This window comes from Cervus canadensis, chromosome 11, assembly GCF_019320065.1.
Source record: "Cervus canadensis isolate Bull #8, Minnesota chromosome 11, ASM1932006v1, whole genome shotgun sequence".
NCBI lineage: Eukaryota > Metazoa > Chordata > Mammalia > Artiodactyla > Cervidae > Cervus > Cervus canadensis.
This window is the reverse complement of record NC_057396.1, coordinates 16804482-16876570: the sequence shown is the minus strand read 5'-3', so window position 1 is coordinate 16876570 and position 72089 is coordinate 16804482. Positions and strand designations below refer to the sequence as shown.

Below are 72089 nucleotides of genomic sequence, written 5' to 3'. Positions count from 1 at the left end.
GGCAAAAAGATGACACTGAAAGATGAGCCCCTTCCCCAGTCCCAGGTAGGTAGGTATCCAATATGCTACTAGAGAAGAGTGGAGAAATAGCTCCAGAAGGAATGAAGAGGCTGAGCCACAGTGGAAACAATACCCTGCTGTCAATGTGCCTGGTGGTGAAAGTAAAGTCTGATGCTATGAAGAATAAAGAAGAAGAAGAATCTTCCAAGGGCAAGAATCCCTTAGAAGAAATGGAATAGCCCTCATAGTCAACAAAAGAGTCTGAAATGCAGTACTTGGGTGAAATCTCAAAAATGACAGAATGATCCTGGCTCATTTCCAAGGCAAATTATTCAATATCAGAGTAATGTAAGTCAATGTCCCAGCCACTAAAGCTAAAGAAGCTGAAGATGAACAGTTCTATGAAGACCTACAAGACCTTCTAGAACTAACGGCAAGAAGTGACATCTTTTTCATAATAGGGGACTGAAATGCAAAAGTAGGAAGCCAAGAGGTACCTGGAGTAACAGGCAAGTTTGGCCTTAGAGTACAAAATGAAGCAGGGAAAAGCCTAACAGAGTTTTTCCATGAGAACTCACTGGTCATAACAAACAACCTCTTCCAACAACACAAGAGAAAACTTTACATATGGGCATCACCAGATGATCAATACTGAAATCAGATTGATTATATTATTTGCAGCCAAAGATGGAGAAACACTATACAGTCAGCAAAACAAGACTGGGAGCTGACTGTGGCTCAGATCATGAACTACTTATTGCAGAATTCAGTCTTGAATTGAACAAAGTAAGGAAAACTACTGGCCATTCAGTTATGACATAAATCAAATCCCTTATGATTATATTGCCAAAGTGACAAATAGATTCAAGGGCTTATATCTAATAAAGTGCCTGAAGACCTATGAATGGAGGTTCATAACATTACACAAGATTTTGTAGATCATCCAGATTATTGTGATCATTCAAATAACAGCAATAGTCCCCTGCATTTCCACCTATCATGTTAATCTTGGGACCAAAGATATGGAGAGATCCATAATCCACTCATGCTAGCATTTTGCCTCACATTGAAGAGCCCCATGCCATGTTATAGGAATAAATGGGGATTACTTTTAATATTCTCCACAACTACTATGAAATTTCATTTATCATTAAATACATATTGTAAACACTTTATTATACATTTATTTTCTTGACATTTGTATCTGTAAGTTTTCTCTGAGGATTAATGTATACTGTATGTACAGTATGCAGTGCATGAAATGTCATTTACTTTCAAAAAATAATTCTTAACCCCCATAATTAGTTTAGAACTTGTTTGAATTTGTTGTTCACATCTCTAGTCAAAACTTACTAAAGAGATATAATTTTAGATCTGTACTTTCATAGCCATGAAACTCTAACTAACTAAAATTCTTGTTCAGTCACTAAGTAGCAACTGTCTCTTTGTGACTCCATGGCCTGTAGCAGGTCAGGCTCCTCTGTCCTCCACTATCTCAGAGAGTTTGCTCAAAGTTATGTTCATTGAGTTTCTGATGCTGTATAACCATCTCATCCTCTGCAGACATTTTCTCCATTTGCCTTCAATCTTTCCCACCATCAGAGTTTTTTCCAGTGAGTCGGGTCTTCACATCAAGTGGCCAAAATATTGGAGATTCAGCATCAGTCCTTCCAATGAATATTCAGGGTTGATTTCCTTTAGGATTGACTTGTTGATATACTTGCAGTCTGAGGGACCTCAAGAGTCTTCTCCAGAACCACAACTTGAAAGCATCAGTTATTCAGCACTCAGTCTTCTTCATGGTCCAACTCTCCTATCCATACATGATAACTGGAAAAACCATAGCTTAACTATATGGACCTTTGTTGGCAAAGCAATATCTCTGCTTTCTATATGCTGTCTAGGTTTGTCATTGCTTTCCTTCCAGGGAGCAAGTGTCTTTTAATTTCATGGCTGAAATTCATAGTCCACAGTGATTTTGGAGCCCAAGAAAATAAAATCTGTTATTGCTTCCACCTTTTCCCCTTCTATTTGCCATAAGTCATGGGACCAAATGTCATGATCTTAACTTTTTGAATGTTGAGCTTTAAGTCAACAGTTTTAACTCTCCTCTTTCAACCTCATCAAGAGGTTCCTTAATTTTTCTTTGCTTTCTGCCATTAGGGTGATACCATCTTCATAGCTAGTGTTTTTGCTATATCTCCTGGCAGTCTTGATTCCAGCTTGTGCTTCATTCAGCCCAGCATTTCTCATGATGCACTTTGTATATAAGTTAAATAAACAGGGTGACAATATACAGCTTTGTCATACTTCCTTTCCAATTTAAACCACTTAGTTGTTCCATGTCAGATTCTAGCTGTCGTTTCTTGACCTACATACGGATTTCTCAGCAGGCAGGTAAGGTGGTCTGGTGATCCCATCTCTTTAAGAATTTTCCACAGTTTATTGTGAGCCACACAATCAAAGGCTTTAGCTTAGTCAATGAAGTAGAAGTAGCTGTATTTGTGGAATTTCCTTGCTTTCCCCATGATCCAATGGATGTTTGCAATTTGGTCTTTGTTTCCTCTGCCTCTTCAAACCCAGCTTGTATGTCTGGCAGTTCTCATTTCACATAGTTTTGAAGCCTGGCTTGAATGAGCTTGAGCACTGTCTTGCTAGCATGTGAAATGAGTACAACTGTACGGGAGTTTGAACCTTCTTTGACATTACCCTTCCCAGAGATTGGAATGAAAACTGACTTTTCCAGTTCTGTGGCCACTGCTGAGTTTTCCAAATTTGCTGATATATTGAGTGCAGAATTTTAACAGCATCATCTTTTAGTATTTGTGTAGATCAGGTGCAATTCTGCCACCTCCACTATCTTTGTTTGCAGTAATACTTCTTAAGGCCCCTTTAACTTCACACTCCAGGATGTCTGGCTTTAAGTGAGTAAGCACACTATCGTGGTTATCTTGGCCATTACGACCTTTCTTAAATAGTTTTTCTGTGTGTTCTTGCCATCTCTTCTTTATATCTCTGCTTCTGTTAGATCCTTACAGTTTCCATCCTGTTTCACGCTCATCCTCTCATGAAATATTTTCTTGATATCTCCAGTCTTGAATAGATCTTTAGTCTTTCCCATTCTGTTGTTTTCCTCTATTTCTCTGCACTGTTCATTTAAAAATCTTTATCTCTCCTTGCTGTTCTCTGGAACTCTGCATTCAGTTGGGTGTACCTTTTCGTTTTTCCCTTGCCTTTCACACCTTCTTTCCTTGGCTATTTATAAAGCCTCCTCAGACAACCCTTTACCTTCTTGCATTTCTTTTTCTTGAAAGTGGTTTTGGTCTCTGTGTCCTGTACAATGTTATGAACCTCCAGCCATAGGACTTCAAGGACTCTGTCTACCAGATCTAACCACTTGAATCTATTCATCACCTCCACTGTATTATAAGGAATTTGATTTAGGTCATACCTGAATGGCCTAGTGATTTTCCCTACTTTCTTCAAGTCTGAATTTTGCAATATGGAGCTCAAGATCTGAGCCATAGTCAGCTCCAGGTCTTGTTTTTTGCTGACTATATACAGCATCTCCATCTTTGGCTGCAAAGAATATAATCAATCTGATTTCAGTGTTGACCATACGCTGATATCCATGTGTAGAGTCATCTCTTAGGTTGTTGGAAAAGGCCATTTGCTATGACCCATGTGTTCTCTTGACAAAACTCTGTTAGCTTTTCCCCTGCTTCATTTTGTACTCCAAGGCCAAACTTTCCAGGTATCTCTTTCCAGATACTCCAGGTATCTCTTGACTTCCTACATTTGCATTCCAGTCCCCTACAATGAAAAGACACCTTTTTTTTGGTGTTAGTTATAGAAGGTGCTGTTGGAGAAGGCAATGGCACCCCACTCCAGTACTCTTGCCTGGAAAATCCCATGGATGGAGGAGCCTGGTAGGCTGCATTCCATCCTGTCGCTATGAGTCAGACATGACTGAGCGACTTCACTTTCACTTTTCACTTTCACACATTGGAGAAGGAAATGACAGCCCACTCCAGTGTTCTTGCCTGGAGAATCCCAGGGACGGGGGAGCTTGGTGGGCTGCTGTCTATGGGGTCACCCAGAGTCGGAGACGGCTGAAGTGACTTAGCAGCAGCAGCATAGAAGGTGCTGTAGGTCCTCATAAAACTAATTTAACTTCAGCTTCTTCAGCATCAATGGTTGGGACATAGACTTAGATTACTCTGATGTTGAATGGTTTGCCTAAGAAACAAACCAAGGTCATCCTATCATTTTTGAGATTGCACCAAGGTGCTGCATTTTAGACTCTTTTATTGACTATGAGGCTACCCCATTTCTTCTAAGGGATTCTTCCCACAGTAGTATATATAATGGTCATCTGAATTAAATCCATTTTAATGAATTTAATTCATTAAATTAATGAAATAATTTTAGTCCATTTTAGTTCACTGATTCCTAGGATGTTGATGTTCAATGTTGCCATCTGCTGTTTGACAACATCCGGTTTACCTTGATTCATGGACATAACCTTCCAACTTCAGATGCAATATTGTTCTTTAAAGCATCAGACTTTACTTTCACCACCAGACACATCCACAACTGAGTGTCCTTTCCACTTTTGCTCAGTTGCTTCATTCTTTCTTGAGCTGTTAGTAATTACCCTCCAGTCTTTCCCAGTAGCATATTGGACACCCTCTAACCTTGCTGGCTCATCTTCTGGTGCCATATCTTTTTGCCTCTTCATACTGTTCCTTGGGCTCTTGCAGCAAGAAAGCTGGAGTGGGTTGCTATTTTTTTTTTTCTTCCAGTGGACCATGTTTTGTCAGAATTCTTCACTATGACCCATTTGTTTTGGGTGGCCCCATAGCTTCATTGAGTTATGCAAGCCCCTTCACTACAACAAGGCTGTGATCCATGAATGGGAAATTAAAATATTATCTGAGTGTTTATATGTGATGGAACCACTATTATTTTTTACAAATGTTTTTCCTCCATTGTCTCTATTTGCAGCCCTGTGGCAGTCTCCTCACAATGTAATGCTGCCTTTGGGATATCTATGTCTGTTTGGTTTTCTACTGTTTTAGAGATATCTATGTGTATGTGCCTCAAGTAGAACACTAATGCTTCTCTGCGTTACATTAGAGCCACTTTGATGTTTGGATAAATATGTCTCCCCCAACCAAGATGAGATTTAAGGTCAGGGACTGATCTACTTCAACTTTGTATTCAGGATTCCCCAAACAGGCAATGTAGCTTGTTCACTATGCAAATGTGCTTCATCAACATGGCAAATCAATGTTGGAATGATTGCTAGGACTACTAATCAAACTTTGTGAACTGTTCCAAGGCTTGAAGAAAAGTATGAGTTACTATTCCTCTGCTAAACTCCTCCTGAGCTGGTGCCATTTTTTAAACTCCAGAAAAGCCCAGTAAATCTGTGTACAGTCCATTGCATAGTAGGTTCCCAATATACATTTTCAAGTTTAATTTTGTCCATGAAAACTTTAAAATTATAGCTCTCTTTGTTGTGTTCTTGGAGACCAAAAAATTCTGTCAGGAGTCCCTTAGCTTGATTTTCTAAAAAGCCTTTTCCATGAACATGAGCACCTCTATCGTATTCCCATGCTATCAGATCTTGCACCCTATAGTTGTTTAAGCAAGGGCTGGAGACATAATGCACACATACTCATAGGAAAAAAATTTCATCACTCACACCGTACATATCTCTGACTTTCTTGTGATCAACTTCAAAACAACAATGAAAATTTTCTCCTACTGGCCCTTTCTTCCAAGGTCTATTATGTAAGTAATAAACCTTCATAAAAGAATATGAAAGGATATTTCCTTTATTTGTAGAACTTATATACAGTGTGTCTCAAAAAAAAAAATAAATAAAAGCTATGAGTATGGTTAATACAAATGCTGTTAAACCCTAAATAATTTACAGAGTTTTAAGCACACATTTACTCACATACTGAATTCATATGAGATATTGATCCCATGATTTGCAATAAGAAAGCACATTTATGGATTATCATTTATTGTGCCAGGTATGAGTATATATTAAAAGAGAATAAGACATAGGTTTTTGCCCACAGAAATACTATAATTTGGTTAGAATGGATGTGAGAGAGAATTTCCAGTTCCTTTGCAGCAAGAACTGTTTGATAATGAGCTTCTTGTCTCATTATCTATATTCATAGATAACTGACAAATTTGACTTAAGATTCCATGGGAAAAAGGACTTTCCTCTTGTGAAAATCTAACTCCTGCCTAAGATTTGATTCATTTCTCTTCTGATTTCTCAGGACCTTACCTCAGCAGTTATCTCCTCTCTCACTCTTTTCTTTCTAATTTTTAATTTTTTGGCTGCACCACTTAGTACGTGGGATCTTACTTCCCCAACCAGGGATTGAACCTGTGCCCCCTGCATTGGAAGCATGGAATCTTAATCACTGGACCACTAGGGAAGTCCTAACAAGATATCAGGCAATTTTAAGGACCTTTGGAAGTTATGTGACTTGCTTTAGAAATCTCTTGTATAATTGGGTAATCATATGATAAAGCCATTATCCAACTTGTTAAATTCCTTCTGGCAGGGAATTAGTAAAATTAAGCAATGAGGAAACTGCCATCTCACTTTTCATTATAAATGTATTTAAATTAGAAAAAAAAAAAGAAAAGAGTAGAATCACAGAGCTTCAGGGACCAGGTTTGATTACTCAGAGCTTTTGTTACAGTGAAAAAGGACAGAGAAAGGTTCTGACATAGACATCAGAAGGGGGTCTGAGAATGCCTCCCCCCACCCCCAATCACTAGTCTTATAAGTTCTGTTCAGTTCAGTTGCTCAGTCGTGTCCAACTCTTTGTGACCCCATGGACTGCAACACACCAGGCTTCTCTATCCTTCACCGACTCCTGGAGCTTGCTCAAACTTATGTCCATCGAATCGGTGATGACATCCAACCATCTCAATCTCTGTTGTCCCCTTTTCCTCCTGTCTTCAATCTTTCCCAACAAAGGATTAATTTCCAAAATATACAAGCAGCTCATACAACTCAATACTAGAAACACACACAACCCAACCAAAAAGTGGGAAAAATACCTAAACAGACAGTTCTTCAAAGAAGATATACAGAAGGCTAACAAGCACATGAAAAGATGTGCAACATCACTCGTTATTAGAGAAATACAAATCAAAACTACAGTGAGCTATCACATCACACTGGTCAGAATGGCCATCATCAAAAAGTCTACAAACAATAATTGCTGGAGAGGGTGTGGAGAAAAAGGAACACTTTTGCACTGTTGGTGGTAATGTAAATTGATACAGCCACTGTGGAAGACTGTATGGAGATTCCTTAAAAAACTAGGAATAAAACCACCATATGACCTAGCAATCCCACTCCTAGGCATATACCCTGAGGAAACCAAAATTGAAAAAGACACATGTATCCCACTGTTCATTGCAGCACCATTTACAATAGCTAGAACATAGAAGCAACCTAGATATCCATTGACAGAGTAATGGATAAAGAAGTTGTGGTACATATAAACAATGAAATATTATTAAGCTATAAAAAGGATCAATTTGAGTCAGTTCTGACGACCTGGATGAACCTACAACTTATTATACAGAGTGAAGTAATTCAGAAAGAGAAAGATAAATATAGTATTCTAACGCAGATATACAAAATCTAGAAAAATGGTACTGAAGAATTTATTTACTGGACAACAGTGGAGAAACACACATAGAGAATAGACTTATGGACGTGGGGAGAGGGGAGGAGAGGGGGAGGTGTATGGAAAGAGTAACATGGAAACTTACATGTCCGTACGTAAAATAGATAGCAAACGGAATTTGCTGTATGGCTCAGGAAATTCAAACAGGGGCTCTGAATCAATCTATAGGGGTAGGATGGGGAGGGAGATGGGAGGGAGGTTCAAAAGGGAGGGGATATATGTATACCTATGGCTGATTCATGTTGAGTGTTGACAGAAAACTGCAAAATTCTGTAAAGCAGCTATCCTTCAATTAAAAAATAAATTTAAAAAGTATTAATTGGCAACTTAGAGAAAGGTAACTTTCTTTGAATGCTTGTGAAACCTTCATACTATCAAATTTTAAAAGATACTTTTGATTGATGCTGAGATATACTACCTTATGATCATTAAAGTTGACTTGTTTTTTTGGCTTCTGAGAAAGTTAAGCATATATTTACATGCTATTGATCTTTTGTGTGTCTTCTATGAACTGCCTGTTGACTCTCTATCGTATTTTTCTGTTGTACTTTGTTCCTTTTCTATTTTTTATAGAAATTATTGCAGATAATGTCTCCTTCTCTGAACATGCCATTTTTGCTTTTACAATAGTTGTCCTTTGTCATATAGACTTTTAAAAATTACTTGTCTTTGCTTCCTGGGTCAGCTGTAACAAATAACACCAACTGGTAGCTTAGGAATTTATCTTCCCTGCACCCCCCACCCCTGTTCTGGAGAGCAGATGTCTCAGATCAAGGTGTAAGCAGGGCTTTGCTTCCTTCAGAGGCTCCTGTGGAGGGTCCTTCTTGTCTCTTCCAGCTTTTCATGGCTTCAGGCCTCCTTGGACTTGTGGCCCCATCCCTCCCATCTCTGTGGCTTCTGCTCTGTGTCTCTCCTCTTCTGTCTCTTTTAAAGACCCTATCATTGGATTTAGGGTCACCCTCAACCAGAAGGATCCCATCTCATATCCTTCACTTCGTCATGTCTAAAGAGACCCTATTTCAAAGTAAGGTCTCATTCACAGGAACCTTCCTATAAATCCCCAATAGTTTCTATCTCACTAAAATATCCATAACTGATATAATTAGCTATTTTTGGATCATTTGGAATCAACCTCTAAAGATAAAAACATTAAAATCTGGAATATTTTTCAAACTTTTTTCCAGCTTCATTGAGTTAGCATGGGCATATAACATCATATAAGGTGAAGCTGTACAATGGGATGATTTGTTTTATGTAAATATGGCAACATGATGACCATATTAGGTTTATTAACACATCTACAGGCTCACATAGTTACAATATTTTCCCCATTGTTTTGGAAGTTCCACTCCACTATTCAGAACACTGTGCTTTTTTGACTTTCATTCTCTCTGGAAGAATATAGGAAAAACACACCTGCATAGGTATTTTGTACACCAACATTTCATCCATTTGTGAATATAATTCTTGTATCAACTGTGTTTCCTGGTCTTTCTTAGCTACAAATCATTAGTGTGTGTGTTAGTTGCTCAGTCATGTCTGACTCTGCAACCCCATGGACTGTAGCCCGCCAGGCTCCTCTGTCCATGGAATTCTCCAGACAAAAATACTGAAGTGGGTTGCCATTCCCTTCTCCAGGGGATCTTTCTCATCCAGGAATCGAACCCAAGTCTCCTGCATTGTAGGTAGATATTTTACCTCCTGAGCCAGCAAGGAAGACAACTGGTACAAATCATTAGCAACTTGATTTTATTTAACAGTTTTCTGAGGGGTACCTTTAATGAAGTAGGGTACTTTGGCCACTTCTTTAAAGATAGCTAAAAAAATAATTCTGGTTCATGTAACCATATTTGTGTATGATGTGTCAGCCTCATGAGTTTATAGATCTGAAGCCCTGTTGTGCCTTGCCCATTAGCCTATCCTTAATATTAATATCTCTAATATATTGTTGTTATTGTTCAGTCACTAAGTCATGTCTGACTCTTTGTGATCCCATTGATTGCAGCACACCAGGCTTCCCTGTCCTTCAAAATCTCGAGTTTGCTCAAATTCATGTGCATTGAGTTGATAATGCCACCCAACCATCTCTTCCTTTGTTGCCTCCTTCTTCTCCTGCCCTCAATCTTTCCCAGCATCAGGGTTTTTTCCAATGAGTCAGCTCTTTGCATCATGTGGCCAAAGAACTAGAGCTTCAGCTTCAGCATCAGTCCTTCAAATGCATATTCAGGGTTGATTTCCTTTAGGATTGACTGGTTTGATTGCCTTGTTGCCCAAAGACCCTCAAGAGTCCTCTCCAGCACCATAGATCAAAAACATCAATTCTTTAGCACTCAGTCTTCTTTATGGTCCAACTCTCACATTTAATATTTAATATTAATAGCAAAATTCTATGCTAAAATTTGAAAAAAAAATAGAAGTCTTCTTGGAGGTGGAGTGGGGAGTACAGGCAGAGGTGGAGAATGGGTCTTCTTGATATTTCTAAAAATCTGACGTGATTCAAAAATATCCCTTTACTCAGCCCATACTTATCTTCCAGGCTGTCATCACTAATCACATGGAAGACTGTAACACCTTCTAAGTCACCTTCCAAATCAGGCACAATTTCCTATACAGCCAATGCCATACTTCTAAAACATAAATCTGATCACATTACTCCCCTACTCAAAACATTTGAATTCTCTATCAAATTGTCTTAAATGTTTTGTGTAGCATACACAGTTCTTTGACCCCATTTATTTTCTAGTCCTAGTCCTCACCATCTTTTTGAAGAAATTTTATTGGGGTATAAATGAGTGAGGTATGCATTTAATGTCTATAATTTGATGAATTTGGACATAGGCAAACATCCATGATGCCAACACCACAATCAAGGAAGTATACATATCCAACACTGTCCAGAGTTTCCTTGTATCCTTTTTATGTGTGTGTGATAGGAACACTTGACATGAGTTCTACCTATACCTGACATGAATTTTATTCTTATAAAAATTTTAATGTGCCCAATACCATATTGTAGGCCCTATGTTATACAGTGGATCTTTAGAACTTATTCATCTTGCATAGCTAAGACTTTAATGCCCATTGAGTAATAATGTCCCATTTTCCCCATCTACTCAGTCTCTTGCAACCACTGTCTTAGTCTCCATTTCTATGAAAGTGACTATTTTAGATCCTTCACAAAGGTGAAATCATGCAATATTTGTTCTTCTGTGAACAGTTTACTCTACTCAGCCTAATGTCCTCCAGGTTCATCATGTTTTTGCAGATGGTGTGATTCCCTTCTTTTCTAAGGCTGAATAATATTCTATGTATATAACATATTTCTTTACCTATTTATCTGCTGATGGGACACACTGGCTGTTTCACTATCTTTGCTATTGTGAATAATGCTGCAATGAACATTTTCCACTACTTTTTTAATCTCCTCCCCTTACCCTTACTTGCATGCTTAGTCAACTTTTCATTACACATATACATCATAATTCCTTGTATTCCAATGTTTGTTAAAAAAAAAAAAAATCCTCCCTCTCCATTAACACCTACATAACCTAATCCTTACTTCTAATGTTCAGACAAGATGTCACTTTCTCTAAGAAATCTTCCCTGATAACCAATTCTACTTCAAACCACACATTCTAATCATTTCCCCTCACCTGCAGTCTCATAGCATCTTATATATATCTTAATGACAATGCATATAGCATATTGTAAATGCCTGATTCAGAACTTTTCTCCATCAAAAACTGTAAACACCTTGAGTATAGAGGCTGTATTTTTTCATTTTCCTATCTCTGAGACTTTTTACATATCCTGTCACATAATAGAATTTCAATAGGTATTTGATGAATGAGTAATTTAATTAGTTTCTACATTTTAGCTGAATCTTAACCTATTCTTTAAAAATATTACTCCACTGTATGAATAATGTACAATAGAGGGATCAAAAGCCATATTTAGTCATCTTAAAAGTAAAACTGATCTTCTATTTTATTCAACTGAAGAATTAGCAATCACGCTTTTTTTCCAAATTTTTTTGTAGTACAATTGACCTACAATGTTGTGTTGGTTTCTGATGTACAGAAAAGTGAATCAGTTATATGTGTGTGTGTGTGTGTGTGTGTGTATCCATTCTTTTTTTAGATTCTTTTCCATTTAGGCCACAACAGAGTATTAAATAAAGTTCCCTGTGCTATAGAGTAGGTTCATATTAGTTGTCTATTACATATACATTAGTATGTCTATGTCAATCCCAATCTCCCAATTTATCCCTACCCACCTTATCCCCTGGTAAGCAAAATTTTGTTTTCTACATCCATGACTCCTGTTTTGGAAATAAGTTCATTTGTACCATCTTTTTTTTTAGAGTCCTCATTTAAGTGGTATCATATATTTGTCTTTCTATGTTTGACTTACTTCATTCCTACACAGTTTGTGGGAATGTAAATTGGTACAGACACCATGGGAAACAGTACAGAGGTTCTTTAAAAACCTAAACATAGAACTACCACATGAACCAGAAATCTCGCTCCTGGGCATATACCCAGAGAAAGCCATAATTCGAAAGGATGCGGGCACCCCAATGTTCTTGGCAGAACTATTTGCAATAGCCAAGACATGGAAGCAAACTAAGTGTCTATCAACAGAGGAATGAATAAAGCAATTACTCTAAAAGCCGTTGCTTAGCAAGCAACTGTGTAAGAAGTGTTAATCAGCTCTGCCATTGAGAAAAAAACTTTACGGCTGACGTGGGTGATGTCAGTTGGCATCAGTAGCTTCAGACACACATAAATTCACTTGACACTATGTTGAACATCTATTGTGTCACATGCTCTTCCTTCCTTTGGAACTTCCCTCGTGGCTCAGCTGGTAAAGACTCTGCCTGCAATGCAGGAGACCTGGTTTCAATCCCTGTGTTGACAAGATCCCTTGGAGAAAGAAATAGCAACCCACTCCAGTATTCTTTTTTTTATTATTAATTTATTTTTTATTGAAACACAATTGCTTTACAGCATTTTGCTGTTTTCTGTCAAACCTCAACATGAATCAGTTCAGTTCAGTTCAGTCGCTCAGTCGTGTCCGACTCTTTGTGACTCCATGAATCGCAGCACGCCAGGCCTCCCTGTCCATCACCAACTCCCGGAGTTTACTCAGACTCATGCCCATCGAGTCAGTGATGCCATCCAGCCATCTCATCTTCTGTCATCCCCTTCTTCTCCTGCCCCCAATCCCTCCCAGCATCAAGGTCTTTTCCAATGAGTCAACTCTTCGCATGAGGTGGCCAAAGTATTGGAGTTTCAGCTTCAGCATCAGTCCTTCCAATGAACACCCAAGACTGATCTCCTTTAGGATGGACTGGTTGGATCTCCTTGCAGTCCAAGAGACCCTCAAGAGTCTTCTACAACACCACAGTTCAAAAGCATCAATTTCTCGGCGCTCAGCTTTCTTCACAGTCCAACTCTCACATCCATACATGACCACTGGAAAAACCATAGCCTTGACCATAGCCATAGGTGTACATATAACCCCTCCTTTTTTTTTTTTCTTTCTGAGTTTCCTGAGCCATACAGCAAATTCCCACTGGCTATCTATTTTACATATGGTAATGTAAGTTTCCATGTTACTCTTTCCATACACCTCACCCTCTCCTCCCCTCTCCCCATGTCCATAAATCTATTCTCTATGTCTGTTTCTCCACTGTTGCCCTGTAACTAAATTATTCAGTACCATTTTTCTAGATTCCATATATATGTGTTAGAATACAGTATGTACCTTTCTCTTTCTGACTCACTTCACTCTGTATAATAGGTTCTAGGTTCATCCACCTCATTAGAACTGACTCAAATGTGTTCCTTTTTATGCTGAGTAATATTCCATTGTGTATATATACCACAACTTCTTTATCCATTCATCTGTCGATGGACATCAGTATTCTTGCCTGGAGATTTCCATGGACAGAAGAGCCTGGTGGGCTACAGTCCATAGGGTTGAAAAGAGTTGGACATGAGTGAGTGACTATCACTTCACCGTCTTTCACTTTCTTCCTTCCTTCAACATGTATTTACTGATAATCTGCAGTGTCCTGGTGCTGTGTTAAGAGATGTGATAAAAGTTGCACAGGCACAGATTCTACCACTGTGGAGCTTTAGGGCTCTTGCAATACCTTTCATCAATACTTCCATCTCTTTGGAAACTTAGAACAGTGCTTTCTTCCCTGGAATCCTTGCCTGATTCTAAAGAAAAGATTGGGTACCTCCGCAAATGATTACCTCTACTTGTAATTGGAAATATTCACTCATTTCTTTACTGCCCTTGACTATCAGCTACAAAAGAAGAGAAATGTCTTTCCTTTTGCTTTATTTCCCTAGTGCTCAAAAAAAGGAAGGCACTAAACAAATATTTTTAAAATAAACAACCTGGCATTAAGCAAGCTTCTCACCGCACTAAAAAGCACATATTTCACCATCAGTAACCAAAGTCTATGATATAATGTCCTGCTACTTTAAAGATGATTTCAAAAAAGAAATGTTTCACCTCAAACTGAAAATGAGGTAATTTTAACCCTTTGAAGCTGTACACATAACATGTTGTTTTTCATTTTTTTCCCCTCAGAATAAGAAGTAGACATAAGATTTCATGGCTCTCCTGCTGTTAACTTCCATATTAGGTGGTTGTCAGACTGCTAGAGCCTGCCATCCCGTTACTATACCATTAATAACCATGCCATTGATTTATGCATCATTTTAATGTGTCCTCTTCATGGTAAGTTAATGCCCCTCAAGAAACAGCTAAAAATAATGAATGTTTGATCGAACATATAACAGAATCCATTTCCATAGGAAGCCTTTTGTGAAAAGGTAATAGGAGCAAACCACTCATTCCAGAAATTTAAATGCTAAGCACTTGAGGGCAAAAAACCTTAAACTTCATAATAGAATCTTAACTTTTATGCATTTATATAAACTAAATGGCAATGTTAGGCAGCCTGGATACCAATTTTCCATGTAGAATTATTTGCAAGATTAAGAAAATATGAAGACCTGGGTAGAGTCATTGCAAAACTGATTTTATAATGTTAAATAAATCACATTTGGAAAAGGTTTTGCATGCTTTTAGATTAATATATTCCATTAGAATTTTAGTGCTTTTAACAAGGATCTTTAGGGGTTAGAGAAACACTTAGCTATAGGAGTTTGTTTGAAGCTGAATATACTTAGGGATATCTACATTTTTTTTCTTTGCAAACCTATCCTAACAGACCTGAATAAAAACAAAGAGGTTAACAATTATATTGGAAAATGTTGCCCCCCTTGCCTCAGTGGTGAATAACTATAGAGTTATTCACACCCCCAAGTCTCCCTGGGATTAATGGTTAATGATTAAATGAGTTTAGATTCAGCTGACTGTGGTAAAGAATGCAGGAGACATAAGAGACATGGGTTGGATCCCTGCGTTGGGAAGATCCTCTGGAGAAGGAAATGGCAACCCACTCCAGTATTCTTGCTTGGGGAATCCATGGACAGAGGAGCTTGGCAGGTTACAGTCCATGGGGTCGAAAAGAGTTGAACATGACTGAAGTGACTTAGCTACGTTCTAGCATTTATCAGCCCTATCCTGCTTTCCTCTCTTCTTTGCAGGTCTTACCTGAGAGTTCTTCCACAATAAATCACTTGTACAAGAATGTCCATATCAGACTGTGCCTGATAAGGAACAAGTCCTAAAATTAGGAGAGATGCGTTAATCCCAAGGGATCATGTTTTTCCCCCAAATCTCCACTTATTATGTAGCAGAAAGATGGAATCTACAGATTTCTGTGTTTATCCATGTATACCACTCTTTTCCTTAAAATAGAGCATAAAGTTACTTTAGGCCTTGGGCCATATCATGACATGTTAATGATGTGAAAGTGAAAGTGTCAGTCATTCAACTTTGTCCAACTCTTTGAGACTCCATGGAGTATAGCACACCAGGCTCCTCTGTCCATGGAATTCTCCAGGGGAAACTACTATAGTGGGTTGCCATTCCCTTCTCCAGGAGATCTTCATAACACAGGGATTGAACCCTGGTCTCCACATTACAGGCAGATTCATCTTCTGAGCCACCAGGGAAGCCCATGTTAACAATAGACAATATTTATTTGGTATAATGTTTCAGGATCAATGAAAAGGGCTTTAGTGTTATGGTATTTAAGACTCACAGCAACTCTTGGAGGTAGTTTATGTTATTAATATTTCCATTTTATATATTAAAGGAACAGTGACTGGGAGAGAGATACATTTTAGGTGCTCTGCTCCAGGCCACACAGACAGCATGAATCAGAACTGAGATTTAATCCAAACTCTATGTTACACGTATCACCAGTATGGTAGTACAGCTCTGAAAGAAAAGTTAGCTTTTGTATTAGAGGTGATTAATGTTAAATTAGTCATTTTAATGAATTTTGAAATTGTCTTCTTTGGTATAATAGTATAATTCTATTTCTCTGTAAAGTTATCCTTGGATAAAAGTTGACTAACTTACCACAAAGGGAGGACTTGGATCCCTGAAGAGCTAAGGGGGGATGCTCAGGGTAAAGGGGAGCCCTTGGTGAGTCTTTGGCAGGGCTTCTATTTGGGTCTATACCACTCATCAGCCAAAGTTATAAGGCTAGAGACCCTCAAAGGTATCTAAGCATTGCAATGGCAATAACAGTAATAATTTGCCTTGGGACAGCATTTTATATATCAAGTGTGTGTTTTCTCACCTGATCACACAATGACCCTGTGAAGGACTCAGGGCAGATCTTTAGAATCAGTTTTATAAAGAAGAAAAAGGATGCTTGGCAGGAAAGTGACTTGCTGAGGTTTCCACAATGGGGAGGTGGTAAAACCAGGGTTCACATTCAGGCCTCTCAATTCTTAATTCATTGTTTTCCCACCACTCAATTTTGCTGAATAGCTCTGTTAGCCATTAGTAAACAGAGTAGCTATGCATGTGAAGGAAAGGATTAATGGAAAATAACTTTTCAGAAAGCAGATGGAATTGGTCCAAGATTTTAGTCCCTGGACCCAAAGCATGTTGTAGCAATATAGACAGTCTGTCCAAACACAGGTTGGTAGTTTCTCATAAACTCACAAGATAGTGTAATTGCCTTCCCATCCCAAGATTTGTGTAGATGCAAGGATGTTGCCCAAGTGAGATCTAAAAGCAAACTCAGAATCCCTAAGAGTAGCAAGAAATTTATGAGGTACCAAAGGAAGTGATGCTTCTACAATTCTTCCTTGATAATAGCCAATGACCACTATGTCCCTGGTGGCTCAGATGGTAAAGAATATGCCTGCAGTGCACGAGACCCAAGTTTGATCCTGGGTTAGGAAGATGCCCTGCAGAAGGAAATGGCAACCCAATCCAGTAATCTTGCCTGGAAAATCCCATGGACAGAAGAGCCTGGAGGGCTACATTCACGGGGTCACAAATAGTCAGACGCGACTGAGCAACTAACACTTGTACCTTCACTATGCCCAACAAGAGATGGCACGCTTGGTGTCTGGGGAGAGAGGAAACAAACTAATAGAATACTTTGTGTTACCAATTGATCAAGAAACAAGGTAAGCATTGGTGGATTTTTATTTTTTTTCTAATCACCTTAGCAGAAATGATTATAGAATTCTACTATTAACAACATGATATACATTTTAGGAAGTAGAGGAGATTAATAATGGTTGTTGAGGTCCCACTAAGATCCTCTTTATTAAGCAGTATACCCAACCCTCAGCTAACAGCTCACAGCTACATCCTTCTGCTAAGAATTGTCCTCATCAAATGAAAGTCACCTGCCCTGGAAATACCTAGGAGGTTGTGCCTTCCACTTGAATGTATACCACACAGGCATTGGCTGAGAGAGGTACAAGAAGGTTGACTCCAGAGTCCAAGCTTCTACCACCATATTATGTTGCCTCAGACCAAGTCAAGTTCATACGAAATTATTTTTGAAGTAATCTGGGGACAGTTTTTCAGAAACTATCTTATTTGGTCTATTCACTTGCATAAATCATGAAATTTTGTATCAATTTAGTTATTGGTAATGTCTCAAACTTCTCCTACCTAGAACAACCTAGGTGAAGATCAAGTTCGACTGAAGCATTTATCAGGAATCTATGGCAGGACTTAAGGGCTGGGATCTTTTCCTTTAGGTCTCAGAAGATATATAATTTTATGTACTAGAGAATGCTCATGCCTAAAACTGGGGAAGTACTGTGGGTTGGCTACTCCAAGAGGCAGAACTTGAGACAAAGATTTAAATAGGATTCATTTATTTGGGGCTTCCCTGATAGCTCAGGTTGGTAAAGAATCCACCTGCAATACAGGAGACTCCAGTTTGATTCCTGGGTCAGGAAGATTCCTTGGAGAAGGGATAGGCTACCCACTCCAGTATTTTTGGGTTTCCCTTGTGACTCAGGTGGTAAAGAATCTGCCTGCAATGTGGGAAACCTGGATTCAATACCTAGGTTGGAAAGATGCCCTGGAGAAGGAAAAGGCTACCCACTTCATAATTCTGGCCTGGAGAATTCCGTGGACTCTATAGTCCATGGGGTTGCAAAGAGTTGGACACAACTGAGCGACTTTCACTTTTCATTTATTTGGAAGGTGAATTGAAGGAGCACCAGTAGGGGAGGGGAAAATTAGTCAAGGAGTCTTTAGGGGACTGTATAGCACACATCTCACTGGGGAAATTGATGGCAGTCTCCTGTGGGGAATTTAACTTCCTAGGACTTCTGTCTTCCATGAGAGGAGGTGTGGTGTGTTACTACAACCTGAAAAAACATTCAGGTAGAAAGTTATAGAGAGGTATAGAGTTAGAAAATTCTGGCTTAAAACTCAGCATTCACAAAGCTAAGATCATGGCATCTGATCCCATCGCTTCATGGCAAATAGATGGGGAAACAATGGAAACAGTGACAGACTATATTCTTGGGCTCCAAAATCACTGAAGATGGTGGCTGCAGCAATGAAATTAAAAGATGCTTGCTCCTTGGAAGAAAAGCTATGACCAACCTAGACGGCAATATTAGAAAGCAAAGACATTGCTTTGTCAACAAAGGTTTGTCTAGTAAAAGCTATGGTTTCTCCAGTAGTCATGTATGGATGTGGGAGTTGGACTATAAAGAAAGCTGAGTGCCAAAGAATTGATGCTTTTGAACTGTGGTGTTGGAAAAGACCCTTGAGAGTCCCTTGGACTGCAAGGAGATCCAAACAGTCCATCCTAAAAGAAATCAGTCCTGAATATTCATTGGAAGGACTGATGCTGAAGCCGAGACTCCAATATTTTGGCTACCTGATGCATAGAACTGACTCATTGGAAAAGACCCTGATAGTGGGAAAGATTGAAGGCAGGAGGAGAAGAGGATAACAGAGGATGGGATTGTTGGATGGCATCATCGACTCAATGGACATGAATTTGAGCAAGCTCCAGAAGTTGGTGATGGACAGGGAAGCCTGGCATGCTGCAGTCCATGGGGTCACAGAGTTGGACATGACTGAGTTACTGAACTGAACTGAGAGATCTGTGATGTTTGCACTAAGAAGCCATTCACATGTAAGGGAATCCTTATGATGTTCACTAATGTCAAAGGAATATGGGAGAACCACTGACAGTTTCTGCCATACACAGAAAGACTGAAACTGGGTCGTGCATCCAATGGTTAGAAGGGAGAACAGGAACCAAAGTATGTAGCCAACATGGAGTATGTTATAAAAAAAATCCAAGAGAGAGAGAGCAAAGAGAGAAGTAGCAGAGCAAGTAAGTGGGGGTGGCCAGAAGCAACTGTGAAGAGGATTTCTGGTGGTTGCTAAGAGGTACTTACCCAGCTTGTATTTCTGTGTTGAATCCATTTCATGGAGACAGATTGGTATACTGAGTTGTGATTCATATTTAATAGTATACTGGCCATTCCTCAGACTATCTCTGTAAAAGGGCAATAATACCTCCCTCCCTCGAGTAGGAGGGAAAATATTGCCAATCCTTTTGGAAGAAAGTTGTCTCATCTTTGCACAAGGGTATCCATAATCAGAAAATTAAAAAAAATATCACAATGTCTAAGGGTAGATATGTCTAATATGTACCAGTGTATGAGTTGTGCATGTCAATTTCATTCTGGTTTCAAGTTTAAGAAGAATGTCTTGGATCCTGATTTTCACAAAGGAACACTGTCTGTGCTATGGGGCTGTTGCTATTTAATTTGTTTATCTCATTCCTAAGCTCAGTTCAGTTCAGTTCAGTCTCTCAGTCATGTCCAACTCTTTGCGACCCCATGAATCGCAGCATGCCGGGCCTCCCTGTGCATCACCAACTCCCGGAGTTTACTCAAACTCATGTCCATCGAGTCAGTGATGCCATCCAGCCATCTCATCCTCTGTCATCCCCTTCTTCTCCTGCCCCCAATCCCTCCCAGCATCAGGGTCTTTTCCAAAGAGTCAACTCTTCACATGAGGTGGCCAAAGTATTGGAGTTTCAGCTTCAACATCAGTTCTTCGAATGAACACCCAGGACTGATCTCCTTTAGGATGGACTGATTGGATCTCCTTGCAGTCCAAGGGACATGGAAGCAACCTAGATGCCCATCAGCAGACGGATAGATAAGGAAGTTATGGTACATATACACAATGGAATATTACTCAGTCATTAAAAAGACTTCATTTGAATCAGTTCTAATGAAATGGATGAAACTGGAGCCCATTATACAGAGTGAAGTAAGCCAGAAAGATAAATACCAATACAGTATACTAATGCATATATATGGAATTTTAAAAATGGTATTGATAACCCTATATGCAAAACAGAGAAAGAGACACAGACATACAGAACAGACTTTTGGACTCTGTGGGAGAAGGTGAGGGTGGGACGTTCTGAGAGAATAGCATTGAAACAAGTATACTATGAAGGGTGAAACAGATCATCAGCCCAGGTTGGAGGCATGAGATAAGTGCTCAGGGCTGGTGCACTGGGAAGACCCAGAGGGATGGGATGGGGAGGGAGGTGGGAGGGGGGATCGGAATGGGGAACACATGTAAATCCATAGCTGATTCATGTCAATTTATGGCAAAAACCACTACAATATTGTAAAGTAATTAGCCTCCAAGTAATAAAAATAAAAGAAAAAAAAAAAGTCTTCTCCAACACCACAGTTCAAAAGTGTCAATTTTTCGGTGCTCAGCTTTCCTCACAGTCCAACTCACATCTATACATGACCACTGAAAAAACCATAGCCTTGACTAGATGGATCTTTGTTGGCAATGCAATGTCTCTGCTTTTTAATATGCTATCTAGGTTGGTCATAACTTTCCTTCCAAGGAGTAAGGGTCTTTTAATTTCATGGCTGCAATCAGCATCTGCAGTGATTTTGGAGCCTAAAAAAATAAACTGACACTGTTTCCACTGTTTCCCCATCTATTTGCCATGAAGTGATGGGACTGGACGCTATGATCTTAGTTTTCTGAATGTTGAGCTTCAAGCCAACTTTTTCACTCTCCTCTTTCACTTTCATCAAGAGACTTTTCAGTTCCTCTTCACTTTCTGCCATAATGTTGGTGTCATCTGCATATCTGAGGTTATTGATATTTCTCCCAGCAATCTTGATTCCAGCTTGTGCTTCTTCCAGCCCAGCGTTTCTCATGATGTACTCTGCATATAAGTTAAACAAGCAGGGTGACAATATACAGCCTTGCCGTACTCCTTTTCCTCTTTGGAACCAGTCTGTTGTTCCATATCCAGTTCTAACTGTTGCTTCCTGACCTGCATATGGGTTTCTCAAGAGGCAGGTCAAGTGATCTTGTATTCCCATCTCTTTCAGAATCTTCCACAGTTTATTGTGATCCACACAGTCAAAGGATTTGGCACAGTCAATAAAGCAGAAATAGATGTTTTTCTGGAACTCTGTTGTTTTTTCGATGATCCAGCGGATATTGGCAATTTGATCTCTGGTTACTCGGCCTTGTCTAAAACCAGCTTGAACATCTGGAAGTCCTGAGCTAGGGTGAGTGAAATCCATAACCTAGGAAGATTCCCTTCTTTAATAAGCTGTTCTTATAAAACTGTAAAATCAACACTCACTGAATGTCAAGATACAATAATTTCCAAAGTTGGAAGCCCATTAGCCTTCCTTGGATTTAGTAACAGAAGTAGCTATATAAAAGTCAAAAAGGTGCTATTGGAAGGTATTTACAGGCCTCATTCAAGGAAAAATGAGTGAAAATATCATTGATGATCATGTGCTGGAGTTTTAATCAGAGGCCTCAGGTCAAGCCAGAGTGATACCTCCAAACCAGTTGTAGAACAGTAAACCTTAGCATGCCTTTTCTGGATCAGGTTATTTCAGAATTACAAGATAGGAAGAGCTGAAGATCAGGTGGCCAAATGCATTTTCCTTCTGAAGATAAATTGTATTCAACAGGATCAATCAACTCTGCTGCTTGGTTCTGCTCTGCTCCTCTGCAGCTGCCTTGCCCTTTACCAAAGTCCTGGCCATAAACAAGTACCCTGGGCTAAGTTTATGGATAACTAATATCATATTCCATCTATTTGCTCTAACATTGAGTTGTCACCTTTGAATGAATTGTGAAATGAAAGAATTGTGGTGAAGCAGAGGAGATGGAGAAGAGAAGATAGCATGAAAGGTGGTATAAAATGCACGAGTTTCAGACTCAGACAAAACTGGGATCAAATCAAGTCTCCCACAGTCCTGGCCATGTGACTCTGGGCAAGTTATATAACCTTACTAACTCTAAGTTTGCTTACCTATGCCAAGAAAAAAAAAAGAGTTAATAGAACATATCTCATAGAACTCTATGGAGATACAGTGAACACTAAATGCCTGTGTACTTAGCAAGTGCACAATGCATGATCGCCACTGCTGAAAAGGAGCAACAATCTGGGTTTCATTGCTATTTTAGATACATGATATGAGTTCTTGTACTAAAAAATCTCAGTTATTTTATAAGTAGGTATCTCTATCTTCATTTTAAGGTTGAAGAAAAAAAAGGCTCAGGGGATCTGAGCAAACTTTTCCAGGTCCCATGACAGGTGAGGTAATAGCAGGAATTCAGGCCAGAGTCTATGCTCTTTTCACCATGAGCTGCTTCTTCCTGTGCCCTGCAGAGGAGCTCACCCACATGCTCTGGGCTTTTAACTAGGTTTAAACATTGCCGAAGGATGCTTTCTGTGGGGTTGCCAGGGCATTGCTTGGAGCCCATCAGTGGGTGGCTGTGTACACTGCTGCTCTCCTCTCTCATTGTCCATGTTGTGAAGGGGGATTTTTACACAGTCAGAGTAAGGTCTTGAAACCTGAGACCCAAATTTCTCAAAGCCTAATCTATGGCCTATAGTCTGCTCTCTGTACTTTGCCAGATGTTTCTCAATCAGAAAGTATAGATAAGTGGGGAAAATAAGCTGGGAGAGATTTTGAACCTTTTGCTACAAGCCAAAATAGTAGCAAGAAAGGTTGGTTAGAGTTAGCATTCATGGAAAAGAAAAAAAAAAATTGTCATGTTGGACCAAGCATAGCCAGTTGTCTAGCAAAGAATCTGGATGGGAACACAGAGGAAATATAGGAATAGAGTGAATCTGCCAGGTTAGAGGGACACAGAGCTCCAGGGCCAGACTGGCTCTGCAACGCACCCTGTGGCCATAAGCAAGTCACGAGCTAAGCCCCGGTTTCCTTATCAGTAAGTTATGAGTGAGGACAACCTCTGCTTCACCGAGTTTTGCCAAGAATGAGTAAGTTAAAAGTAAAATTCTTAGCTTCACTTATGCAGCTCACTGTTATTGCATAAACTACAGTGAAACATTTCCAATCACCCCATTTACAATATTTTTAAAGAAACAAAATCAAATCGATATTTCAAACCCTTCAGAGCTACAGTCCCACTTTCCTTATAGAACCCCTTTCCTCATTCTTCCCTCTACCTAGGCCCAATCTGAATTCTTTCACTTTTTGTCTGGCTCTGTGGAAAGCTATGATAATACTTCTGCTATAGCGTGTGACCTTCTTCAGCCTTGAGGGAGTAACTGATTGTTTCCTCCCCAGTATGACATCCTAACAGCTATACTGATGCATTCTATCTCAGTGCATTTGGAGCTACTGTGTATTCTCAGAGCCACAGCTCTGTTTTATGCAATTTGGTGGGTGGTTGTGGCTTTTGGGTTTGTTTCAGAGGCAGTGACTTTACCAATTTGATTTGCATAATTCTATTTACTTGTCTTTGGAAGGGGAGAGCTGCCATATCCACTGACTCTTATAGCAAGGTCTGAGGGCCATGAGGTTCTCATGAGAGAACAGAATAGAGCTCAAAAAACTGGGTCATTCCATTTGATTCCAGTCCTATGTGCTAGTACACAGAGAAATAGCATCTCTGGTCCACCAGCATAGTAAACAGTTAATGAGCATATGCTCTGTGTATTGATAGTTAGGAGCAAATCTTAATTCAAAGCCAGACTCAGTTACTAAATGAGTGATCTTGAGGGAAATTGCTTAATCATCCAGAGCCTCAGTATTTAGTCTATAAAATAGAAATAATTACCTTGGAAATTTTATCCTGAAAGTTAACTGAGATACCTTGGTTAAATATAAAACAGTTGCAAACAGAGGCACCTACTTTGAGTTTGGATAGGATACTTTATATGTGGTGCTAAAATTTCTCATTCTTTAAATGATTTTGATGAGCATTTCTACAAAGAAAAAGAACAGAGGGCAATGCTGTTTTACTGGGTTGAAACAGGATCTTCCTGAAGAGTTTATCCCTGATAATTTCTTTTTTCTTTTTGCAATTCAGGAAAGTGAATGACACCTGGGCAACTCTGCTGAAAACTATAGGTGAAATAAGCCAGAGAGAGCATAAGTCATGATGACTGATAGCCCTGGACTAGCCCCTAAGGACATTTTGGCATCTGAAGAGGCAAAGAGCCTTCCAATTAGAAGGTGCAGAAGTGAGTATGCTTTCTCTCATATTCCACTTCACCAACTGACACCTTCAAACTGTAAGGTGAGTATAGAAATCAGTGTTAGCCAGGCCTGACAAGACCCATGGCCCCAGTGTACACCCTCCTTACATGTCTGTGAAGTCTAACGTGCCCCTTCCCTGATAACTAAGCCCAGCAGGTTTAGAGGGTTGGGTGATGAACCTTCTGTAGAACCAAAATGTTGGCCCTTGCGGAGTTCACATTGTTATTTCACTAAGTATATTTAATGCTGACTAGATTTTCCACAGGGCAGACTGAACCTGAAAAAATAAAAATCGTAATTTTAACAAAACATTAAATAGCTGTCAAGGGAAGAAGCAGAACTTTATTAATGGACTTCCTGATTTATATATGAGTTTTATTTTTGTATTAAGTAACATGATGGGGATAGATTGGGAGGTCGTATTTTTTTCAAGGTCTGAGGCCTCTATGGTTGTTAATCTGTTCTGGGTCTTAACTGTTGAGGACAAAGTAGATGGTTATTCTCTTGATATGATCAGAAAGGTAGCAAGATCAACAATTGGGTACCCGAAGCTCTGCTCTGAAATACCTATTCCTACCCAAGGCATTGTAGGCTTTCATGAAATGAGAATGGTATCTTAGAGCATCATAGTCATTATTGGTTGTAAATACCAAATACCCATGCTCAACGTTGCAAAGAGTAGCAATCTGATGAGGAAAGGAGTAGGTCACAGATGAAATTAGGACAGGGACACACTTTCATTTTAAATTTTCAAAGACAGACAATGGTTCCAAGAGAAAGTGTGACTTTTGAAGGTATAAAATTGTGATTTGTAAGAAAAATGTATATGTTGTCATTCAGATGACAAAAACATATTTGTCATATATATTTGATCTTCCTCCAAGTTTCCTACTTCACATCTCCCCAAACTCTTAGAATTTCCTAAATGTTGAGAGCAACCAGAAAAGCACCTAAGGATGGGGGCAGAACCAACCATGTGATTGAGATTAGACCACCCTTAGACCTCCAGAAAAGGGAAAGAGCCTGGAGATGGAGCTCAACCATCAACGGTCAGTGATTTGATCAATCATACCTGTGTAATGAAGCCTCCATAAGAAAATAAATAAATAAAATGGAATTCAGATTGCTTCTGGGTTGGTGAACACATGGAGAATTGGGGAGAGTGGTACACTTGAGTAGGCATGAAAGCTCTGTGTTCTTTAGAGATAGCTTGCCCTGTGCATCTCTTGCATCTGGCTGTTTGTGAGTTACATTCTTTTGTCTAATAAACTGGTGACCTAGTAAGTAAAATGTGTCTATGAGTTCTGTGAGCCACTCAAGGAAGTTAGTTGAAGCTGTGGAGGAAGTTGTGGGAACCTCTGATTTATAGCCAGTGGACCAAAAGTAACAACCTGGAATTGTGACCAATGTTTGAAATGAGAGCAGGGGCAGTGTAGTGAGATTGAGCCCCTTACCTGCAGGTTCTGATGCTATCTCTTGATAGATGGTGTCAAAATTTAGTTAAATTGTAGGACACCCAGCTGGTGTCTAAGAATTGCCTGTTGGTGGTGTGAGAAACACCATCTCCACACACTGAAGTTGGGTACAGCAGTCATAAAAGAGGAAGACCGGCCTTCAAGTGGAAGTTGGACACAGAGTGAAACATTGGGAAACATTGGGCAGTTCAGAGAACATAAGGACATTCTAGGGTAGGTGAAAAAAGAGAAATTATGGGTTGTGGCAAGTCTGCCAAAGGTCTATAGTTTTCATAACCACTAGGGACAGCAGCACACTTTCTAGTGTAGACAGAGCCTAGGCCTCTCATTTCTTCAACTCCAAATCTTGCCGTCAGACTCAAATTTCTCTGTCTACACATCAGTGGAATCTTATGGCTTCCTTAATGGTTGTGAGAGTGAAAGATTTTATAATCCATAATCAGTTTGTATTCATTCAATTTGGCTTATTATTTATTCATAACTGCCACTTCGACTTGGTTTCTCTTTCATTATTCCATTCTGGAAGTCTTCTCTCCATAACTCCTTGAGTCATAATCTCTTTGAGAAGATTGGGTCCTACCTTCTTCTTTAGCATCTCTTCCAAGTGTAGAAGATTTCATGGATAGTGAGACAATGCCAGGTAACCAATTACTCACCTGATACTCTTCAACAAGTGTTCATTTGGCCTCAGTTAATATGATTGACTTACTACTTTTGTACCAGCCATGAGAAGCATTAAGATTCAGATCCTACAAGCAAGTTTTGCTGGGCTATTCAGACAACCATAGAGTACGGCTAGAATATGGTGGTGGAACATTATATCTGCAAAACATTTCTTTGAAGATAATATCAAAGATTCCACTGATGCCATTCTTATTGCCATCCAGAAGTCAAGTGAAATTGATGATCATTACAAATATCCTGTTGACTTTTACTTTTCTTCTGTTGGTGTTTTTGGCTACAACCCTATAGTAGAATCAAAGGACATTATCTGGAATGTATTTGCAAAATTTCAACTCATTCATTCACTTATTTATTCACAACATTTTTTATTGAATAAGTACCATGTGCCAGGCACTTTGCTAGAGATTGGAATGTGTTTTTAGAGCATAAAGAAATAAGCTTTCTACTAATCATCTAACAGAAAACTACACATTCCCTCTGTTATGCAATCCCCAAAAAGGAAGCATAAATAAGAACTACCATGCAATCATTGTCCACTATTGGTAGACCTCTGCATATACTTTCTCACTGGATTCACACAACAGACTTTCATAAAACTGAAGCATGGAAAGTTAAAGAACTTACCCAAGGTCTCAGGGATACCAAATGGCAGAGCCAATATTTGAACTCAGGCCTTTCCCCTGTAATCCTGATTGTATTGGATCTTCAACAAATTCACCAACACCCTGCAATTCCTTCTCAGCAGTATCAGTTCTTATCACAGTCAATGGTGTCATATCTGATCATTCCTCTATTCCAAGAGAGCCAAGAGGTTTATGGTAGATCCTGTATAACTTCACAGTTCTCTGCAGGCATGTCTCAGAATTGCAACAAATGGCCTAGAAGCTAATATCAGAACACACACACTTCCAGACATATGGAGAACTCCTGCAAGTTGACGACAATGAATGGTCATCCAGAAACCACATGATAGCGACAGTGTTATTTCTTGAAGTTCAAATGCCAGATTTCAGGATACTTCACGGGGCAAGACTTTACCAGTCTGAGTGTGACCTAGGAGCAAACCCATTTACACTATTCCAAGCAAAGACCATACCTCCATTTGAGCCCCCACTGGTTAATGATTAACTTTGTTCCCAATTCATTCTTCCTAATTCATGCTTAAGCAGCACCCAGACCAAAGCTGCCCTAATCTACGAAATAGAAAGTGTAAATTTACTCTCTGCCTTTTTTCTCTTCTTTTTGCTTCCACTTCCTCACCCCATGCATCTATTAATCACCAGCTCCATCAATTCAGTAGCCTAACATTCTCTTGAATATACCATTTTCCTTCAATTTCATCCCCTTTGGTTCAAATCCTCTTCATTTGTTGCAGGATTGTGGCAGTTGCTTTCTATCTGGTGTTTCTACATCTAGTTCTATGACCACAATTGCATCTATTCTATACACTGATGCTGCTCTATAGTCAAAATTCCTCATTGACTCCCCACTGACAACAGAAAAACATATTCTCAAAAGTGACTCTTGAAGGATACTTAATGGTCTGGCTTACTTCATTTTTCAGACTTCTTGTATGTCACTTTCAGTATGAACTTAATAAGATTCCCCCAATATGCACAGCACTCTTACCTCTGTGCTTTCAGACATGTGTTTTTTTTTTTTTTTTTGCCTAGAATATATTTCCTTCTCTTGGTGAATACCTACTTATACTCTGAAAGCTAACTGAAGTATTACCTCCTCTGGGAAACTTTTCTAACCCTTCCCTACAGACTTTTCTGCTACTTGCTTCATGCTTCTGAGGTACTTTTTCTAAAAACATATATTTATTACCAGGATTGACCTGAGTTGAAATTTATTGGTTAATTAGACTATGAGCTCCTCAAGATTAGGACTAGATTTTACCCCTCTTCCCTACTTGGGGAGTGTCAGTTTGATAGATTGTTCAGTAAGCGTCTGTTTCTTGCCTTCTTTCTAAACCAAACTTTTTATTTGATCATTTACAAAACTAGGTGAAGGACAGGGAAGCCTGGTGTGTGGCAGTCTATGCCTTTGCAAAGAGTCAGACACAACTGAGTGACTCAACAACAGCAACAAAACTAGGACCTTTGTTGAACTGGGTTTTACAAGTCATTCTAACCAAACAATCTTTAATCAGTTAACTCATTCATATATTTGTGAGACTTCTTCAAGTCTTTGCTCAGATATCATTTTCTCAGTGAAACCTTCTCTGACCATCCTAATCCAACACTCTCTCCTGGAACACTCCGTATCCCCCTTCCGTCGTTTATTATCTCTATAGCACTTCTATCCCTATAGATACTTCATAATTTACTCATGACTTTTGTTTATTGTCTTCCTCCACTAGAATGAACTCTCTGTGAAGATGGGACATTTTGCCTATTTTGTTCACTGCTGTTATTTCTGGCAACAAAAATGATGCCGGGCATATAGTTTGTTCTCGGTGAATATAAGTTGATTGAATGAACTTCCAAACGTTAGAGGTGAAAGATTCAAAGGGATCATCTCATCAATCAGATTCAAAACAAAAATTGTCAATGACCTAGTCAGTGACCAAGCCACAGGAATGTGGGGACTGCAGGTAGATTGACAACTGCCAGAAACAGTGAAGTACAACTAGAGCAAAGGAATGAAGCTACCCATGAGTCTAAGAATAGGACTACTAACCTGGGTGAACCCTGCAAATAAACCTTCCATAGCATGGCCACGTTCTCATATGCAGGGCATAATCATGATCCTTTGCACATCTCCTCACTGTGACAGGTGAAGGGGATCCACCCCACAAGGGCAAAGCTAGGGAAGTGTATCTTCCAGCTTTTCCGCCTTTGTTCTTCTCTGATGATATCTGCCCCTTTTGGAACTTAGGGGCCTATACTTCTTCTTCTCCTTTCTTTTGCAGGATCTCTAGGAAAGGGTGATACATATTGAGGCACAAAATATGTGCCTGGTGGCACATATGATCTCTCAAGGGTGCTTTAAACCACTGGAACCAGCTCTTAACTTAGGGACTTCACACACTGGCAAGTAGAGGGGAGAGAGAATGTCTTTCCGATATCCCTGAATTTTTGCTGTTCAACTGAAAATAGCCATGTCTGTATAAACAAGTGTAACTAATAAAGTATTTCTGAAGCAACTCCCAATGTAGGCCTGTTTACCAGTAGACCAATCACTCTTCCACACTCTCTCTTCCATTTTAAGACTTACCTGTGAGGTTGGAGACATGGCATTTAGAAAACTAAAAGCCCCGATCTACCCCTTTTCATGTGACTGTACCAGGGGAAGTCCTTAAGGAGGCTATATAGAAAAAGTCTATCCCTTTCAATTAATTTGGAGGGAATAAGGGAGTCAAATATTTGTTGAGATGTGTAGGTTCTGTTCTTGTGGCCCAAGCCCCTTAATCTAGGAACAAACCAATAGAAGAGAGGGGTCAAAAGATGAGCATTCTAAAAGGATCAAAGAGTCTAAGAATTTTAGACTAGAGAGTTTAGAGTATCTCCCTGGCTACACTAGGAGGAACCATTACCAGGGAGAGTGAACTATTATTCTTTCTTCTATAGGAAGGCAGTGGCAGTGGGTCAATGATGGTGACAATAGGCAATTAGAGATCTTCTTATTACCCATTGCCTGAATGGGTGTACTAAGGTACCCAGAGATTCTCATTTGTCCCAGTTAAGGAGATTTAGAGATGCTTATTACACAGTAAAACAGCAAAATCTTGCATTTAGAACAAAAAAGCTTCTGTAGATTCAGATTTTGAGATATATAAAATGTCCAGGATCACAGGCTACAGTGGTGGGCACTAGCTGGAACTTGCTTCCCAGGAAGTAGACTGAATGGGCACTCTACAGCCCCAAAATATATTTAACACTGCACAGTTCAGAGGAATCTTCATCATCTGTAACCATGAGATCATGTAATTCATTCCCAGACACTAACTTGGAAAGAAGCAAGGCAGAAAAAAAATTTGAGAGCTTGAGAATTTTCTTAAAAGAGCTTGGTTCCTATAACATAGATTATATTAATTATAGGAAAATAGAGTAGCCACATCTGTATGTGAAAAGTACTTTTTTTTTTTGTCATCTCAGTGTATTTGAGGGGTTTCCCCAAGATTTTTGAAAATCTACAGAGCAAATTTTTGTACCATTCAGTGATATATAATCTTCCAGGCTAAAATTAAAAATTCTACTTTGGGGCCATGACTCAAGGAGAGAGGATTTGCAGATGCAGACAGAGGATGGCCAGCATAAGGTAGAAAAGAAGCATTAATAAAAGTTCTGCAAAGTTTTGAAAAATAGAGTCAACTTTTTAGAAAGGGAAGCCCAAGACTGGGACATAATTAGAGAAGTACTTTTAGAAAAAGAGATTGGATTTCAATAACTAATCAGAGGAAGACTATCCAGCTAGCATTTAATTAATTAAGTCCTCATAGGGATATCCAAGGAGTCAGCAAGTACATTCATTGTCAGTCTTCTGTTGTTGTGTAGTCGCTAAGTCATGTCTGACTCTTTGTGATCCCATGCACTGAGCACGCCAGGTTCCTCTGTCCTTCATTACCTTCCAGAGTTTGCTCAGATTCATGTCCATTGACTCAGTGATGCTATTAACCATCTCATCCTCTGCTGCCTCCTTCTCCTTTTGCCCTCAAGCTTTCCCAGCATCAGAGTCTTTTCCAATGAGTCAGTTCTTCACATCAAGTGGCCAAAGTCTTGTAAGGCCTAGCTAAATGAATACCCGTCCACCTTTTGAGTCAAACAGCTGAGGCTGAAGAATATTTACTTCCCAGGAGTAAAGAGGACCATGGTTGGAGACTAAGTCTTAACACCCATGCTCTTCAATAGAAGGTCCATGGCATGCAGGACACCCAGAATTTCCTATATTTAAAAGAAGGGGACAAACTGTAGAGCACTGCTGGACCTAGGGAAGGCAGGGGACAGGATGCATAGATCCCTGTGGAGATGACTTTGAGCCTGGGGACAAAGGTCTGGGGTCTAAGACTACAGTGGTGAATGTCAGCACAAAAGCTGGATAGGGCAATAGCAACTCAGACTAGAGAGCAGTTCCAATCAGCTGCTTTTCAGCAGTGTTCAGATAGAATCCATAGAAATTTAAATGAATCTGAGGCTCCAGTTTCCCTCACTACCACAAAATTATGTCAATTGTATCCTTTCCCCATACATCTGGTTATGTTAGAGAAATATAGGCAGGGAGAGAGGAAATCTGAGAGACTGAGTATGTGACCTAAAGAGACTGAGCATCTTAAAAGGATTGCTGAATTATTGTACTGGACTCAGTTTGTTGGGTTATTCTAAATTCTAAATTGGACTTCCTATGTGGTGCTAGTGGAAAAGAACCCACCTGCCAATGCAGGAGATGTAAGAGATGCGTGTTCGATCCTTGGGTCGGGAAGATCCTCTGGAGTAGGAAATGACAACCCACTCCAGTATTATTGCCTGGAGAATTCCATAGACAGAAGAACTGGGCAGGCTACAGTCTATGGGGTCACAAAGAATCAGACATGACTGAGTGACTAACACTTTCACTTTTCACTTTCAAAATGTATACACTTCCCACTTCTCACAAGCAGTTGGTTTGTAAGGAAGATCAGATGGGTAATGGGATTTTAAAAAAGTTTTCTTTGAGCATCTGGGGGTAATAGAATGAATAATTTTGTAATCCTGCTATTTCACAAATTAAGTTAATAAGGAAATAGTGTCCAAAAAGCCAATTAACAAGAAAACTCTTTTATTGATAGAAAAACAGAACAAAATTTCCATGAATTCTGGTATCTGTTTTATTCTGTCTGTTGGATATACTCAAGTTCCAAAATCAGTTTGTTTGTTTGTTTTCTGTTGCTGGTCTTGTTGTCATCATTATTGTTGTTGTTAACTTCTCAATAGAAAAAAATCCAATGAAATCACATGCCCCTCCCTCACACAGATAGGACCATCTTAATAAGACATGTCCTTAATTAAAGCTAATTAAATTCTTATCCTAAGCTAAGCATTCCTACATGGCACCCATTGTATTATTAGGTTGGTGACATTAATAAGTATTAATTTCAAGCCATTGAAACTGTTTCTCAAATGTTATCAAATAAATAAAAAACAAATCAGAATAAGATTTACGTTCAATTCAATGATTAAATATCCTTCTGTAGATAGGTCAATTTATTCTAATGTAAACTAAAACATCTATGAGCCACAAACACTAGTTCCAAAAAAGAATAGCCCAGATGAGTGGCTTTTCAGATTTAGACTCAAAGTCCAGATTCACATGGGAATGGACCTGAGGAGCCTGACCAGATTAAGTTTCTGGTTCTAATTTAACCTACAACTTCCACATAATATCAGCTAGCAATTGCTCAACTGTCACCCACAGAAAAGCATTTAAAGCATGCCTGCACAATGGAAAATGGAATTTTAACCATTATCTAATTAATTAAATTGATATAGATAGAAACAGTGGAAAAAAGTCAGATGCCAAAGTTTTTTTAAAGCTAATTTATCCATATTTTCCAAATACTACTTATCAAACTAAACAGATAATGGTCATAGTTTCACTTTACCTTTAGCTATGCAGATATAAATTGTATCTCCACACCACATATAGGCTGAAAATTAAAAATTGAGCCACAATCCAGGTTTGTGGTCTAGATGGCCCTAAATCTCATCTAGGTATTTTTGTTTTCCATCTAGATATTCAGACCATATAGATATGGTCATAAATTCAGTATCATTGCTACATTTGAGTCACTAACAAGGAAAGGAAGCTTATCTAATTACCAATTCCCCCGAGTCAAACAGGACTCTCCCCTTTCATTAAATAAAGAGAAAGTCATTCAGATTTAACTCCAGAGAAATAAGTGCATGCATATACCCAACTTCTCAGTATCCTCTCTGGATAAGAGGATGGAACAACTATTTGGTTTCCATCTCATTCTTGTAATGACAGAAAAGAGAATACAAAAAGTCCATTGTAAATTTGTACAAAATGTATGCATATATAAATACATATCTATGGGTGTATATAAATTCTAAAGAAGATTATATCCATCTACATCTTTAAGATTCAGAGTCCTATACAGTTGACATAATGGTATTCTCGCTCCAATTTTCTTATCTTTAAAAACAAAAAGAATCAAGCATGCCACCTTATGAATACTGAATAGCAAGTGCATAAGTTGAGCTGTAGCTATAGGGATTTGAAGCAATTAGTTTGACGGGACATCAGTGAATAAAATCTTTAAAATAAATTTGTCTATTTCCAGATTTCCTTTTGTTTCATATAAAATGAAATCCAAAATGCCCTGTTGGTAGCATCCCGAACTCCTGAGACTGTCAACTGAGCTCTATAAGAAGCAATGCTTTAAACAGAGTCTGTGCAAATTGCTTGGATATGTGCTTATTGCAATAATTTGGTGTGGGAACTGGCATTACTAAAATTTCATGTAATTCTCTATCTCATAAAAAACCTCAAGTGACACCACCAGAAGCTTATGGAGTTATGAGAATATTAACTCAGCATGAAATTTGACTCACAGACCACATCATCTTTACATAGAGCACTATTAAAAATGTTAAACCATAGTCAATTAATGGAGAAAGGTGTATATGTTAAAAGGTGCACAATTAGAGCATATTATGGATGTGTGCCTATGTTTAGAGGTATCGAGATCTTTTTAAGACAATATATATAATATTTTTATTTCTCCTGTTCCCTCTATTCCTTTGGGGAAATATTAAACAGGACAATTTCATAATTATCCCCTAGAGTGTACAGGTTGCTCCTTGAAACGGGATTATTATTGCATGCCTTGAATACACTATGATTCATAAGGCAAAAACGTATGAGTAGCTTGAGCACCAAGGAAATGGAATCATCATCCAGCACTGCTCACAACAGAACATCTTATTGCTTTAATAAAAGGGGAAATTATTCACTGTAAAAAGTGCACCAAATGAGGGGGAGAAAGTAATATCCATGCACTTAGTGGAGCTCACTGGAAATGAGGAAGCTCCCTTCTGAATCCCTAATTCTATTCAAATTTCAAGCCCAAAAGTCATTCTGTAATAGGGTATTAAATAGCTATAGCTAGATGAGGGTGAGCTACAAAAATTAATGGACTTTCTTCTTCACAGTGCCTTAGTCATTCTAATGTACAATGTAGAGCTCTGATATACTAAAGGATTCCCAAGTGGACTGAGGGAGTTAATGCGCTCTTTTATCTATTACTAGGAAGTGACTAAGGCACTGGAGAGAATCTGGTTCATTGTTTAATATATTGTATCCAAAGATTACACCTAGTCTTCCTAGTATTACAACACAGCATGCTTAAATGATGATCCTCTGTGCTTCAGGAAAGGTATTGAGTGGGTATCTAATGGATGATTAAAATTTAACTTATTAAATCAATTTAGAAAAGATGTAAATTGAGTTTGGGCAATTTAATAGACGGCCTAAAATCTCAGAGGTAATGTTTCCTCTGGATAAGAGCACATACACCTGGAACCAGTACAGAGATTCTAGAACTACTAGTTACTTGGGAGAGGGATGCACTTAGGGGCACTGTTGCCTTATATCCTGCAGGTTAGTAAGGTCTCTTTTAGTTGAGCTTTTTGTAGAACATTCTCATTCATACATTTTCCAAATTTGTTCCCAAGAAAGGATGCCTCTGCATACAGTTAAGTTATAATATGCTTCTGGACCCTTCTACCATCAGCCCAAGGGAAACAAAATGGTAAATAACCATAGGTGGATTCCATTTGTAACACAGATGGCCTTGTCTGGCATTAGGAGAGAGAACAAAAATATTGAATTTTGTCTCTCACTTTCCTTTTTCTTAGTCTTTTTTCATACATTCAATGAAGTTAGGTAAGCCAGACTGAGAAAGAGAGAGAGAGACACTCTTTAACTGCACCCCAGATACAGGAACAGATTTCTAACTAAACAAGTTGCAGACATTTTTATTCTACAAGCAGTTACTGGATTAACTTCTCTTAAAATTTGCATGTCCTGTCATCCAAATTGCCCAACATCCCCACCAGTCTCACCCCCAACACATACAGTACAAGCAAGCACACACACACACCACTGCCTCCAGGTGGTAACTGCATGCAGGGAGGACTACAGGCACTGTTTAAATATTAACCATGTTTTAATAGATGGCATTCCTGCACATCCATTATTTGTCTGTTTTCTGTTGTGGTTGTCTCTGTCATTTGCAAAAGAAATAAGAAAACATATGTATCATCTTTTTATAACAGTCTACTACAGAGTAAGGTACAAAAGAACACTTCTGGAAACAGCAGAAGCCAGGCCTGCACCACTGAAATCCTCATCCAGTGGTAACCATTATATCAACAGCTAATTAAGAACAACATACAGTTTGGAGAACATAGTACAGAATTATAGTTTGCTTTTGTATTTGGTACCAATATAATAAATATATAACAAAGGTGCACTTGTTCTAAGAATTAAACAGAAAACATTCTGGTTGGTTAAACACTGCACTTTCAGTACTGCACATTGCCTAATTTATTTAAAAAAAAAAAAGGTAATGTATGCAATGTTTAATAAGAAGAAAACCAATAGTACACATAAACCCGACTGTTAAAAAAGAGGAAAGAACCCAACAAAAAGCTAGCATATTCACTTTCCAAAATAGCCCCTTCTGCACCTGCACAACCAAAGAATGTAACCAGTTCCGAGACAATTTCAGCACCAGATCTAGCTGGACAGCTCCCGGGTCCTCCGTGAATCTTGAAATGCCACAAGTCAAAGGTGTACAGGTGGGGGTGGGGCAAGGATAAGGGACTAGATTCTGTCTTTTAAACTCATTTAAAAGATTTTTAATGAACTTATGCTCGACCAGCAAAGGGCATTTCTAAAAGTAAATTAAAATGCCTGGCTCTAGAAAAGAGAAACTGAAGGTAAGAAGAGGGCTGGCTGGAGAGTGGTACCTGTCATAAACGTTTTTCTGGGACAAGTCTCTGTGGCCTCTTCTAGTCCTGGTGCTTAGGGTTACGTTTTCTTTATAGTGTACTATTGCCTGAGCCCAGCTGAAGGTAGGAATGGGGAAGGGGGGAAGCTGAAGGGAAAGTGAAAGCTTTGGGGGTGAAGGAGAAGAAAGGTAATGGACCTTAACTTGACAGCTATGTACAACACACCAGGCCCCTCCACTCCCTTTGCTCCAGGGGTCAATGCCTTTTACATATTTGGTAGCTTGTGCGGTTTCTCCTCCGTATCGTGGGGGGCGCAGGGTGGAGAGGGAAGACGCGTCTTTCATTGACAATGAGAAATTATGTGATTTGTCATGCGCTTGGATCGTGTAATTAATATTATAATAATTACTATAAATATTAATAATAAAGTATTATCAGCGTTATTTCTTCTTCCGAGACTTCCCTCGCCCAATATTTACAAATACCGCACAGTGCCTCGGCGGAGGAGAAACAGAGGAGGGGGAGGACAGATAAGGAAAAAGGGAAGAGGAAAGGGAGGCCACAGGAAAGTGGAAGAGAAAGACCGGAAGGAAAAAAAAAAAAAAAAAAAAAAAAAGAGCAAGGACGGCAAAAATGCTGGAAAGGAGGAAGGGAAGAGGAGGGGGCTAGACAATCAGGATAGTACCACCGTTTGCAAAAGGCCCTCGCCAACTGGGTCCAAACAGGAGGAGGCTGTGTGTGCTCCTGGCGGGCTGGGGGCCGGCGGTGGAGGCGGAGCACAGGGAGCCTGGCGCGGTAGGCCAGGGGGAGACGAAGAAGAAGCGCTGGATGGGGCGCAGAAGGCAGAGTCCCGGGCCTGCCTCTCCAGCCGGGCTTCTTTTGCTTGGGTGGAAGCCTGGCCTCCCTCGGGCTGGGGCAGCCCCCTCCCGCCGCGGTTGCCGCCGCAGTGATCCCGCTCATATTCCTCCTGAGCCCTCTGCATCTTCCTCTTCTTCATCCTACGCTTGTGGATATGGAAAGTGGAGAGGGACAGCACGATGAGGCAGAAGATGAGGGTGACCAGGACAATCAGCACCAGCGTGGAGGAGAAGGACTGGAAAAGCTGCTGTCCCACCTGCGTGATGCAGGTGCCGCCGCTACCGCCGCCTGCGCCCGGCCCACGGGCGCTCGCGTTGCCGCTGCCGCTGGCGTTGGGGGAAGCGAAGGTCCGGTTGAGGAGACACGGCGGCAGCGCCAGCCTCAGCTCCTTGGGCGCCCTGGCACTCATCGGCGCTGGGCTGGGAGGGGCTGGGCCCACAAGACTTCCTCCTTTGAGCACACGGTTCCCACCAGCCAAGAAAAGCACGGAGCCCGCAGCACCCAAAACTACTCCCTGGTGTGGGAGGGGATGCGCACGCGAGCGAAGGACTGAGGGAGCAACTGTGGGCAAGCGAACCGGCCAGGGAGAGAGCGGTGCCCGGGAGATCCTCTCCGGCCCCGCCTCGAACGCGTGTCCGCGCGCCCTTTTCCTTTGCCAAGGCACCAGGCTGCAAAGAGAACAGGCTTGGTTAGGATCCCGGCTGCTGCCCCGGGAGCCCCAGAGAACTGGAATGACCAGCGCCACTGCAAAGCGGCCCTCTGAGCGCACTGCCTCAGCTGGGCGCTGCCGGTCTCCACAGCCCACAGACCCCAGTCCGCCCGCCCGCCCGCCCCTGGCCGCGCACCAAAGCCTCCAGTTCCGCGCTCTCGCCACTTTGCGGAGAAGAGGGTCTGCGCCGACGCCGCGGAGATGCCGATTACTCAGCAGATAAAGCAGCCTCCCTGAGCCCTCCACAACTTTCTAATTGCAACAGACACGCAGCCACCTCGGAACGCGGTCCTCGCTTCTCAGAGCGCCGCCTCGCCTCTTTTGTGCGCCCTCTCAATGGATGTCTTCGCCTGGATCTTACCCTTCCCAGCACCCACCCTGGGCCGCCGAACCGGCTCCGGGAACGCAATCCTCCCTTCTGTTCTCCGCCCTCCAGACTCTCCCTCCCCGAACGATGCCAGATCCCTTAGGTACCATTCCCCTGGGGGTAACCCTGGAGCCACATCCCACTCCACCCCTGTCCGCGGCCACGGCTGACACGCAGGACTGCGCTCCACCCTTGCTCCAGCTTTCTTCCTTGGTACCTCCCCACCCCCCAATCAAAAAAAAAAAAAAAAAAACAGGCTTAAGCACCTTTCTTAGCTAAAGCACATCCCTGCAAACGCCCCCTTTTCCCCATCTCTCTGTGTCTCCACCCCCACTTGGCAGTATCCTGCTTCTAATGGTGCTGGAAATGAAAGGGGGAGGGTTCCCGCCTGCAAAGTTTGGGGAACGGACCTTCTCTCGGGCCTTTCCAGACTCAGCCTGAGGGCCCTGAGGCTCTTCCCCGGGACCAGAGCCAGGAAGACCCTTAGCGCGCAGGCGAGCCCCCTTGCCGCTCTCAAGAGGCCGCTGCAAACTGTTGCACTGCGGAGCAGCGAGGCGGCGCGCAAGCCGGGGCCGGGGCAGGGGCGGGGGCCGAAGCCACGGCCAGAGGTGCCTGCGCAGGCCGCCAGGGCTGTCCTACCCACACGCGCCTGGCCACCCGGCCGCCCCGAGTTTCAGTCGCCCCGCGTCCCTTACCTGGGGCCGCCAGATGGCTGCGAGGAGGGAGCCCCGCCGCGCGGCTGCAGTGGCGGCTGCAGAAGGCGCGGAATGAAGGGGCCAGAAACCGAGCCGCGCTGCCGCCGCCGCTGCCGCTTTGGGGAGCTCAGCTCGCAGCCTATTGCCAGAGAGGCCGGTGACGTCAGGCAGCCACCGCCAGGGCTCCAAGCCACCCCTCAGGCCCCCACCCCACCCTCATACCCCAACACCTCGTCCTGGCACAGCCAGGCTCTGGCACACAGGTTCCCAGTTCCCTGCTGCTTCCCTGCCCAGGCGCTGAGGAGTAACCCCCAGCTCCACCCTGTGAGCAGCCCACCTTCCGCAGCGCTCCGCTTGCGAAGGGTTGAAGCTTCGTTCTCTGGCTGCCCGATTCTTCACCCTCAACCCTTGCCCACGTGGTCCCAAGCACACATTTTTACACTCTAGAGATCCCTCTCCCCTCAGGGCACACAATAGATTTCCTCTCTTTGCTGACGAGGATCGTCCCTTTCTCCAATCCTGTCTGTGCTGGCTTGCCTCTGAACAGAAACTGCGTCCGTGAGAGGGGCATTTCTGAACGCAGATGTGGCAGAACCTGAAATACAAACGAGAACATTTATTTAACATCAAACAATCCAAATGAACCATTTTCATCTCCTATAAGGTCAGAATCTCCAACTCATCTTTCCCTCTACCCAGCTCAGGATCCTCCTCTCTTCCCTCACACACTCAACTCCAGGCCCAAAATAACACTCAGTGTATTAAATATTCCTTGTATGCTGACAATCTAGACGCTCATGAGCACACACAGCACGCAAAAATCTTATAAGGCAGGGAGATGAAAATCATTCAGAAAAGTGCAGAAATGGAACCCTATGAAAATTCCAAGTATTGTGCTTCTTACAGAGTACCCCATTTATTAGCCCTAATAGTTGCAAAGGTGCCGGTTAACTTTCTGTAGTTTTAACAGTAGTCTTTCAGCACAATGGATAAGACTTCCTGAAATATTCTGCCTAAATCTGGGCAGAGACTAATGAACTATTGGTTTAGAACCCTTGGGAAAATATGAATAGCACATTTGACTACAGTGGCCAACTTCAAAACAAAATATTCTCATATTTTTACTATAGAAAACAGCAGTTTCAAGGATAATGCATTGGTCTCTGAAGGCATTCAGGTGTCTTATTAAGTGTGCATTTCCTTCTTCCCTTACAGTTTTGTTTTCTTCCCATCTTTGAGTCCAATACAGTGCCTGTACAATTCTCTGTTGCTAAATTGAGTGCTGCAGTATTCACTGCTGCTTTTTCCTGCTGTGCCTCAGAATTGAGGAAGAAAAGCAATAACTGGTAAGCACCTTGTATTTGCAAGCAGAGGGTTTTGTAAGAAAGATGGTTTCGTGTGCGTGGTAAACGGTTGTCTGTAATCTGGGGGCCCCTTCTTCTGAACCTGTGTTCCTATCTAGTCCTACTCTAACTTTTCCTTTCTCTCTTCTTGCCCATGTCACATATATGAGAAACACATATTTTCTCCCCCAAATTCTTTCATTCATTTGAATAATAGTCATCAACATTTTTCCATAATTGTTTCCTTTTTTTTTTAAGTATCTCTACTGAAGCTAATAGGGCAGTACATGTTGAATAATACATGATTTCTTGAGAGCATGGACTGATGCCTTTGGCTGCCAGAGTCACAGGGTTAATGGTGGTCAGTGACCCCAGTGCTGGTTTAGGTTTCTCTCTTGGAGTGAGGACACCTAATGCCTTGTAAAAGCCACCTGCCATATTTAGCTATTCTGACTTTGATGGGCTCAAGCTCTAGAAGGGTTGGCCTTGTTTTCACTATGATCACTAAGTGAGGCTTCACCATTAACTCTAAACATGCAATGCCCCATTTGTGCACACTTTCCTTGCTCTTGAAAAGTTGAATTGAATCAGCATTTTGTAAAGCAAATTCGATTTTGAATACTCCAGAAAGAGATCTGGCTATTTAAAGAGACTCTTTAGAAAAAGTGTCTCGTAAAGCAAAGAATTTTTACATAATTAGAATTAACTCTCACTAATCTGTTTTCTAAAATTGAAAAAAAAAATAAGTTGTCAGATTTTCCTAGTACAAAACATACATACTTTTTACAGTATACTGTAATGGGATTACAGTATGTATATAATGGGATTTCTTTTCCATACCAAGCTTCTAGGGCATGTGATTAGGCTGCCATTGTTCTTATTCTTTTGTTATAAATGATAACCATCTGTTATACCACAAGTGCTAAAAGTGTCTGCACCATTTTACACAATCTCTGAAAAGACAAGGTCTTGCCTTGGAGAATTTACAATCTGCAGCAGATGAATGTGATCCACAAGACAATGGTATTTAACTGGAAATGATTTAGGTAGATTAAAGGCATCAATTTTCAGGTCACTTTTTTTTCTCCTTCCTCCCTCAAGAAGGATAGTCTGCAGGTTTATAATTTGCTCTAACCCAGAGAATGAAAGTACTTAATAGATAGAATTGGGTATCACTGGGTAGTATGATTCAAGCCCCAAGAATACCAGTGACAGCAAACATGCATACCTCTTGGGCTGCAAGAACTGATCCCGTTGAGTCACTGTATGATTTTGGCACACCTGGCACAATGGCAAGACTTCTTCCAGACAACATGTTGCCAGTGTTTTTACCACCAAACTTTTCAGGTAACACTTGCAAGAGTGAGGGACCAAGAAGCCTCTGAGACTCCCATGATCTCCTTTTATGATGGGAAAGCCCCTTTGGATTCAGGTGCATTCCCAACATTCAGCAACATATAATATTTGTTCTCAAGTTTTAAAATGAATCTCTAGCTTAGAGAACAGTGCTACATGAGCACCTGGCACATCAATCCCCCAAAAGCAATGAATCAATAATAATTACACTACCACCAACAATAATAAGTGGCTATTATTATTATTATTTGCAAAAGGCCTGCTATATGCCAAGCATGCTAAAGACTCTATCATAAAGCCTCAACATAACCCTGCAAGCTTATTTTTGCCAAAATACAAAATTATTTATTTATTTATTCATTCACTTATTTGCCCAACAAAGTTCTTTGAGTACCTGCCATATGTCAGGTGAGGAAATTAAAGCTCAAAGTAGCTAAAAAGCATGCCCAAATTGCCTAATAGTAGGTATAATACTAGGGTCAAACCCAAACATGCTGGCTGCAAAATTAGCATTCTTTTCGTGACTAGTTGTTTCTTGACACTCACACTCACATATATATATATCTATTTCTAACTCTATCACAGTTTTATCTCTATCTACTTCTTATTGGAGGAGGGTAAACAAATAAAACTGGAGAAGAGCAGAGCTGTTTGGCTGAAGCAGTGGAGAGAAGCTGAGAAGTCCCTTCACCGGGGCCTCCCCTTTTCCCCAGCACCAGTCCACAAGATGCTCCAAGCAATCCTTTGTACTGAGCAGAGTCGTTCGGAAACCCTGGTACTTCACTAGGTCACCTAAGCAGGTTATTCAAGACCACAGTACATGCCAGGTCATCTTAGATTTACAAGGACTTTTTCAGAGTTTGTTTAGGCGATCCTAACATTTTGCTTAATCACGTATCTCGACTATTCTGGATCCCTGCATACCTACAGAGATATGTTCTACATGTTGCTGTATTGCTATTAGATCAACTACTGGCCCAGTCAGCAACTAATTAATAAACAAGGTTCTGAATGAAGATTTTGACTTTGTTCAAGCTATCTAGTTTTTTTTTTTTTTTCTGATTCATTCTTCTCATCTGTAAAATGAGAATAGTACCTTCATTGCAGTGTTTATTTCTAGTACTAAGCATATACTAAGCCTTCAATAAATGGCAGCTCTTCACATTGTGAAGTTGTCACAGACATTAATATTTTAACCCTGATAGTAGAAGCATTATACTGTTTTGGACATAAAAATTCAGGAAAAATTTTATAAGCGTGGGTATTTTTATGGGAGGATAAATATAAGGGTGAAGGGAATGAAAGTAAGGATAGACAATAAGCAATACAAGAAACTGGGGCTATGAATCCTAGAGATGGGGAGACATCAAGAATACATCATAGAATCTTCAGATGTTTAGAGCATCATCAATGGAAGATGAATTTGTCCTGCTCTAGGTACTCAAAGAGAACTGAAACATAGTAGAATAGATACACGGTGGAAGTGAAGTTGCTCAGTTGTGTCCGACTCTTTGTGACCTCATGGACTGTAGCCTACCAGGTTCCTCCATCCATGAGATTTTCCAGGCAAGAATACTGGAGTGCATTGCCATTTCTTTCTCCAGGAGAGCTCCCCAACCCAGGGATTGGACCCAGGTTTCCCGCATTGTAGGCAGATGCTTTACCATCTGAGCCACCAGGGAAATCCAAGATATATGGTAGGAAGTATATTTCAGTTCACTATTCCATAATTTAAGAGATTTTTTTCTAACTATGTAACAGATTATCATGTAAACCAGCAGTCTTCAAACTGAGGGGCTTATGTCCCTGGAAGTACATTAAGATTTTTCTGGGGGTCTATGGGGATGTATAGTTTTATAAGAATCTTTTCCCAAATCCTCAACCTCTATGTGTAATTTTTCCCAAAATGTATCAATCTGAGATTAAAACTTATCCTATGTCACCTCTCTTTGTATTTCTCCTACTTTATTGTATTAAGGAAAAACCTATGTTCAAACCTGTTCCTCAGCCTTACTGTCATGCATTGCTCAGGGTGTAAAATCCTTTGGGGAACCGACAAAGGAATACTTTGAGGATGTATAACTCCCGAGGAAGTGACAGCTAAGCAGAAAGGTCATCTGTAAGAAATATTGATAGGACAGTGCCTTATTTCATCCAGGTGACAGACTCATTTTAAGGCCCTATATCTATCTATATATTGATTTATCTTAGAATTGGAATTTAGAAATGAAATGGTTGTCATAGGGATACAAATAGTCTAGTCTATTTAAATTGAAAAATGAATTTGGATTATTTTTCTCACAGAATGTAAGCCTGATTCATCTATTTGAATAGACAATTTGAACAGCATTTATACGATAGATATTATGGAAGACATATTTACAAATTGAATGAACTAAATCTATCAATCTGGATGTTTTATCAAAATATATTTAAAATACTTACATGATATGGGATATGCCAGAAATTACATTATTTGTAACCGTTAATTTATAATTTAAAAGCTTTCAATGTCAAATTAAAATGTGCAAAGGGGTCTATGATTCACCAAAATTCTTTTAAGGAGTATTCAGGGGAAAAAAGCACTTTGAAGATTTCTATTCCAAAGCGTCCAATGCCCATGACACCATCTGTGCATGCGTGCCCAGTCCTGTCTGACTCTTTGTGACTCCATGGAATGAATAGCTTGTGAGGCTCCTCTGTTCAAGGAATTTTTCAGCCAAGAATATTGGAATGGGTTGCCATTTCCTCCTCTGAGGGATCTTCCCCACCCAGGGATTGAAACTGCATCCCCTGGGTCTCCTGAATTACAGGTGGATTGTTTATCCTCTGTCATGTCACAGTTCACCACTGTCATGGGGAAGACCCATGATGCAGTCTAGGACTCAAACAGAAACTAGATGCAACAGGGGTGTCATATAGGAGATTTCTTCCTAGAGTAGGAATTTAAATCAGGTGGCTTCTCTAACTTTAAGAAAGGTTGCTAGTCTATACATCTTTATATACCCATCAGGGCATTTCTGATCTCAAGCTGCATACGTATATGCTTCATCCTTTTATATGTCATAGCAGAGCATCCTCCATTCAAGTCTCAGACCCATTTAAATCTGAGTATTTGTACAGAAAGTCCAGATTCCTATTGCTACATTATCCTTGACTGGGAAATTCATTTATCCAATGAATATTCACTGTGTACCTAACATGTGCCTCAAATTGTGCTAGGTGCTCAGTACATCAGTGACCAAAAAAAAAAAAAAAAAGAGCCCCTGTAATGGCAACCTGTATTCTAATTACACGTATGTCCACATTTTTGTAATTTAGCCAAAGATAAAGAATGTTTAATGCTCCTCTTTTTTCTAACAATTTTAAATGAAATACCATGCGTGTCAAAAAATAGAATGTAAACTAAGTAGACTGATGGATGTGAAGCTAAGAGGTTGATGGGTTAGGACCAGCAGATATCAAGCAATCCTTAAGATCTTTGTGATCAACAGCTCTGACAAAATGAGAGTTTTGGATCATGATCAGAAACCCACTGGCATATGCTTCTTTCAAGCGCTGTAGGCTGTGAATCTGTCTTTCACAAGAAAGATAAACAAAATATTTCCACCATGCACAAAAAGATATGCCTAAACCAGAGTTTCTTGATCTTGGCAATATTAGCATTTGGAGCCAGATAATTCTTGTTGTCTTAGGCATTATAGACTATTGGGTAAGCAGAATTCCAAGGATGGTCCCCCTTGGCTACGTCCCCCTCATTGTTCAATCAAAAACTAATCTAAATACTATGAAGTGATTTTTTGGAGATTAATTAATTCCTGTAATTAATTCCTTAAAATATAAAGATTATTCACATAGGCCTGATCTGGTTAAATAAATGCTTTTAAAAAAGAGTTTTCTCTAGCTGGTGACAGAAGAGGAAAACAGATATTCAAAGCACAAATTCACAACAACATGCTATTATGGCATTTATTATGGATGGTAGGGAACATAAGCTAACTAATACGGATGCCCATTAGGCTCTAGCAATGTCTGACATCCAGCAGGGAAATGAGGACATCAGTCTTAAAACAGCAAGGAGCTGAATTCTGCCAACAACCTGAATGATCTTAGAAAAGGATTCTTCCACAGAGATTCCATGTAAGAGCCCGGCTTGGCCAACACCTTGATTTCAGCCCTGTGAGACTCTAAATAGAGAACCTGCTTGATCACCGCTCCCAATTCTCCCAGATTTCTGACCTATGGAGCTGTGAGACAATACATGAGGGCTGTTTAAAGCTGCCGTGATACCCAACAATAGGAGGCTAACACATACGTTTAGCAGCGTTCCAGGGCTCCTTTCACTAGATACTCTCAGTATCCCTCCCCAGTTGTGACAATCAAACTTATCTCTATACATTACTAAATGTCATGGAGGTGAGGGTGTGAAATCACTGTGGTTGAGAACATCTGGCCTACACATATAACCTCTCTCTGTACAGTTACAGAGACAATAATTCAAAGAAAGAGGTGGGCATCTTGAGCCCTACCCATATTTTATGACCATTCCGATTACTGTTTTCTCTGAGTTTTTGAATTTGGCCAAGAGAGAATCTGATGTAGAGTGAGGAATTCTCTAGTAAATCAATCTGCAACAAATTTAAAAAACATTAGGTCCCAAGGATCAATCAAGAGTGTTTGGAAGAGAATAAATAGTGCCAACAAAATTGTTACCTTTCATGGTAAATGAAGGTTCATGCAAAAAAAGGGGAAGTAATCTTGCAGGATTTCAGCAAAGCTTTGTATTTTGTTTTCTGTAACACAAAAACCTCACAGCAAGAGAGTAACACTTGGCTCGGGTCACAGATCTGTTGGTGGGCACATGATGTTCAATGCTCTGGAAGATTCCAATGGAACACATGATGGTAAATGACTTATTCCACATTGTGGGTGGCCATCTCAACTCCTGTTTCTTTCTTCCTTATGAAGCAAAGATTATTGTATTTGTTTTGAGAATCAAGAAAGAAATCCAAATGTCTTCATGGTTTTCAAACTTTCATCTCTTATACTTTTTTCATTGTTTATATATCATTTTATGCTTGAAAAGAAAACAAAGGAAGCAATGTGAATATGGCTTTAAAGGAGCCTGGGAGTTACCAACCCTGAAGTATGACTGGCTAGAAAAGAAACATGTGAGATATCTTAGATTTCTTCATGTACTCTAAGTTAATTTCTTCTACATCAGTTGCTGTCAGCTATATTTTTATTACTATAACAGAAGATATTGGGAGCAAACAAAAGCAGTAATGAAGTAGCAGAAGGAGCATGTTGAAGAGGCACACTTGATATAAGCAAATGAATATGTTTGTATGTTTATTTGTTTCATTGGAACTTAGATATTGTCCAGAAATATCTTTTATGCCACTGAATGAAAAATCATGACGTTTTGGATCACTTTTAGTTAAAAGACACTCCCACATCCTTTTAAATCAGAACATAATGTCAATTCAATAATTAGAATATCTAGTCTAAGATATAAAAATTTAAAAACTGATTAATTGTATATTTTCTCTTTCCTCACAGCTTGGATTTATTTTAAAATGAAAACCTTGTCGCTGTTGTTGTTCAGTCGCTAAGTAGTCATGTCCGCTCTGTGACCCCATGGACTACAGCACTCTGGGTTTCCCTGTCCTTCATTATCTCCTAGAGTTTGCTCAAATTCATGCCCATCAAGTCGGTGGTGCTATCTAGCCATCTTATCCTCTGTCACCCCTTCTCCTCTTGCCCTCAATCTTTCCCAGCGTCAGGGTCTTTTCCAATGGGTCAGCTTTTTGTCAGGTGACCAAAGTATTGGAACTTCAGCTTCAGCTTCAGCATCAGCCCTTCCAAAGAATATCCAAGGTTGATTTCTTTTAGGATTGACTGGTTTGATCACCTTGCTGTTCAAGGGACTCTCAAAAGTCTGCTTCAGCACCACAATTCAAAATCATCATTTCTTCAGTGCTTAACCTTCTTGATGATCCAACTCTTACATCTATACATGATTACTGGAAAAACCATAGCTTTGTCTATAAGGACTTTTGTTGGCAAAGTAATGTGTCTGCTTTTTAATACATTGTCTAGGTTTGTCATAGCTTTACTTCCAACAAACAAGTGTCTTTTAATTTCATGGCTGCTGTCACTTTCCACAGTGATTTTGGAGTCCAAGAAAATAAAACTTGGACTCCAAAAAATAAAATAAAAAGTTCCCACTTTTTCCCCATCAATTTGCCATGAAGTGTTGGGACCAAATGCCATGATCTTAGTTTTGTTTTGTTTTTGTTTGTTTTCAAACTGAGATTTAAGCCAGCTTTTTCACTCTTCTCTTTCACTCTCATTAAGAAGCTCTTAAGTTCCTCTTCACTTTCTGCCATTAGAGTGAAATGATATCATTTGCCTGTCTGAAGCTGTTATTTCTCCTAGAAATCTTGATTCCAGTTTGTGACTCATGCAGCTTGACATTTTGCATGATGTGCTCTGCATATAAGTTAAATAAGTAAGATGACAATATACAACCTTGACATATCCCTTTCTCAATTTGGAACCAGTCAGTTGTTCCATGTCTGGTTCTAGCTGGTGTTTCTTGACCTGAATCAGGTTTCTCAGGAGAAAGATAGGGTGATCTAGTACTCCCATATCTTCAAGAATTGTCCACAGTTTGTCATGATACACCCAGTCAAAGGCTTTAGTGTAGTCAATGAAGTAGAAGTAGATGTTTTTCTGGAATTCCCTTGCTTTTTCTATGATCCATCAAATATTGGCAATTTGACCTTGGTTCCTCTGTCTTTTCTAAACCCAGTTTGTACATGTGGAAGTTCCCAGTTCAGGTACTTATTTTAAAATGAAAGCCTAGAGCCATAAGAAATAGTATTTGACTTGATTTCTGTATATTTGGCTTGTATTTCTCCTCTTTTTTCCTCCCTCCTCATCCCTAGATTGCTAAATAGTTTCTTTTATCTCTGGAGTCAAAGCAAAGAGGAGGAAAAATGGTAACAGGATAGGAAAATTTTACCCTGACTGATTCTGTCCCAAGATACCTTTACACTCTTGGGTCCTGATAGGTCTCCAGGTTGACTCAAGATGCAGAACCTCCTCCCTGACATGCTGACATTCAACCCTTAGCTCAGTCGTCATCAGTGACATTTCTTCACCCCTCCCCACCTCAGGAATCTATTCAGGATTTTGTTGCTTAATGCTAAGAGAAAACTTCAGGAAAGAGTGTTCAACACTGATCCAAGAAATCTCCCATCCGAAGAGCAAAGAAGCTGAGTATTTATACAGCGATTGCATTTAATTTGATGCAGGCCATCATTTTCCAAGCTTCAAATAACTATGCCAGCAGCAAGTTAGCACGGACTACAGGAATCCTTCCCAGTACATTAAAACTGATGTCATGGGGAAGAGTGGGGAATCCCCTCATTTTGAAATCCTTTGTTTTCAGTCTTATAGTCCTCCCTGCTGGGTGGAACCCTCAAAGTCCACTTTCAAATATGTTTTCCTGATTCTGTCAGGACATATTTTCCAAGTCTTATAGCTCTTTTGAACTAATTCCTTTTTTTCTGGAGCAGGGAAATTACTTTTCCAAGAGTTCGAGCTGAGTTTCTATCCTAGTTATTATCCTAAAATCTATGAGTAGGATAGAGGTAAACTTTGAAGAAGATAAGTATCATCTCATGAAGAGATATCTTATGACATCTCTTATGACTTGTCTGCAATGAGAAAATTTATAATCCTATAAGAATGAGGAGTGAACCATTTCTATAGGCCCAGATGTTCAAGAGAATCTACAGATTCAATGTTTTCAAGTTTATCTTCCACAAATATCCCCATCTCAGATGTCAGAGCCACAGTCCTTTCCTATCAAGGTCCCAATTTTAGCATAAGAGACTTGTCATGGCTGAGAATTGTCTTTGCAATTGTACCTTTTCCACTCAGGTCTGCACCCAATTTTTAGCTAGATCTGCCCTCTGGCTATAGGATATATGGTCTCTTCAAATGCCGTATTTGAAGTCTTCTGAGATTCATACTGAAAATAATATGGTGGTTGTTGAATTGAGCCTGTCATTTCTTTCCCCTTAACAATTAACAGTAACCAATTCCACAGTCCTCATAATTACCATTGCCACTATATCTAAAAAATGCTGAGATACTGTATAAACTTAAACTACTTAACTTAAACTTAAACTACTTAAACTTAAAATTCCAATTCACCAAAGATGAGAATACTTATAATTGTGATGCTCAGCAAGCCAAGGATTATCATCACCTCTCCTATCACTGCCAGTAACAGGTCCCTTTTTGTGTCTTGGTTGGCGAGTTCCAGAATCCTTTCATAAGGGTGTTTTTCCTTGGACCTTCTTTAGTGCTCATTGTCTTAGTTTGAATTCCTCCAAAAGTATACCCTTAGGTGAGGATTTGAATGCAAGTAGCTTATTTGGGAATTGCAGAGAAATATCAGCAGGGTAAGGAGGGAGGAGGAGACAACCAGTGAAGAGCACAACTTAAACCAGCTGCCATTAGAATTACATTTAAGTCCACAGGGAACAAGGCAAAGAGTGCCAAACACATGCCTTAGGGATATCCCAGCTTAGAAACAAGAGAACTGTGGTATTCATAGGTATACAGATACACCTTATGTTCACACTTCAAGTCAAACTTGTTCTAAGACTGCTCCAAGGAGGAATTAATTCCCTGACACTTCCGGTCTACCTCACCCCAGGCAAAGTGGCCCCCTACAGTTCTAGAGAAGTCTTTAGGGCTGGAGTTACTGGGAGCACACTGAAATGGAAGGGTCTGAGTGACATATGTGAAGCACTGGCAGCATCTTCTTTAAGTTCCTCTGTGTGGCCCAGTCCACTCCATCAGAATCCTTCATGTACCTTCTCCAGATGAGATCGAGGAACACAGATTAATGAGACCTGAGAAACCTTCCTCTACTTCAATCACCAAAGCAGTCTGTCAGACTTGTCTTCTAGATGTCCTGCCTAAAAATCAGACCCAAGGAAACAGAGCTGTCCTTCCCACCAACTTCTGCAGTAACATATACATCTAGCTCTCCAAAGGGCCATGCAGACCACCATCCCCATTGGGTTGAAGTAAGGGAAAGAAGTAAAGACATTAAACACAGCAATAGTCTGTTCTGTACATCTGTGTCTCTTTTTCTGTTTTGCATATAGGGTTAACATTACCATCTTTCTAAATTCCATATATAGTAACAGATCACCAGCCCAGGTTGGATGCATGAGACAAGTCCTCGGGCCTGGTGCACTGGGAAGACCCAGAGGAATTGGGTGGAGAGGGAGGTGGTAGGGGGGAATCAGGATGGGGAATACATGTAACTCCATGGCTGATTCATGTCAATGTATGACAAAACCCACTACAATATTATAAAGTAATTAGCCTCCAACTAATAAAAATAAATGAAAAAAATAAATAAATAAATAAACACAGCAATAGCCAACTCCTAGAAAATCTCTTCACCTATCTTCCCACCTCTCCTTATTTTGACCCTTTTTTACATCTTTGGTATGGTAAGGGACCAAGGATCGTGAATGAGATAATGAATATTTCTATTATAAATTATGACACGTTAATATGAAGGTTATTCTCACATTCTCTTTTGTACCTGGTATCTTCTAACTCTACCCCTCAGAAGACATGGAGGCAGGAAGAATTCTAGTCAAATATTCCCTTACTCTGGCAGTTGATATTATAACCTCAACCAACACTTTTCTCAGAACAATCAGTATTAGAGCTAACAGTGGAGAATTTTCAAAGTGATTTCACAAAAGATGCTGATGAGGGTGAGAAGGGATCATGGAGGGCACTAATATTTACCAAATACCAGGCACTTTACATGTGTTTTGTTTTCATCTTTACAGCAGCTCTGCAACTTAGGTTTGGCTATTTCCAGTTGTGCGATGGAATTGGGCTAAAGTCTTGCCCAAAGCACATATATTGTTAGTAATTGGTTAGGCCTACACTAAAATGCTCCCCTTGTCTTGCTCCAAAACCCATAATCATTCATTATACCAGGGAGAGAGATCACAAACTGTAAATGTTTCCAGCAACCAGGGATAGAAAATAAATATATGAGTTATATATAAATGTGTATTTATATATACATAGTGTGTGTGTGTGTGTGTGTGTACATCAGGATATAAGAGAACAAAAAGAGCTAACCAGAGAGAGCATATCTTAGTGCTGACCAGACAAAACGAAACAAGCATCATGAGCTGGATCATACCGATGAGCCCCTCCGTTTAGTTCAGTTCAGTCGCTCAGTCGTGTCTGACTCTTTGCGACCCTATGAACCGCAGCACGCCAGGCCTCCCTGTCCATCACCAACTCCCGGAGCCCACCCAAACCCATGTCTATCGAGTCGGTGATGCCATCCAACCATCTCATCCTCTGTCATCCCCTTTTCCTCCTGCCTTCAATCTTTCCCAGCATCAGGGTCTTTTCCAATGAGTCAGCTGTTCACATCAGGTGGCCAAAGTATTGGAGTTTCAGCTTCAGCGTCAGTCCTTCCGATGAACACCCACAACCGATATCCCTTAGCATGGACTGGTTGGATTTCCTTGCAGTCCAAGGGAATCTCAAGAGTCTTCTCCAACACCACAGTTCAAAAGCATCAATTCTTCGGTGCTCAGCTTTCTTTATAGTCCAATTCTCACATCCATACATGACTACTGGAGAAATCATAGCCTTGACTAGACAGACCTCTGTTGGCAAAGTAATGTCTCTACTTTTTAATATGCTATCTAGGTTGGTCATAACTTTCCTCCCAAGGAGTAAGCATCTTTTAATTTTGTGGCTGCAGTCACCATCTGCAGTGATTTTGGAGCCCCCCAAAATAAAATCAGCCACTGCTTCCCCATCTATTTGCCATGAAGTGATGGGACTGGATGCCATGATCTTAGTTTTCTGAATGTTAAGCTTTAAGTCAACTTTTTCACACTCCTGTTTCACTTTCATCAAGAGGCTGTTTAGTTCCTCTTCACTTTCTGCCATAAGGGTGGTGTCATCTGCATATCTGAGGTTGTTGATATTTCTCCTGGAAATCTTGATTCCAGCTTGTGCTTCTACCAGCCCAGCATTTCTCGTGATGTACTCTGCATATAAGTTAAATAAGCAGGGTGAAAATATCCAGCCTTGAAGTACCCTTTTTCCTATTTGGAACCAGTCTGTTGTTCCATGTCCAGTTCTAACCGTTGCTTCCTGACCTGCATACAGGTTTCTCAAGAGGCAGGTCAGGTGGTCTGATATTCCCAACTCTTTCAGAATTTTCTATAGTTTATTGTGATCCACACAGTTAAAGGCTTTGGCGTAGTCAATAAAGCAGAAATAGATGTTTTTCTGGAACTCTCTTGCTTTTTTGATGATCCAGAAGATGTTGGCAATTTGATCTCTGGCTCCTCTGCTTTTTCTAAAACCGGCTTGATGATGAGCCCTTACCTTGCTGATTCAGACCAACTTCAGTTTTTGTTGTTCAGTCACTAAGTCGTGTCCAACTTTTTGAGACTCTATGAACTGCAGCATGCCAGGCTTCCCTGTCCTTCACTATCTCCCATAATTTGCTCAAACTCATGTCCAACTTCAGTAGCAGATTTGAAACCAGATAAACTTAAGTATAGAGTGCAGGCTCGTTCATTTCAGTTGTGTTTGACTCTTTGCAACCCTTTAGACTGTAGCCCACCAGGATTCTCTGTCCATGAGATTCCCCAGCAAGAATACTAGAGTGGGTTGCAATGCCCTCCTGCAGGGAATTTCCTGACCCAGGAATCAAAGCCAGGTCTCCTGCACTGCACACAGATTCTTTACCCACTGAACCACCTGGGAAGCCCGGACCCCCATCTAGCCACCACTAATACTGAAAAATTTTATGAATCTTTTAATCTCTGTGAGCCTCAGTTTCTACCCTTGTAACTTGAGGAGAACAAACTCTTACTTTATAGTATATGGTTAATTTTTAAAACATATCTGGAAACTTCCCAGAACACAGAAGGCACTTGTCAAATGGAAATTCTCATAAATCTCCAGTGTACGGTGGGATTCTAATCCAGCCTACCCTTCCTTTCTCCAAACCCTCCTCTCTATTTTTAATGATTTTATATCACAGAAAAGGAAGTTAGATGATTTGAACATCCAAAGCACTTAAGGAATATACACAGACCTCATGGATTATTTGATATTATGAAGGCAAGATGTCAAGACATATGACGTAAAATCAATCTTCACCTGACATCAGTGTTAAAAGGTCAGAAGATTGCCACAGGAAAAGGAGAGGTGGCCACTGCACACTCAGGTTTGATGGGTTAAAGAAAATAGGGGGCTATTTGATTCATATTATTAGAAACACAGGCATATTTTCTTTCAAATAAGTTCATGATCATTATTAACATCAAGAAACCAAATATCAAAAAAGGACATATATTCTAAAAAGAAGTCATAATTTATATGATTTTTGGATCACAGGATACATTTTAACATTGTTATGTTGATTTATAAAGATATTTCAAGTACAATACTTTTATTCTTAGGAATTTGATTAGATAATCCAAAGAAACGTACGTTTCTCCTTCTTTAATGAAAAGAAGAAAAGAGAACTCTTGGGATTATAATGGTATCAGATCTCTCAAGAACAGTTCTTGCTCTTAAGATTTGAGTTTTCCACCAGGGCACTGAAACTTAATACATTGTAATCCATTATTTAAACCAGATATTATGTCAACAGGAGCTCATTTATTCCTCAGAACATTAACATAATTCAAAATTATCTCCACATCTGTCATTCTTTGCTAACAATAGCAAATTGCCATTAAGTTCTCAACCACATTGTAATTCACTAGTAGCAAAACTTGACATCGAAACATGTATATTATCAATGGTGAAACAGATCACCAGCCCAGGTTGGATGCATGAGACAAGTGCTTGGGGCTGGTGCACTGGGAAGACCCAGAGGGATCGGGTGGGGAGGGAGGTGGGAGGGGGGATCAGGATGGGGAATACATGTAAATCCATGGCTGATTCATGTCAATGTATGGCAAAAACCACTACAATATTGTAAAGTAATTAGCCTCCAACTAATAAAAATAAATGGAAAAAAATATTCTATGAGAAAAAAAAAAAAGCTTGAAGAGAACTTAAGGCGGATGTCCTTCCCAGACTCATAGTAAGTTATCATTTAAACAGTGACAATACAGGAACCCTCTGAATCTACAATAAAGAGAGACAGGGAGAGAGAGAGAGAAAGAAGTAGAGTCTGTGGATTCTAATAACCTGATGACTTGGCACACCTCATTTATAACATTTATCACGTTCCTAAAATTACTCACCAACATGTACAATTCCTTCATTGGACAGCAGGGCCCTGGAAGGAAAGCATCACGTTTGATTCCTCTTCTGTGCTGTCTGGAATAGATGCGTCATAAATAAAAGCCGCAAACATACTCGTTTCCATTAATAGATTTTAGCTTCCTTCCAAAAGTTATGCATACAAAGAACTGAGCAGATGGATTTGAGTTTTGCTTCTTCCATGTCCTCTGGTTCATTTTGATGATGAAGATCAAAATCGTGGAAAGAGGAAGCAATAGCATGAGGCAGAAGCAGAGTTCCCAAAAAGCAGGGGGTGGAAGTATCTTTTCTAAAGCACTTTCTGATATGTCGTTATTCCACACGCTAGAGGAAGAGCTCTAGAGAAAGAGCTGAAGGTAAGAAAAATATAAGCAATAAAGGGAAAGGGGACAAAAAATCACTGAACAACTACTATAATATACAGTATTTGCAAACATGATGCCATTTTATCCCTGGCAACACTTCTATTGGTTCGAGAATTATCTCCGTTTTTGCAATTATCTTTTCCAAATGGAAGAAAATAAGAGGTTAAATAATTTTATCAAGGGCACACAACTAATAAGTGATAAAGTCAGGATTCAAACTCAAGTCTGCCTATCTACAAAGCCTGCTCTTTCTATTACCCCAAGTGAATACATCCTCTACTGGCCAGACCCCTAATCCCAGGAGTGGCTACACTTGGTTCCTGGCCAGTAGAGGATGTATCCACTTGAGTTAGTAGAAAAAGCAGGCTTAAGTCCCAAGAGCCAGGAGATTTAGGTATCAGAAAAAGTAGATCTGATATACCTGTAACATTTAGTCACTAGTACCCAAAGGGTTAGCTTGATCTTCGTTGAGCCTATGTTGGGGTTCATCACTCAGTCCTGTCTGACCATGCTGCTCTATCCCTGGGGACTCTCTAGGAAAGAATACTGGAGTGGGTTGCCATGTCCTCCTCCAGGGGATCTTCCCAACCTGGGGATTGAACCCAGGTCTCCCACATTGCAGGCAGATTCTTTATTGTCTGAGTCACCCAGGGAAGCCCTTGCTGAGCCTATGGGCACTATATTTTCAATGATCCAGCACCCAACAGATGAGGAGCTGTAGTCAGTTTTATTTAATGCGCAGTGTCCCTATTATTTGTTTCTGCATTGATAAAATGCATCAAACATTCTACAAATCTTTATATAATTTACATCTGTTTACTTGAAATCCAGTTGCTAAAAACAAAACTCACAAAGAATTTACCTCTACCTTTTTCTTCCAGCCAGGGCTCTACCTCTGTTTGAGAGCTTGAGTGAGACCATTCGGAAGTGTGAGATTTTCTTCTTATGCAGTCCATCCTCTCTAAAGATTTGGCAATGGAAGCTGTACTCAGAGGATTTGCAGCCTGGAGCTGGAGACCTGCCTATTTCTGGCTCATTTCATGTGAAGAACAGAGACTCCAAATATCACCCAACAGAGGAAAAGGGATCCCAGGGAATTCAAAGGTGACTCCTGGCGGAGGCTTGCCTAGATCTTGCTCTCATGCTATACTTCCTCCTACAAGAAACCACTCTTAACAATCTCATTCAGGGCACCAGTTCTTTTAAGTATTCCTTAACATTACCTTCCTGTGGGCTGCATAATCTCAGCAGGCAGAATTGGGACCAGCGAGAGGCCAATTTTGATTCAACATAAGACCTAGCTTTCAAATAATTATTGTTGAATGGGGAAATAGTTGGATTGGCAGAGATTTGAGATTGACCTGTATTAATTTCTAAGGTCAAAGTTTAAATTCCATGATTTACAATTTTTAATTATAACTAGTCATATTGTAGGGCCTAAAGGAAGGGGACATGGAAAAGGGAAGTTTCAGTGAGATGTTCAGTCCTAGAGGGCTGCGACTTAGTGGTTCTCCTGTGGTTCTCTTGGTGGTTCTATTATACAGAGTCCTGTAAAGTATAGCATGATCCTGAGTGCCTGAAAAAAAAAAAAAAAAAGATTTGCAGAGGGTCAGAACCCAAATGGGCTTCAAGGAGAACAACTTATGAGAGGAGGAGCTACATGTTGGAGGTCACTAAAGAATTGGTTACCATGAGTTCAGTCCTGATTCTCCAAATTAGAAAGTAAGAGACAAACCTATCCCATCACCACTCCCTGCAAAAGAAACAAATCTCTGTTGGTAGACTCAGGGGCTATAAATCACTAAAGCCAGAGCTGAGGCAGCCTCAAAATCAGAAGCTTGTAGAATAAAATTAGGGAAAGTTAGGAGTGGGCCAGTCGCATGGAGAAGGTATGGAACAAGCCTGGTCTAGGCTGAATCTCCTGGGCACTGGATTCCCTCTACAGCCAACAGTGCTCTGCCCATCTTGAAGCAGCAGTCCCACTCAGCACCCAAGGCAATGACCACCTGCACCTTGATTTTGCTGAGTTTCAGTCCCACTGAGTAGCTGCCTACAAAGGTGCTGTAACTTGATTATAATCTCCTCCTGTTTTGAAGTTAGCATCTTCCAGAGATATCTGCTGATATCAAGATAGGAAGATATGTGACAACTCTGTAGGTTTTTCAATGTCTAAATGTCAAGTCTACTATCTCTGTCACTTGATCTCTCTGCCTCCTTTTTGATTTAACATGACAATGTGACATTCATTCTGTCTGACCTTCAGAAATAACAGAAGGCTTTAGAAAAGGCATAGGCTTTGGGGTCTGATAAACCTGGGTCTGAAATATGTCACTGTCACTTAAGCAACTGTGCAAACACAGGTTTATTTTTTTTAAACCCTCAGAAACTCAACCTTAAATTTGTTCATCTACAAAATGGGAATGATAATAACTTCCAAAAAGGGTTCAAAATTGAGATAACTGAGAATTCAAAGTGAAGAGTTGTATGGGATTCATAGAGATGCTCAGGAAACGCTCATTCTCTGCCTCTCCCCTCTTTCTGTACCCTTGTAGACTATATTATAAAGTCCTTTAAGAAGCCAGATTTCTCCCACAAGTTGTGACACTTTGAAAATCGATCACATTTTCAGTGATGGCTATGTGATCCATATAAGATAAAGCATGTTCTGCCGACTAAATAAATAGAGAAGAGACATGTACTCATTCCTGTTCTAATTTAATCTGCCTGAATGCCTGAAGGTCTTTGTGAGGTAAATATTGTTTTCAGTCTGACCTTGGTGTAGCATTCCCACTGAATTTGTCTCAGTTGGCCCTTTGATGTCATGCTGATGCCTCCGTAATAGATTGAAAGCTCTGTGCTGAGAAGAGAGATTAGCAAGATCTAATAACCAGTAAATACCTGTCTACCCTGGATGACTGGAGATTGGAATGTTCTGAGGGACTTGCTGCTCTGCGGAATAAAGAGTAGGCACCTAACTCTGAACTGCCAGTTTTAAAGATAGGACCTGTAACAACACACAACCAGTCTTAACAGACTTGGCAATTTGGGACCTCCTTGGAGGCTGCAGAGCAGGGGGCCACGGGGAGGAGTAGCAACAGCTCAGGCTAGCAGAAGAGAATGAGTCGAGTTGAGCACTCACATGCTCTGGAAATGCTTTGACAGCACCTTTGATTCTGTATTTACTTGTTCCTTGTTTCTTCCTTATGAAAACGTAGAGAAGATATTTGTTCTAGACTTCCCCCCGTAAGATTTTAAAAGTATTTACACAAAACACTCAATTTGACAGTCCAGTGAAAAAAACTGCTTATGCCCAATGGTTCAGTGATTCAGGAAGTGTTCGTTCTCTGCCTCCTTCTGTGCCTCTGCAGACTCTACTATGTCCTTTAAGAAGCTAGATTTCTCCTACAAGGCGTTGCCCTTTGATTAATTGTTCAGTACAGACCAGACTTCCCACCCTTGGCTCCGTGTAAACAGATCCAGATATTCAGGAACTAAAGTATACTGCCTTGATATCCAGATAACTTGTTTGTTTAGAAGTAACTTCTTTAGTCTTTTTTTTTTTTATTTTTTTTATTATTATTATTATTTTTTTCCAGTGGGTTTTGTCATACATTGATATGAATCAGCCATGGATTTACATGTATTCCCAATCCCGATCCCCCCTCCCACCTCCCTCTCCACCCGATTCCTCTGGGTCTTCCCAGTGCACCAGGCCGGAGCACTTGTCTCATGCATCCCACCTGGGCTGGTGATGCTTCTTTAGTCTTTTAAAGAGAATTTAAAATGTTAAATGTTTAGAAAATACATCCAAGAGAAACCAAAAGAAAAAAAAAAAGAGAGCAGTATCCTTAATTTACCATTTGGAGATGCCCAGTACTAGTATTCTGAGAGTTTTTTTTTTTTTTCCCCTAAGCATAAATGAACTCAGGAAGAACTTTTTAAAAATAGATTCATGAAATATAAACTGCAGTGGTATCTACTCTTTTGCCTTCTCAACAGTATTTTGTGAACCATGTTAATATTCTTCCTCAACATATATTTTAATGATGGCAAGGAATTCCACATATCATAAACCATAGCTTATTCTGAAAACTAGTGACATTCTCATAGCAATGCTGTTATTTAAAAAAAGAAAAAACAAAGAACACTTTATAGCTAATTCTTTGCTTACATCCAAGCTTATTTTTTACAGGGTTAATTCTTAGGAGTAGAATTGAAGAGTCAAAGTCATTTTTAAAAAGCTTATATATTGTCAAACTGTTCTTCAAAGGTTTAAACCAAAATATACACTTCACTGGCAGTATACTGCTATGTATGTGTCTGTTCCCAGGAAAATTGTGAAATTCTTGATGTCAGGGATTGTGTTACTCATCTTTATATCCTACATCTCTATGCTTTTGAACATTAAGTCACTGTAATACTTGTTGATAAATGATGGTTTAATGACTCATTGTTTAAACAAATATGTAATATGAAACAAGTTTATGTCTCTGAGGCTCAGCTTTCTCTTTTGCAAAATAAGACTTTTGTGTTATACGTTTCTTAATATTCTGTGATTTCACATCTCTTATGTAAAAACATGACCTAGATACCCTTGGGGAGATTGCCCATAAGTACAACATATAATCATAGTGATTGTACTGGAAAGTATATATCATATGTAAGTCAATTATAATTGTATAGAAATATACACATGTGCTAAATATTCTGGGAGAATAAGGCCAGATGACACGATGGGACATTCCAGGAAGATGATGCTCAGCTATACTCAAATCATCTGCTTTCTATCTTTAAAATTAGCCCATTTCCCACTCAGGATTTTGTGGTTTATTGATATCTAAAAAAAACAGGCAGTAAAATTATCTTGAAGTTCAGTTTCCTTAAATAATTTCACCCAGGACAAGCAAGCCTATCCCACTAGATTTTAGGAACATTTTAAGTACTTTTAAATTACCTGGGGTAAAATTATATCTGTTGACTTTCATGTTTCCTGGCTAATTGGCAGTGAACATCTGTAGACCTGTCTTAATTCTTGGTGTAGAAATATTGATTCCCACCATTACTTACTACTTTATTAACTAGTTGGTGGTTATTTATTGCAAAATGATAATGTGTCTTTTGCACTACTGGGGGGAAATGAGGCAATGTGGCATATACTATGATAGTAAGAGTAAACATGATCCTTTGGAACGTAGAGAAAGAAAACACCTACCTCTGGGGGTCGGGAAGCCTCACAGAAGATAATGCTTGAAATAATTCTTGAAGAATAAGTTCATGTGTAAAGTGGAATTGTATGGGTGACAGTGTAGAGAACAGGATTAAACAGAAATAAAGCACAGAAAGTCACATGTAGGAAACACAGGATGGAGGTTTATTTCCAGCTGGTAGATTTTCTATCAGTCTCCCGCTTGGTGAAATCTCTCCACTTCACCCTCATAGTTCCCCTCATACAGGTTCACCCAGTGAGAAGTCCTGACTCATTCTCCTCTCTTTGTTGTGTCTCCTGCTGTATTTCTTATTGCTCTCCAGTTGTGGTCAGCTCTATGACCACTGCTTAATCCTAATTGCTTCCACTCTGCTGCTCTGGATGGACCTTGGAGATTCAGCTTCTATAGCATAATGGGTCAATTCATAACAAAGTTGTAGCCACCTTACTCTTTGAGTTTAAGAACTTCCCTGATCTGGGGAGAGAGGCCTTTCTAAAACAATGTCAATCATTGTTACACTAGAACATTCCTTGTAGGCTCCGGAGCCATGCTTCTAAATACTGCACATGCTTTCCCCACTTCTCTTAGATGACATGTCCAGACACTAACCTTGCTTAGCCATTAAATGTCTCTGAATCTACATCCACCCTTATATCTTTTTGTGTCTCAAAATAAGTGTTCTTTCTTCTGCTCAAGAATATTCTCTTCACTTGTGTCCTAAATGAGGGTTGCTAAATTTGAGAAGCGTAGGAATCACTGAGACCTTGATAAAAATATAGATTCCCAAGATGCACTCAGCTGAATCTAAACTCCCAAGGGTTAAAAGTCAAGAACCTGAAATTTAACAAGTTCCTTTATAATCCGTTTCCTTGAGATAAAGTGTTTCATATACATATTTTAAAAGGTGGCGAGAGGCCATATATACAATGTATATTCCAGGAGATCCAATGAAACCAATCAAGCTCTTTTGGGGACCATTTTTTTGTGGGGGATTTCCAATAGCATTTGGGACACATTTTTCTGAATTCCCGACAGCATCTGGATTCCCATATCTTCCTGTCTTTTTGGAAGCCTCTTTTTAAGAACCAGATGCTCATGTAACTGAGCAGGACCCGTGAAGCTCTTGAGCATGGAAGGCTTTCTGTGTCCCTTGATTCTTGCTTGTAGGGAATAGATTCCGGCCTCCATGACCTTTCCTGAGTTCCAAAGGGCAGTTTAAAAGAGTTGCTAATCAGGCAAGGGAGAAGATGCAGACAAGGGAGGAGACTACATGAGACCAAATTAAAAGAGTTCAGGCCCTGGACATACCTTGATCCTTACCAGCAAACTTGCCCTGAACCATTGCTATAAAACTCCTCAGCAAATTCCCCCAGGTTGAGATTCACAGTTTTTTGAGGCATGAGCCTCCTTTGTCTGGCAAAGCTAAAAAGCTATTCTGTGCAACTCTGTTGCCAAGATTCAACCCAACACCATTGTACAGAGGTTGAGTTTTCCACATCATTCTCTTAGTTCTCTCAGCTCAACTGCAGCTCTTCAACCAATCCCCTTCTCTTCATGTATCAACTACTTCAAGAATCTCACTTAAATATACCCTCTCTAGACTTTTCTCTTTACCCCTTATCTCTTGAACTTCTTTGATAGCTCACTTTGTTTATATTGATAACTATGTAGGAAAGAAGTCTCACTTCACATTAGTCTTTTTAATCTAATGCATTCTGATTTCCACCACAACAAAGTCACAGAAAAAATGCTCTTATAAAGTTCATCAGTAATAACTGTTTTTTCTTGCTTCTCACCTGGTGCATAGAATTGACTTTTTGACCCTCTATAGTCATAGCAAGCTATCACCAATACTCTACAAAATGACTTTTTTTTAAGGGGGGGATTCCATCTTTGTGATATCCCAATTCTACTCTTCTTACTTGTTCAGGTACCCAATTAACTTTATATGAATTTTTATATGCACATATGTTACCTAAACTCATTTGAAAACACCCTGATGCATACATGTTACCTAAACTCATTTGAAAAGACCATGATGCTGGGAAATATTGAAGGCAGGAAGAGAAAGGGATGACAGAGGATGAGATGGTTGGATGGCATCACCGACTCAATGGACATGAGTTTGAGTAAACTCTGGGAGTTGGTGATGGGAAGGGAGGCCTGGCATGCTGCGGTCCATGTTGTCGCAAAGAGTCAGACATGATTGAGTGACTGAACTGAGTTGAACTGATGTCACCTAAAATGCACAGAACCATTGTTTCTATGTATAATTTACACAAATGTTGCTGTGGTACAAGAATAATTTTGTTTCTCCTTTGCTCAATATATTATATATATTTGTATATGTATAATTTCTCTTGACTCTGTAACTGTATTCTATTTTATACATAGATCACAACTTATTCATACACTAATGGTGTGCATTTTGATTATCTCTATTTATAATAATTTTAAATTCTTTTAGATACACAGAAGTGGAATTGATGGAGATTATGGTACTTCTATTTTCAATTTTTAAAAGAAGCTCTGTGGCTGCACCAATTTACATCCCCAGCACCAGCAAACAAGTGTTCCCTTTTCTTCACATCCTCACCAACATTTGTTATTATTATTTTTATAATAGACAAAAACTGCTAGGTATGAAGTGGCCTCTCATTGTGATTTTGATTTGCATTTCCTTGGTGAGTAGTGAAGCGGAGCATATTTTTATATAGGTGTTGACCATTTTGTGAATCTTGTTTGAAGAAATGCCTAATCAAGTCCTTTGCCCATATTTAAACCTGGATATTTGTTGCTTTTTTCCCCCAATGACTTGTAGAAGTTCCTTATATATTTTGGAAGTGCAGTTCAGTCACTCAGTTGTGTCTGTCTCTTTGCAACCCCATGGACTACGGCACACCAGGCTTTCCTATCCACCACCAACTCCTGGAGCTTGCTCAAACTCACGTCCATTGAGTTGGTGATGCCATCCAACCATCTTATCATCTGCCATTCCCTTCTCCTCTTGCCTTCAGTCTTTCCCAACATCAGGGTCTTTTCTAATGAGTCAGTTCTACACATCAGGTATTGGATGTCAAGCCTTATCAAATAAATGATTTATAAATATTTTCTCCCATTCAACAGGTTGTCTTTTAATTTTGTTTCTTTTTCTGTGCAGAAGCTTTTTAGTTTAATGTAGTTCCACTTTTCTATTTTTCCTTTTGTTGCCTGTGCTTTTGCTGTCATATACAAAAAATTGTGGCAAAAGATCATTGCCAAGAAGTATTTCTCCTATATTTTCAGCTATGATGTTTACAGCTTCAGCACTAATGTTTAAATCTTTAACCCATTCTGAGTTGATTTTTTTTGTATGATGCAAAATAGAGGTCCAGTTCCATTCAGTTTTTTTTTTTTTCCTTGATGTCTAATTTTCTCAATTTGTTGAAAAAATTATCCTTCCACACTGGATATTCTTGGCATCCTTGTCAAAGATCCGTTGACCATGTATGTGTAAGTTTATTTCTGGACTCTATTCAGTTACAGGGTCTGTGTGTTTCTCTGGGCTTCCCAGGTGGGGTCAGCAGTAAATAATATGCCTGCCAATGCAGGGGATGCAGGTTCAACTCCTGGATCAGGAAGATCCCCTGCAGAAGGAAATGACAACCTACTCCAGTATTTTTGACTTGAAAATGCCATGGACACAGAAGCCTGGCATACTACCATCCATGGGGTTGCAAAAGAGTTGGACATGACTTAGTGACTAAACAACAAAAACATGACTACACTAGTACCATATGGTTTTAATTACTATAACTTTGAAATATATTTTGAAATCAAAAAGTGTGATGTCTCTGGCTTTGTTTCTTCTTTTTAAAGATGGTTTGGCTGTTCAGTCTTTGTTTGAGTATGATTACTAAAAAATTTATTGGCTATCTATTTTAAATATAGCAATGTATACATGGATGCCAAGATATGGAATCAACCAAACTGTCAATGGACAGAGGAATACATATAGAAGATGTGTTACATATGCACAATGCTATTTTTCAGCCATTATAAAGCATGAAATAATGCCATTTGCTGCAACATGGGTGAACCTAGAGATAATCAAATTAAGTGAAATAAGTCAGATAGAGAAACAGAAATATCATATGATATCACTCATATATGGAACCTAACTTTTAAAGATGATAAAATGAAGTTATTTGCAAAACAGAAACAGACTCACAGACTTAGAGAACAAAGTTATTGTTACCATGAAGTTAAGGTTAAGGGGAGAGATAGATTGAGAGTTTGGATTGACTCCCCCTAATCGCAACATCTTGGTGGGAACTCAAGAGGTTACAAGACTTCCCACTAATTCTCATTGGTTTGCATTTCTCTAAGAATTAGTGATATTGGGCTCTTTTCATGTAACTCTTGGCCATCTGTATATCTTCTTAGGAAAAATGTCTATTTAGCTCTTTTGCCCGTTTTTATCTTGTGTTATTTGTTTGCTTTTGATATTGAATTGTATGAGCTGTTTGTAATTTTAGAGATTAATCCATGTTGGTTGTACCATTAGTAAACAATTTCTCCCATTCTCTTTTTTGTGATTTTGTTTTGTCTCTAGTTTCTTTTGTCATGTGAAAGCTCATGAGTTTAACTGGGTCCCATTTATTTTTATTTGCATTGGGAATACCAGACCACCTGACCTGCCTCTTGAGAAACCTGTATGCAGGTCAGGAAGCAACACTTAGAACTGGACATGGAACAACAGACTGGTTCCAAATAGGAAAAGGAGTACGTCAAGGCTGTATATTGTCACCCTGCTTGTTTAACTTATATGCAGAGTACATCATGAGAAACACTGGTCTGGAAGAAATACAAGCTGGAATTAAGATTTCTGGGAGAAATATCAATAACCTCAGATATGCAGTGACACCACCCTTATGGCAGAGAGTGAAGAGGAACTAAAAAGCCTCTTGATGAAAGTGAAAGAGGAGTGTGAAAAAGTTGACTTAAAGCTTAACATTCAGAAAACTAAGATCATGGCATCTGGTCCCATCACTTCATGTGAAATAGATGGGGAAACAGCGGAAACAGTGTCAGACTTTATTTTTGGGGGCTCCAAAATCACTGCAGATGGTGATTGCAGCCATGAAATTAAAAGATGCTTACTCCTTGGAAGGAAAGTTATGACCAACCTAGATAGCATATTGAAAAGCAGAGACATTACTTTGCCAACAAAGGTCCCTCTGGTCAAGGCTATGATTTTTCCAGTGGTCATGTATGGATGTGAGAGTTGGACTCTGGAGAAAGCTGAGCACTGAAAAATTGATGCTTTTGAACTGTGGTGTTGGAGAAGACTCTTGAGAGTCCCTTGGACTGCAAGGAGATCCAACCAGTCCATCCTGAAGGAGATCAGTCCTGGGTGTTCATTGGAAGGACTGATGCTGAAGCTGAAACTCCAATACTTTGGCCACCTCATGTGAAGAGTTGACTCACTGGAAAAGACCCTGATGCTGGGAGGGATTGGGGGCAGGAGGAGAAGGGGATGACAGAGGATGAGATGCCAGACGGCATCACCACCTCAATGGGCATGAGTTTGAGTAAACTCCGAGAGTTGCTGATGGACTCGGAGGCCTGGCGTGCTGCGATTCATGGGGTCACAAAGAGTTGGACATGACTGAGCGACTGAACTGAACTGAAGAGACAGATCAAAAAAGATCTTGCTGCAGTTTATGTCAAAGAGTGTTTTGCTTATATTTTCCTCTAAGAGCTTTATAGTGTCTGTTCTTAGTTAAGGTCTTTGAGGTTTTTTTTTTTTTTTTTTTTTTGGTATGATGTTAAAGAATGTTCTAATTATATCTTTTACATACTGCTTTCCAGTTTTCCCAGCATGTTTATGTCTTTTCTGCACTGTATAGTCTTCTCTCCTTTGTCATAGATTAATTGACCATAAGTACATGGATTTATTTCTGGGATTTCTATTCTGTTCCACTGATATATATTTCTGTTTTCATGCCAGTACATACTGTTTTGACTAAAGTAGCTTTGTAGTATAGTCTGAAGTCAGGGAGCCTGATTCTGGCTACTCCATCTTTCTTTCAAGATTCCTTTGGCTACTCATGATATCTTGTGTTTCCATACAAATCATAAAATGCTTTGTTTTAATTCTATGAAAAATACCATTGGTAATTTGGTAGGTATTGCATTAAAACTGGATTCCTTCATGTAATATAGTCCTTTTCACAATGTTGATTCTTCCAATCCAAGATCATGGTATATATCTCTATCTGTTTGTGTCATCTTTGATTTATTTCAGCAATGTCTTGCCGTTTGATATGAGTTGCTTTGAATCTGCAGACTGCCTAGGTCAAAATAGTAATTTTGATAATAGTGATCCTTCCAACTAAGAACATAATATATCTTTCAGTCCGTTAATATCATCTTTGATTTCTTTCATCGATATCTATTGCAGTTTTCTGAGTACAAGTTTTTTGCCTCCTTAGGTAGGTTTATTCCTAGATAGTTTATTCTTATCGAGGTGATGGTAAATAAGATCATTTATTTAATTTCTTTTTCCTGATTATTCAATGTTAGTATACAGAAATGCAACAGATTTCTGTGTATTAATTTTGGATCTTACAGCATTGCTGAATTCATTGATGAGCTCTAGGAGGTTTCTGGTAGCATCTTTAGGATTTTCTATGTACAGTACATAATCTTCAAACAGTGATAGCTTTATTTCTTTTTCAGTTTCTCGAGTTGCATTAGGTGTAAGGTTAGATTGTGTATTTGAGATTTTTTTTTATTTTATAAAGTAAGATTTTATTGCTATAAACTTTCCCGTTAGTATCTCTTTTTAAAAATTTATTTATTTATTTCAGTTGAAGGATAATTGCTTCACAATACTGTGATGGTTTTTGCCACACATCAGTGTGAATAGGCTATAGGTATATACGTGTCCCCTCCATCCTGAACAACCCTTCCACCTCCCTCCCCAACCTATCCTTCCAGGTTGTCACAGAGCACCAGTTTTCGGAGCCCTGCTCATACATCAAACTCGCGCTGGTTATCTAGTTTACATATGGTAATGTATATGTTTCAAAAGTCTGTTCTTTATGTCTACATCTCCTTTGCTGCCAAGCACATAGGATCATCAGTACCATCTTTCTGTACCACATATATGCATTAATATATGGTATTTATTTTTCTCTTTCTGACTTACTTCTCTATGTATAATAGGCTCTAGGTTTATCCACCTCTTTAGAATGGACTCAAATGCATTCTTTTTGATAGCTGAGTAGTATTCCATTGTGTATATGTATTACAACTCCCTTATCTTTTTCAGTTCGTCTGCTGATGGACATCTAGGTTTCATGTCCTAACTATTATAAATAGTTCTTCAATGAACATTGGAATACATGTTTCTTTTTAAATTCTGGTTTCCTCAATATTTATGCCCAGTAGTGAGATTGCTGAGTTGTATTGTAGGTTTAGTCCTAGTTTTCTAAGGAATCTTCATACTGTTCTCCACAGTGGTTGTAACAGTTTGCATTCTCACCAACAATGCAAGAGGTGTCCCTTTCCTCCACACCCTCTCTAGAATTTATTGCTAGTAAACTTTTTGATGATGGCCATTCTTACTCCTGGGAGATGATGCCTCATTGTGGTTTTGATTTTATGTCTCTAATAATGATTGATGTTGAGTATCTTTGCATGTGTTTATTAGATATTTGCATATCTTCTTTGAAATGTCAGTTTAGGTCTTCTGCCCACTTTATGATTGGGTTGTTCCTTTTTCTGGTATTGAGCTGCATGCGCTGCTTGTGTATTACTCTTTGTCAGTGGTTTCATTTGCTATTATTTTCTCCCATTCTTAGGCTCCCATTTTTCACCTGATTTATAGTCTCCTTTGTTGTGCAAAGGCTTTTTTAAAAATTTATTTATTTTAATTAGAGGTTAATTACTTTACAATATTGTAGTGGGTGTTAACATACATGGACATGAATCAGTCATGGGTATACATGTGTTCCCCATCCTGAACAAGTTTAATTAGGTCCCACTTTTTTAATTTTTGGTTTTGTCTCCATTACTCTGGCAGGTGGGTCATAGAGGATCTTGTTGTGATTTATATCAGAAGGTGTCCTGCCTACATTTTCCTCTAAGAGTTTTATAGTTTCTGGCCTTACATTTAGATTTTTAATCCATTTTGACTTTATTTTTGTGTAGGGTGTTAGAAAGTGTTCTAGTTTCATTCTTTTTCATGTAGTAGACCAGTTTTCTGAGCACTACTTGTTGAAGAGACTGTTTTTCTCTATTGTATATTTTTGCTTCCTTTGTCAAAGATAACGTGTCCATAGGTGTGTGGACTTTTTTTTCTGGGCTTTCTATTTTGTTCCATAAGCCTCTATTTCTGTTTTTGTGCCAGGACCATACTGTCTAGATGACTGTAGCTTTGTAGTATAGTCTGAAGTCTGGAAGCTTGATTCCTCCAGTTCCATTCTAATTTATCAATATTGCTTTGGCAAATCAGGGTCTTTGCTATTTCCATACAGGTTGTGAAATTTTTTGTTCTAGTTCTGTGAAAAATGCCATTGGTCATTTGATAGGGATTGCATTGAATCTATAGATTTCTTTGGGTAATTTAGTCATTTTCACTATAGTGATTCTTCCAATCCAAGAACATGGTATTTAGTGTTTTATAGCTTTCTACATACAGGTCTTTTGACTAGGCAAATTTATTGCTAAGTATTTTATTCTTTTTCTTGCAGTGGTGAATGAGATTGTTTCCTTAATTTTTCTTTCTGAATTTTGTTGTTAGAATACAATAATTAAAGGCATTTCTGCATTTTAATTTTATATCCTGTGACTTTACTATATTCATTAATTAGCTCTAGTAATTTTCTGGTGCCATCTTTGGGGTTTTCTATGTAGAGCAGCACATCATCTGCAAACAGTGAGACTTTTACTTTTTTTCCAATTTAGATTCTTCTTATTTCTTTTTCCTCTCATTGCTGTGGCTAGGACTTCCAAAACTATGTTAAATAGTAGTGGTGAGAGTGGTAACTCTTCTCTTGTTACTGATTTTTCAAGAAATGCTTTCAATTTTTCACCATCGAGGATAATGCTTGTTGTAGGTTGTTCACATGTGGATTTTATTATATTGAGACATGTTCCTTCAGTGTGCCTGAAGAACTATTCACAGGGATCCATAATACTGTACAGCAGGTGGCAAACAAAATCATCCCAAATAAAAAAGAAAAGCAAGAAAACAAAATGCTTATCTGAGGCTTTACAAATGGTGGAAGAATGAAGACAAGTGAAAAGCAAGGGAGAGAGGGAAAGATACATCCAATTAAATGCAGAGTTCCAAAGAATAGCTAAGAGAGACAAGAAGTCTCTTGTCTCTTAATAATATAAACAGTGCTTAATAATAGAAGAAAACAACAAAATGGGAAAGACTGGGGATTTATTCAGGAAAAATGGAAACATCAATGGAGTATCCCATCCAAAGATGGGCACAATAAATGATTAAAATGACAGAGATCTAGTAGACGCTGCAGAGATCAAGAAGAGGTGGAAAGAATACATGGAAGAAAGAACGGTATAAAAAAGATCTTAATGCATCCCACCTGGGCTGGTGATCTGTTTCACCATAGATAGTATACATGCTGTTCTTTTGAAATATCCCACCCTCACATTCTCCCACAAAGTTCAAAAGTCTGTTCTGTATTTCTGTGTCTCTTTTTCTGTTTTGCATATAGGGTTATCGTTATCACCTTTCTAAATTCCATATATATGTGTTAGTATGCTGTAATGTTCTTTATCTTTCTGGCTTACTGCTGCTCCGGCCTGGTGCACTGGGAAGACCCAGAGGAATCGGGTGGAGAGGGAGGTGGGAGGGGGGATCGGGATTGGGAATACATGTAAATCCATGGCTGATTCATATCAATGTATGACAAAACCCACTGGAAAAAAAAAAATAATAATAAAAAAATAATAATAAAAATAAAAAAAAAAAAAAAAGATGAGAAGTTGAAAAAAAAAAAAAGATCTTAATGAACCAGATTACTACAATGTTGTGGTTAGTCACCAAGAGCTAGACATTCTGGAGTGTGAAATCAAGTTCACCTTAAGAGTCACTGCTGTTAATAAAGCTAGTGGATACAATGAAATTCCAGCAGAAGTCTTCAGATCTCTAAAGGATGCTGCGATCAAGGTTTTGCATTCATTATGGCAACAAGTTTGGAAGACCCAGCAGAGGCCAGAGGACTGAAAGTGAAAGTCAGTCAGTCATGTCCTACTCTTTGCGAGCCTATGGACTATACAGTCCATGGAATTCTCCAGTCCATAATACTGCAGTAGGTAGTCTTTCCTTTCTCCAGAAGATCTTCCCAATCCAGAAATCAAACCCAGGTCTCCTACATTGCAGGCAGACTCTTTACCAGCTGAACCACAAGGGAAGCCTAAGAATACTTAAGTGGGTAGCATATCCCTTCTCCATTGAATCTTCCTCACACAGGAACTGAACTGGGGTCTCCAGAATAGAAGGCTGGTTCTTTACCAGTTGAGCTATCAGGAAAGCCAGCCACAGCACAGGTTAATCCTCACACTAATTCCCCAGAAGGGTAGTACCAAGGAATGTTCTAACCATCAGACAATCACATTCATCTCCCATGGTAGTAAGGTCATGCTTAAATTCTTGCATGCAGCTGTTGACTGGTGGTTGCAAAGTGGCTGCTCCTGTTTTCCTTCCAGTCCTGGAACCAAATGGATGCCCCACAGATGTCTTCCAGGAGTGTCTAAGTCACTGCAGGTTTTCCTCATCTTCCATCAGATGGACAGCTTCTCGCTTGCCTCAGCCTTCCCTATCTTCCCATAAATGCACAGAGATCAAGTCCTGAGCCTTTGGGATGGGAACACTGACTCTAAGACCCTGGACTATCAGAGAACATCTATCCCAAGGGAGTATCAAACCCTGGGAGATGTCAGAACTCCCACAAAGAAAACTGCTT

At 39.7% G+C, this 72089-nt stretch overlaps 1 protein-coding gene across 5 annotated transcripts; it reads right to left on the bottom strand.

Annotated features, from left to right (window-relative positions):
• Nucleotides 1-32609: 32609 nt before the first annotated feature.
• Nucleotides 32610-39865, bottom strand: C11H11orf87 (chromosome 11 C11orf87 homolog). 5 transcript variants are annotated; one of them, XM_043482761.1, is made up of 2 exons: nucleotides 39797-39865; nucleotides 32610-38356 (listed from the first exon to the last, which is right to left on the bottom strand). In XM_043482761.1, exon 2 carries the CDS (start codon nucleotides 38095-38097, stop codon nucleotides 37504-37506), a length of 594 nt encoding a protein of 197 aa, XP_043338696.1. In that variant the 5' UTR covers nucleotides 38098-38356; nucleotides 39797-39865; the 3' UTR covers nucleotides 32610-37503. The 5 variants fall into 5 exon arrangements, with proteins under 5 accessions (XP_043338696.1, XP_043338694.1, XP_043338698.1 ...); XM_043482759.1 differs by lacking the exon at nucleotides 39797-39865 and adding an exon at nucleotides 39460-39598; XM_043482763.1 differs by lacking the exon at nucleotides 39797-39865 and adding an exon at nucleotides 39175-39233.
• Between the last annotated feature and the right edge of the window lie 32224 nt (nucleotides 39866-72089).

Coding starts and splice junctions, on each gene's coding strand:
- C11H11orf87 (XM_043482761.1), bottom strand. CDS start 38,097: ATGAGTGCCAGGGCGCCCAAGGAGCTGAGGCTGGCGCTGCCGCCGTGT.